The sequence below is a fragment of the Cucumis sativus genome, unplaced genomic scaffold, assembly GCF_000004075.3.
Source record: "Cucumis sativus cultivar 9930 unplaced genomic scaffold, Cucumber_9930_V3 scaffold71, whole genome shotgun sequence".
NCBI lineage: Eukaryota > Viridiplantae > Streptophyta > Magnoliopsida > Cucurbitales > Cucurbitaceae > Cucumis > Cucumis sativus.
The window spans coordinates 1-71,908 of record NW_022279563.1 but is presented as its reverse complement, the minus strand read 5'-3'; the positions used below and the strand labels follow the sequence as shown (position 1 = coordinate 71,908).

The 71,908-nt window shown below is 37.0% G+C and overlaps 1 protein-coding gene and 1 long non-coding RNA gene across 2 annotated transcripts; both read right to left on the bottom strand.

The window, feature by feature from the left end:
- Positions 1–27,055: 27,055 nt before the first annotated feature.
- Positions 27,056–28,001, bottom strand: LOC116406186. The gene is made up of 2 exons (XR_004219193.1): positions 27,494–28,001; positions 27,056–27,398 (listed from the first exon to the last, which is right to left on the bottom strand). It is a non-coding gene; the product is annotated as an uncharacterized LOC116406186 (long non-coding RNA).
- A 12,826-nt stretch (positions 28,002–40,827) lies between these two features.
- Positions 40,828–60,040, bottom strand: LOC116406187. The gene is made up of 3 exons (XM_031889870.1): positions 58,903–60,040; positions 58,058–58,798; positions 40,828–41,195 (listed from the first exon to the last, which is right to left on the bottom strand). The coding sequence occupies exons 1-3, from the start codon at positions 60,038–60,040 to the stop codon at positions 40,828–40,830; spliced, it is 2,247 nt and encodes a 748-aa protein (XP_031745730.1).
- Between the last annotated feature and the right edge of the window lie 11,868 nt (positions 60,041–71,908).

Below are 71,908 nucleotides of genomic sequence, written 5' to 3'. Positions count from 1 at the left end.
TGCTCATGTAACTGTTGATTTTTTTAGAAGGTCTTCTTCTTCTAGTAGTGTACGATAGAATGTTGATATGTCATTGAATGTAGGTTCTTCTTCTTATGTTTCAAATGATGAAATTATAAGAGACATCTCATATATCATGGTGATTTGAAGGAAAATAGTTTATTTGAAAGTAAAGAAGTGCTTTCAAAGTGTTTTGGCATAATAGAAGTGAAAACAACTTTCAATTTAGAACTACAATATCAAATTTGAGGTCTCTTGAATTTAGATGACTACTAGAATGGTGCAAATGGTTTATTAGGACATCTCGTTATAAGAAGAGCGAGTTGTGGATGCTATGAAAATACATTTATGAACACGACTGTTCATTGAATACTAGTTGTCACATGCATGCTTCTTCAACAGTAATTGACAGTTGCTTGATAGATGAGTTCAGGTTCATGTCTACTGATCGTTTCATTCCAAAAGCAATTGTGCATAAGGCATGTACAAATCTTGGAGTTAATATAAGTTAGTAGAAAGCTTGCAGGGCAAAAGAACACATAGTAAAGATATTAAAAGGTGACACAGTTAAATCATACATGTTGATTCCAAGGTTCTTTGATAAATTGGTTGAATCTATCTCAGGTATAATGAGTTTCATATATAGAATGATGACATCAAATTGTGTAGACAGTGTAAATTTAGTTTTTAAAGATCTTAGAGATGTATTGCAAAAGTGGTTTGATGAAAGAAGTAAAGCTACTTTTACAATGAAGAGTTGTTTGACTTCTTGGGCTGAGAACGTGTTGCATTTAGAATAACATGAAAAGTCAAGAATTTTATTGGTAAGGTTTTTTTTTTTTTTTTAATGTTTGTATCTCAGGTAGATATAAATAGACTGCTATTTTTGTCCATCCGATAGAGAAATATAACAATTTATGTGTGCTTGTTTCAGATAGATAGAGATAGATAGCTATCAATGTCTATTTGTTTTATGTATTAGGTTGATCCAATTAGTATGACTTGAATACAAAATAATGGATTGATACAAAAATGGTAATGTGATTTATTATATTGGTTCTAATTTGAAATATTCAAATTTACTTTGGAATTAGTATAATTAGTATAATATATAGTGATACATTATAATATAAAGTTATATATGTTAATGAAACTTTATTATATAAATTTAATTTTAGATAAAGTTCAAAATTAATTTATGAGAGATAAATATTTTGAATGAGTTTCAAATATTAATTTAATGGATTTGTTTCATATTAAAAATTATTAATTATGAGATAAAGTTATATTTGAATATGATTCAAATTTAACTGAATTTAACTTAAGTTAAATATAAAATATTTAATTTAGTTATTTAATTAATAGTTTAGTTTTTTAATATTATTTAATTAAATTGATTTAATTAAATTAATATAAAACTATAAGGTATTGGAGAGATATTCATTCAATAAGATTTAAATGAAATATTAATTAAATATGATTTAATTAATTATTAACTAATTGATTAATGGTTAATTAGTTAGTTGATTTGAAACTTCTATTAATTTAATAATTTTTAAGTTAATAGAATCCTATGATTTTCTCCTACCCCGTCTCTACTCAATGAAAGAAAGAGAGTTATAAATATGTAGAAGAAAAACAACTTTTCTTAACCAAAATAAAATCGATGATTTTCTTTTCTGCAAATAGATTGTAACGACCTAATTTTTCGAATTAAGCTGAAGTTATTACTTTAAGACTAGATTCATCCTTTACCATAAGACTTTATAATTTAAAAAAATATATTTTTTAACAACATTAAAGAGTTTTTATTCAGGCTCTATTTCAAATAAAATTTTGAAAGTGTAAAAGTATCGATAATAAAGAAAGTTCAAGAACATAAAAGTCGTTCAATCATGAAACCCAAAATAGTCTCAATTACTAAAGAAAACCAAAATAAAAAAAATAAAAAGTAGAAGCAATTTGAAGGACATTTCCCTATGGCAGTTTCGCGGAAAAAGATTAAACATAAAAGGGTGAGTATAAACATACCCAGTAAGAGACCCACTACTGATCCTGTTAGAAGAAAAATAAAATGGTTAACTTCCTATTGGAGGTGCCCTGCACTTTAAAAGTCTTGTGATCATGTAGGAATACACATAATCAGTCCAATGCCCTAAAGGACACAAATATTAGTCTAGTGCTCTGCAGAAAGCACATGTCAGTCTAGTGCTCTCGAAGAATGCACATGTCAGTCTATTGCTCTCAAAGAATGCACATGTCATTCTAGTGCTCTCGAAGAATGCACAACAGGTGGTGATCCCGTAGGACACCTTCAAGGCACACTACCAATCGACAAGCTAACAATTTTCCCTTAGTTCGTTATAAACATTTAATCAATCCATTCCTAGTATAGTCAAACTACTCCATTATATCATCAATCCAACTTAACACACTTACGTTCAATCTATTCAATCTATCAAAAAATCAGTTGATACTATAACAACACACCAGACAAACAAGATATATATATACATAACACCTTTCTCAGTTTACAAATACATTATCCATCGTATCTACTTCTATACCAGTCTGGCATAATATACATTTGTCATCATATCTACTTCTACATATATTGGTAAACCATACTAAGTCCAGAGATCCAAACAGTCAACACATTTCAAAACTTTCAAAGAGTCCAGTAATAGAAACCCCTTACTGTAATGTTACTCAAATTTCTCAAACGAAGGAAACCTAATAATAAGAATATGGAACTCAATTACTTTCACAATACTTTCTTTCATTTAATTTCCTCAATGTAAATTCTAGCTTACCAGAGTATTGGCGAATTGAACTCCAACAAATCTACAATTTACTTGTGAATCCAAAGAACTCAAATGCTACCTTCAAGAATCAATTAACAATTTAACTAATTATCCAAAACTACAACCCAAGGATAATTACAATGTAAAACCACCATACTCACCAATACAACTTACCAAAAAATCCCAAAAAATTAGAGTAAAATGGGGGCAACAACTTCGAATAACTGGAATCGACGCGTGTAATAGATCAGATCTAATCAACAAACGAAAAACAAACTTCAACTTACAACCCATGGCTGGAAGGTGAAGAGTCGCGCGACGGCACTTCGACAGACGCGACGGGCTCAGGTCTGGTCGACGACTGCTTCAACTAAGTAACAACACCGGTGAGATGATAGGTCAATCGGTGACGTTCCTCGTCACCTGGAGCATAATGTGGTGGCGCGAACGTCGAAGGAGCTACGCGGGAATGAATCACAGATTGGCTGGAAAACAGAGGTGAGACGCAATGCCGAGAGTTTGAACTCACGACGAACGGTGATTCGGCTTCAACGGAGATGAAGCGATCGGTGACGGCGTGGCCGGCTGACGTCCAAGAGTAATATAAAATGGCTAAGGGAGGCAGGCGGCGGCGGGCACGGGGAAGAGGAAGAGTGAAGGAGAAAGAGATGGGGTTGCACGTGAATCAATAAAGAATTTATATTTTAAATTAATAATAACATTAATTCTATTATTATTATTTAACCTTTAGTATTAGTATATTTTTTCATAAAAGCCCCCTTCACTTCCTGCTAAATCCACACCACAACCAAATTCCTTAAAATCTTAATAAAATTTAAAAAATTTAGCTTGAGAGAAATACCTTGATATTGGGGGTGTTACATAGTTTCTCTCTAAATTTTTTTTTCATTCCAATTGTTTTCCACAAACCAATCTCATCTTCGAAGATAGGAAGGTCTCCAACGGGTGGTGTCCCCAATTCGGTGGATTATAGATTCAGAGACGTCAACAAGAGTAAGTTCTATGTATCTTTTAATTTAAAAGCATATTTAGTTCTTTATTTAGAACTTTGATTCTAAATATTGTCAATGTACTGGTATTTTGGAATTTTCAAATTAAAATTGATGAATGGTTTTGTAAAGTCTTTCACTGCCAAGAGCTTTTATCCCTTTAGGGCACACATACCAATTAAACTAATGCAAGACCTTTGATAGTACTTAACGGTAGCATCTCACAAAGTGGAAATGGTTGGCTTACCAACGAAAGATTTTCAATCATTTCTAGCAATCCCTTTTCTGTTTGAGTATGACCTTCCATATTTTCTGCTATATTAGTTAGTTAATATCAAATGTGCATTTCTGCCATCTATGCTAATATCACTGCCTGACTGCTCTTGATGTTGAGGCGTTGTTCATTTTTGTTCCCTACACAGAAAAGAAAAAAAATTATTGTTGTTTATTTATAATCTAAGCAATTTTAAACAATATAAAGCAGTAACTAATGAATTAAACACTAACTGTTGAGTCTCTACAGTAGATTCTTGAAGATGTGACTCTTGGACAGATGGATTCTCATGGATGATCACATGTTTGTTATTTTGATGGTCATCATTCTTGTCCAGATTGTGATGACTAGAATCATCACGAAGATCATCATACATGTTGTTAATATCATCAAACAATTGATTCTGATTCTAGTATAGAAAGAAAAATGGATAATAAAACAAATAGTTACAAAATGATCGTGTATCCTTAAGCAAACAATCGTGTAGAATATCTAAATGGTTGTTTTACGAAGGGTGATCGATATTTCAAATGGGATATGCGATCGTTCATATGTGATATGCGATTGTGTAAAGATATATCAAACCTTTGTTCTGTCAGAAGTCGTGCTAAGAAGAGTTGAAAGCTTGTAATAAGATCCATCAAAGCTGAAAGATTTTACATCAACACGTTCCTGACACAGTAATGCAGTATCAATGAGCATCAAATTACGTGAGATACGTATTAGAAAATATCTAACTACTAAGTTAACTTTTTATGGACATCAAATCACATTTTTTCAAGCTTAAGGAAGGAAATGTCAGCACTATTAAACTAATACAAGACCAGTTTTGCATACTTAACAGCTCTTGACAACGGTAGAGAGTTGAAATCTACACTTTCAAGGGGTTCCAACTCCACCACTCGATGAGCCAAAGATAGAGACGAATCATTAATGATCCATTAAGCAACATGAAACCTTGTAATTTTGGGGTCAACGGTAGTCCCTCCCATTACTAGCTCAACACTCAAACGGAGTCTCCTGTATCAAATATAAAATAATACAGACACAAATAGTGAATTAAATCTTGTGACGTAACAAACACAAATTTTATGTATACTGCAATTTGACTAAATATTGAACAAGAAAGCCCAAGGGAATACACAAAAATCCAACGTTTTTAGGGGTCAATTTGAAAAATGGCAAAACTACTTTTTCTTTTCAATTTTAGCAAACAACATTTTTTGCACGTGCATGGTATTTTATAAAATACCAAAATATTCAACTTCTCCAACTATAATTATTTTGTTTTTACGTTATAATTAATTTATGTTATGTATTTATCAACTTTTAATTAATTTTTACTTGAAATAGATACATCAACTCATATCATAACTTTTCTCTTAAAATCTCGGGACTCAACTAATTGATTCAACATTTTACTAACATTATTCAATCTTACTAATTTCAAAATAACCTAAGTGAATTTGAATTTCAAAATAACCAAATTTAATTTCAAAATTTCAAAATTATTATTTTTTAGCATTTTAGAATCTGAACGATAGATTTTATATTAAAATAACCTTATCTCAAAATAATTTTAATGATTTGAATAACAAGATAATTAAATTATTATTTTAAAATTGGAAGAAAAGCACAAAAACCGCATACGCCTACTCACGTACACACACACGCGTGCGTATACGCACACACACGCACACGCACACGCACAAATGCGCACACGTGGACACTTACACCCACGCACACGTAGACACACACACCCCACCCAGTGGTTAGATGTAAACTTTTGAGGCCTACGACCCCGTTCTGAGTCCGATCGTTCCTTTCTATACCATTGTGCCTTTCTTCGACATTTTGAGACAGAACGAAGAAACCGAGTCTGGGGCATCACCGTTCAGCTTATGTGGGCAAGAAACTTCGAGATCACTCAGAGCCTAACCGCTCAGTGGTTAGATGTGAACTTTCGAGAACTTCGACCCCGTTATGAGTCTGGTCGTTCATTTCTAGGCCATTGTGCCTTTCTTCGGCGTTTTGGGACGGAACCAAGAAACCGAGTCTGGGGCATCATCGTTCGGCTTTTGTGGGCAAGAAACTTCAAGATCACTCAGAATCGAACCGCCCAGTAGTTAGATATGAACTTTCGAGGCCTCCGACCCCGTTCTGAGTCCGGTCGTTCCATTCTAGGCCATTGTGCGTTTCTTCGGCGTTTTGGGACGGAACCAAGAAACCGAGTCTGGGCATCACCGTTTGGCTTTTGTGGGCAAGAAACTTCGAGATCACTCAGAATCGGACCGCCCAGTGGTTAGATGTGAACTTTCGAGGCCTCCGACCCCGTTCTGAGTCCGGTCGTTCCTTTCTAAAACATTGTGCCTTTCTTTGGCGTTTTGGGACGGAACCAAGAAACCGAGTCTGGGGCATCACCGTTCGGCTTTTGTCGACAAGAAACTTCGAGATCACTCAGAATCGGACCGCCCAGTGGATAGATGTGAACTTTTTAGGCCTCGGACCCCGTTCTGAGTCCGGCCGTTCCTTTCGAGGCCATTGTGCCTTTCTTCGGCTTTTGGGACGGAACCAAGAAACCGAGTCTAGGGAATCATCGTTCGGCTTTTGTGGGTAAGAAACTTCGAGATCACTCAGAATTGGACAGCCCAGTGGTTAGATGTGAACTTTCGACGCCTCGGACCAATTTCTGAGTCCGGTCATTCCTTTCTAGGCCATTGTGCCTTTCTTCGACGTTTTGGGACGAAAAAAAGAAACCGAGTCTAGGGCATCACCGTTCGGCTTTTGTGGGCAAGAAACTTCGAGATCACTCAGAATTGGACAGCCCAGTGGTTAGATGTGAACTTTCTAGGCCTCCGACCCCGTTCTGAGTCCGGTCGTTCCTTTCTAGGCCATTGTGCCTTTCTTCGGCGTTTTAGGACGGAACCAAGAAACCGAGTCTGGGCATGACCGTTCCTCTTTTGTGGGCAAGAAACTTCGAGATCACTCAGAATTGGACAGCCCAGTGGTTAGATGTGAACTTTCTAGGCCTCCGACACCGTTCTGAGTCCAGTCGTTCCTTTCTAGGTCGTTGTGCCTTTCTTCGGCGTTTTGGGACGGAACTAAAAAACCGAGTCTAGGCACCACCGTTCGGCTTTTGTGGGCAAGAAACTTCGAGATCACTCAGAATCGGACCGCCCAGTGGTTAGATGTGGACTTTTGACGCCTCGGACCAATTTCTGAGTCCGATCGTTCCTTTCTAGGTCATTGTGCCTTTCTTCGACGTTTTGGAACGGAAAAAAGAAACCGAGTCTGGGGCATCACCGTTCAGCTTTTGTGGGCAAGAAAATTCGAGATCACTCAAAATGGACAGCCCAGTGGTTAGATGTGAACTTTCTAGGCCTCTGACCCCGTTCTGAGTCCGGTCGTTCCTTTCTAGGCCATTGTGCCTTTCTTCGGCGTTTTGGGACGGAACCAAGAAACCGAGTCTGGGCACCACCGTTCGGCTTTTGTTGGCAAGAAACTTCTAGATCACTCAGAATCGGACCGCCCAGTGGTTAGATGTGAAATTTCGAGGCCTTTGACCCCGTTCGGAGTCCGGTCGTTCCTTTCTAGGCCATTGTGCCTTTCTTCGGCTTTTTGGGACGGAACCAAGAAACCGAGTCTGGGCATCACCGTTCGGCTTTTGTTGGCAAGAAACTTCGAAATCGCTAAGAATCGAACCGCCCAGTGGTTAGATGTGAACTTTCGAGGCCTCCGACCCCGTTTTGAGTCTGGTCGTTCCTTTCTTGGCCCTTGTGCATTTACTCGGTGTTTAGGGATGGAACCAAGAAACCGAGTCTGGGACATCATCGTTCGGCTTTTATGGGTAAGAAACTCCGAGATCACTCAGAATCGGACTGCCTAGTGGTTAGATGTGAACTTTCGAAGCCTCCGACCCCTTTTTGAGTCCGGTCGTTCCTTTCTAGGCCATTGTGCCTTTCTTCGGCATTTTGGGACGCAACCAAGAAATCAATTATGGGGCATCACCGTTCGGCTTTTGTGGGCAAGAAACTTCGAGATCACTCAGAATCGGATCGCCCAGTGGTTAGATGTGAGCTTTCGAGGCCTCCGACCCCTTTCTGAGTCCGGTCGTTCCTTTCGAGGCCATTGTGCCTTTCTTCGGCGTTTTCGTACGGAACCAAGAAACCGAGTCTAGGGCATCACCGTTCGGCTTTTGTGGGCAAGAAAACTCGAGATCACTCAGAATTGGACCGCCCAGTGGTTAGATGTGAACTTTCAAGGCCTCCGACCCTGTTCTGAGTCTGGTCATTCTTTTCTAGGCCATTGTGCCTTTCTTCCACGTTTTAGGACGAAACGAAGAAACCGAGTTTGGGCATCACCGTTCGGCTTTTGTGGGCAAGAAACTTCGAGATCACTTAGAATCGGACCGCCCAATGGGTAGATGTGAACTTTCGAGGCCTCCGACCCCTTCCTGAGTCCGATCGTTCCTTTCTAGTCCATTGTGCCTTTCTTCGGCATTTCGGGACGGAACCAAGAAACCGAGTCTGGGGCATCACCGTTCAGCTTTTGTGGGCAAGAAACTTCGAGATCACTCAGAATCAGACCAAACAGTGGTTACATGTGAACTTTCGAGGCCTCTGACCCCGTTCTAAGTCCGGTCGTTCCTTTCTAGGCCATTGTGCGTTTCTTCGGCGTTTCGGGACGGAACCGAGAAACCGAGTCTGGGCATCACCGTTCGGCTTTTGTGGGCAAGAAAGTTCAAGATCACTCAGAATCGGACCGCCTTGTGGTTAGATGTGAACTTTTGAGGCCGTTGACCCTGTTCTCAGTCCGGTCGTTCTTTTCTAGGCCATTGTACCTTTCTTCGGCGTTTTGGGACGGAACAAAGAAACCGAGTCTTGGGCTTCTTCGTTCAGCTTTTGTGGGCGAGAAACTTTGAGATCACTCAGAATCGGATCGTCCAGTGGTTAGATGTGAACTTTTGAGTCTTCGAACCCCATTCTGAGTCCGGTCGTTCCATTCTAGGCCATTGTGCCTTTCGTCGGCGTTTTGGGACGGAACCAAGAAACCGAGTCAGAGGCATCACCGTTCGGCTTTTGTGGGCAAGAAACTTTGAGATCACTCAGAATCAGACCGTCCAGTGGTTAGATGTGAACTTTCGAGGCCTCCGACCCCGTAATGAGTCGGGTCCTTCCTTTCTAGGCAATTGTGCCTTTCTTCGGGGTTTTGGAATGGAACCTAGAAATCGAGTCTGGGTATCACCGTTCGGCTTTTGTTTGCAAGAAACTTCGAGATCACTCAGAATCGGACCGCCCAGTGGTTAGATGTGAACTTTCGAGGCCTTTGATACCGTTTTCAGTCCGGTCGTTCATTTCTTGGCCATTGTGCCTTTCTTCGGCGTTTTGGGATGGAACCTAGAAACCGAGTCTGGGCATCACCATTCGTCTTTTGTGGGCAAGAAACTTTGAGATCACTCATAATCGGATTGCCCAGTTGTTAGATGTGAACTTTCAAGGCCTTTGACCCCGTTTTCAGTCCGGTCGTTCATTTCTAGGCCATTGTGCCTTTCTTTGGGGTTTTGGGACGAAACCAAGAAACCAAGTCTGGGGCATCACTGTTCGGCTTTTGTGGGCAAGAAACTTTGAGATCACTCAGAATCAGATCGACCAGTGGTTAGATGTGAACTTTCGAGGCCTCCAACCCCGTTCTGAGTCCGGTTGTTTCTTTCTAGGCCATTGTGCCTTTTTTCGGCGTTTCGGGACGGAACCAAGAAATCGAGTCTGGGGCATCACCGTTCGGCTTTCGTGGCCAAGAAACTTCGAGATCACTGAGAATTAGACCACCCAGTAGCTAGATGTAAACTTTCGAGGCCTCCGACTCGTTCTAAGTCCGGTCGTTTTTGTCGAGGCCTCCGATCCCGTTCTAAGTCCGGTCGTTCCTTTCTAGGCCATTGTGGCTTTCTTCGGCGTTTTGGGACGGAAACAAGAAACCGGGTCTGGGACCTCACCGTTCGGCATTTGTGAACAAGAAACTTCGAGATCACTCAGAATCGGACCGCCCAGTGGTTAGATGTGAACTTTTGAGGCCTCTGATCCATTCTGAGTCCGGTCGTTCCTTTCTATGCTGTTGTGAATTTCTTCGGCGTTTTGGGACGGAACCAAGAAATCGAGTCTAGGGCATCACTGTTCGGCTTTTGTGGGTAAGAAACTTCGAGATCACTCAGAATGTGACCGCCCAGTGGTTAGATGTGAACCTTCGAAGCCTCGGACCCCGTTTGAGTCAAATCGTTCCTTTCTAGTTCATTGTGCCTTTCTTCAGTGTTTTAGGACGGAACCGAGAAACCGAGTCTGGGGCATCACTGTTCTGCTTTCGTGGGCAAGAAACTTCGAGATCACTCAGAATTGGACCACCCAGTAGCTAGATGTGAACTTTCGAGGCCTCCGACCACGTTCTGAGTCAGGTCGTTCTTTTGTAGGCCATTGTGCCTTTCTTCGGTTTTTTGGGACGGAATCAAGAAACCGAGTCTGGGCACCACCGTTCAGCTTTTGTGGGAAAGAAACTTTGAGATCACTCAGAATCGGACCGACTAGTGGTTAGATGTGAACTTTCGAGGCCTCCGACCCCGTTCTTAGTCCGGTCGTTCTTTTCTAGGCCATTGTGCCTTTCTTCGGCGTTTTGGGATGGAACCAAGAAACCGAGTATGGGGCATCACCGTTCGCCTTTTGTGGGCAAGAAACTTCGAGATCACTTAGAATTGGACTGCCAGTGGTTAGATGTGAACTTTTGAAGCCTCCTCCCCCGTTCTCAGTCTAGTCGTTCCTTTCTAGGCCATTGTGCCTGTCTTCGGCGTTTTGTGACGGAACAAAGAAACCGAGTCTGGGGCATCACCGTTCGGCTTTTGTGGGCAAGAAACTTCGAGATCACTCATAATCGGACCAAAAAATGGTTAGATGTGAACTTTCGAGGCCTCAGACCCCGTTCTGAGTCCGGTCGTTCCTTTCTAGGCCATTGTGTATTTCTTCGGTGCTTTGGGACGGAACAGAGAAACCGATTCTGGGGCAACGTCGTTCGACTTATGTGGGCAAGAAACTTCAAGAACACTCAGAATCGGACCACCCAGTAGCAGGATGTGAACTTTTGAGGCCTCCAACCCCGTTCTAAGTCCGGTCGTTCCTTTCTAGGCCATTGTGCCTTTCTGCGGCGTTTTGGGACGAAACAAAAAAATCGAGTCTGGGCATCACCATTCAGATTTCCTGGGCAAGAAACTTTGAGATCACTCAGAATCGGACCACCCAGTAGCTAGATGTGAACTTTTGAGGCCTCTGACCTCGTTCTAATTCTGGTCATTCCTTTCTAGGCCATTGTGCCTTTTTGCGGCGTTTTTGGATGAAACCGAGAAACCGAGTCTGGGCATCACCGTTCAGCTTTCGTGGGAAAGAAACTTTGAGATCACTCAGAATCGGACCACCCAGTAGCTAGATGTGAACTTTTGAGGCCTCTGACCCCGTTCTAATTCTGGTCGTTCCTTTCTAGGCCATTGTGCCTTTCTTCGGCGTTTTGGGACGGAATCGAGAAACCGAGTCTGGGGCATCACCGTTCTGCTTTCGTGGGAAGAAACTTCGAGATCACTCAGAATCAGATCACCCAGTAGCTAGATGTGAACTTTTGAGGCCTCCGACACCGTTCTAAGTTCGGTCGTTCCTTTCTAGGCCATTGTGCCTTTGTTCGGCGTTTTGGGACGGAACCGAGAAACTGAGTATGGCATCATCGTTCGGCTTTCATGGGCAAGAAACATCGAGATCACTCCGAATCGGACCACCTAGTAGCTAGATGTGAACTTTCGAGGCCTCCGACCACATTCTAAGTCCGGTCGTTCCTTTCTAGGCCATTGTGCCTTTCTTCGGTGTTTTCGGACGAAACGGAGAAACTGAGTCTAGGGCATCACCGTTCGACTTTCATGGTCAAGAAACTTCGAGATCACATAGCACCGGACCACCCAGTAGTTAGATGTGAACTTTCGAGGCCTCCGACCCCGTTCTAAGTCCGGTCGTTCCTTTCTAGGCCATTGTGCCTTTCTTTCGGCGTTTTGGGACGGAACAGAGAAACCGAGTCTGGGGCATCACCGTTCGTCTTTCGTGGGCAAGAAACTTCGAGATCACTCAGAACCGGACCACCTAGTAGCTAGATGTGAACTTTCAAAGCCTCCGACCCCGTTCTAAGTCTGGTCGTTCCTTTCTAGGCCATTGTGCCTTTTTGCGGCGTTTTTGGATGAAACCGAGAAACCGAGTCTGGGCATCACCGTTCGGCTTTCGTGGGAAAGAAACTTCGAGATCACTCAGAATCAGATCACCCAGTAGCTAGATGTGAACTTTCGAGGCCTCAGGCCCCGTTCTAAGTCTGGTCGTTCTTTTCTAGGCCATTATGCCTTTGTTCGGCGTTTTGGGACGGAACCGAGAAACCGAGTCTTGGGCATCACCGTTCGTCTTTCGTGGGCAAGAAACTTCGAGATCACTCAGAACCGGACCACCTAGTAGCTAGATGTGAACTTTCAAAGCCTCCGACCCCGTTCTAAGTCTGGTCGTTCCTTTCTAGGCCATTGTGCCTTTTTGCGGCGTTTTTGGATGAAACCGAGAAACCGAGTCTGGGCATCACCGTTCGGCTTTCGTGGGAAAGAAACTTCGAGATCACTCAGAATCAGATCACCCAGTAGCTAGATGTGAACTTTCGAGGCCTCAGGCCCCGTTCTAAGTCTGGTCGTTCTTTTCTAGGCCATTATGCCTTTGTTCGGCGTTTTGGGACGGAACCGAGAAACCGAGTCTTGGGCATCACCGTTCGTCTTTCGTGGGCAAGAAACTTCGAGATCACTCAGAACCGGACCACCCAGTAGCTAGATGTGAACTTTCGAAACCTCCGACCCCGTTCTAAGTCTGGTTGTTCCTTTCTAGGCCATCGTGCCTTTCTGCGGCATTTTTGAATGAAACCGAGAAACCGAGTCTAGGCATCACCGTTCGGCTTTCGTGGGAAAGAAACTTCGAGATCACTCAGAATCAGATCACCCAGTAGCTAGATGTGAACTTTCGAGGCCTCCGGCCACGTTCTAAGTCCGGTCGTTCTTTTCTAGGCCATTCTGCCTTTGTTCGGCGTTTTGAGACGAAACCGAGAAACCGAGTCTGGGACATCAACGTTCGGCTTTCGTGGGCAAGAAACTTTGAGATCACTCAGAATCGGACCACCCAGTAGCTAGATGTCAACTTTTGAGGCCTCCGACCCCGTTCTAAGTCCAGTCGTTCTTTTCTAGACCATTGTGCCTTTCTTCGGCGTTTTGGGATTGAACCGAGAAACCGAGTCTGGGGCATCCCCGTTCGGCTTTCGTGGGCAAGCAACTTCGAGATCACTCAGAATCAGACCACCTAGTAGCTAGATGTGAACTTTCGAGGCCTCCGACCCCGTTCTAAATCTGGTCGTTCCTTTCTAGGCCATTATGCCTTTTTTTGGCGTTTTGGGACCAAACCGAGAAACCGAGTCTGGGCATCACCGTTCGGCTTTCGTGGGCAAGAAACTTCGAGATAACTAAGAATAGAACCAACCAGTAGCTAGATGGGATTTTTTTAGGCCTCCGAGCCCGTTCTAAGTCCGGTCGTTCCTTTCTAGGCCATTGTGCCTTTGTTTGGCGTTTTGGGACGGAACCGAGAAACCGAGTCTGGGGCATCACCGTTCGGCTTTCGTGGGCAAGAAACTTCATGATCACTCAGAAACGGACCATCCAGTAGCTAGATGTGCACTTTCGAGGCCTGCAACCCCGTTCTATGTCCCGTCGTTCCTTTGTAGGCCATTCGGCCTTTCTTCGGTGTTTTGGGATGGAACGGAGAAACCGAGTCTGGGGCATCACCGTTCGGCTTTCGTGGGCAAGAAACTTCGAGATCACTCAGAATCGGAGCACCCAGTAGCTAGATGTGAACTTTCGAGGCGTCCGACCCTGTTTTAAGCCCGATCGTTCCTTTCTAGGCCATTATGCCTTTCTTCGGCGGTTTGGGACGGAACCGAGAAACCGAGTCTGGGGCATCACCGTTCGGCTTTCGTGGGAAAGAAACTTCGAGATCACTCAGAATCGGACCACCCAGTTGCTAGATGTGAACTTTCGAGGCCTCCGACCCCGTTCTAAGTCCGGTCGTTCCTTTCTAGGCCATTGTGCCTTTGTTCAGCGTTTTGGGAAGGAACCGAGAAACCAAGTCTGGGGCATCACCTTTCGGCTTTCATGGGCAATAAACTTCGAGAACACTCAGAATCGGACCACCCAGTAGCTAGATGTGAACTTTCGAGGCCTCCGAACCCGTTCTAAGTCTGGTCGTTCCTTTCTAGGCCATTCAGGAGACCAAAAGAGAAGAGATTGCCAGTTGTATTGTAAAGGCACTATGGAGTTCAAAAGGAATTGGCTGGGTCTTTGTTTGAAGCTAGTGGCAGATTAAGAGTTTTGCTGATTATGTGGATAAATACAAGTTGTCGATTATTGAAGTTTGGTCAAGAGAAGGAAGGTCATTACAGTGTGGCTTATAAGTTGTTTCAACATTAATTTATAAGTTGTTTGGAAAGGTTCTCGCAGAAAGATTAAAGAAAGTCAGGCCAGGTATTACTTTGTAAGACCTCCTATTATCTATACCTATAAAAGGAAGGGTAGAAAGGGAAATTCCTTAGCAACCAATGATGAGAGAATAATGGGAGAGGATCGTGCAGGTGGGGCCCGTCAGGAGGGATGAGAGAGAGAGGTATAAATATGTAATGTTGGGGTCGGGGAGGCTAGGTCTTTTTTGGTTATTTCAAGGAGAGTAAAGGCTGCTGTAGCCTGAGGGTATCCAGCCCCGTATAAAGGAGCTGGGTAAGTTTTCTATGTTGTTCTTTTTTATTTTCATATCTACTACTGTTGAATGTGTTTTGGCTTTTACATAAGTAAAGAATTATAGAGTGTTGCCTCTGTTTAGCCATTTGGTTAGGATATTTTGTGTTTTATTGTTAGAATCCTAACATACTTCTCCATTACAATTATATATCACCAACACTCTCCTCACTTGTGGGCTTGAAATATTTGAAAGGCCCAACAACTGGAAATGGATTTTAATTGGGGAGGAAACGACAATGCGAGGCTTGAACACAAGACCTTCTTGGACCACTTGCTCGGATACCATATTGAAAGGGAGACAAACAAACACACAACTTTACGTGGAAACCTGTGTACCAGGAAAAAAACCACTATATTTTTCTTCTTATTATTTTCTGATTAAAAATATAATAGGTACAAGGGAGAATAAATAGAATATACAGAGGAATAAAAAAGGAAAATATTTAGGAATTAAGAAAAATATTCCCATAAACTTTTCATAAATATTCTAAGATTCTAACAATAAAAAGTTCTATTTATTCCAAATTGTGACTGCTCTAATGTGCAGTTGTTTTCTGATTCAGATGATTGAGGAGCTTGGTGGTTCTCTCACTGCTGATGGGAGTACAAGCACTGATGTCATTACAGGAAAGTGCGGAAAACTCTAAATTTTTGTATTGCTCTCTTTTCAGGGTTAGTCTTGCAATCTTAGACGAACACTCTTCTATGTGTCCTTTTGGCCTTTGAATACCGATAATCGTCTCATTTGCACCAAAGTTAGCGATTCCATGCACACAAGGCCTTTGCCGTTATTCTTCCATTGCCTCGTAGTTGTGCTTAGGCTGGAAATTGTTGTGAACCTTCTAGATCTAAAAGGGCATAGTTTCTTATTCTACTGCCTGTTTACTTTTAGTTAAACATCAAAATCAATTCTTATGTTTGAGTTGGATTGTATCATGCTCTTCCTTTTCAGTTGTTTCTATCGTGATGGTGGGTAGTGGTTGTTAAGACAACCATTAGGCTACTTTGGGTTTCAGGCTTACTTTTCCCATTTTACGTGTAAAATGGCTCAAGCTCACTAATGAAAGATATTTGTTGGCTAGCTAGTGTTTTTATCCTCGATTTCCTTCTTCCGCTAATACATTATGTTATGGAATTTGTTAGATACCTAGATTAGTATAGGGTTGGGGTATAAGGGTAATTAGATATTTAGGAAGTTACTAGTAGTTATTGTGTAAGTGTGGTTACTAGTAGTTATTATGTAAGTGTGGTAACTAGGGTGGTTACATGTTATTATAAATGGAGGGAGGGTAAGTGGGGAGAATTCTGGGAGTGATATAAGGCTTGGGTGAGAGTACTCAAGAGGGAGGGTTCCAAGTGCTTTATACTTGGTTTTATCTTGTATTTTCTTATAGTTACATTATAATAAATTCAGATCTTGTTATTGTTAGGAAGTATATGTCTCCAATATTATTTAAATACAGTAGAAGAATTAAAAAGGGTAATATTGACCCACACGAGAATATAGGAGAGATTATAGGAGGAGAGAATATCGGAGGAGATCTTTCCCATTAGTTTGTTAGTAAAGCAAAATAAAAGGGAGGAAAGAGGAGGGAGAAAGGGGACAAAATATTCCAAAGAAGTAGAGGCTGCCGTCTTTCGTGCTTGGGAGAAGTAGAGGGTCCAAGTCAAGTTCTTTTTATTATTTGTTTTGGTCATTTTCATGGTTGCGGTTTGTTCTTAGTTTTTCTTGTTCTTTGTTGTGATCCTCACTGGAGTGTGCCTTTAGGAAGTAGATGTGAGTGATTTTTTATTCTCTATACTATAATTCATTGAGGTAATTCAATAAAGTAAGATACACTTGCCGTATATTTACAGTATCTTAACAATTTGGTATCAGAGCGTTTTTACTTGGGAGAACGATAGAGCAGCACAAAAACGGATCGAAGAGAAGTTGGAGACCTATGATAAGGAAATCTCGGGGATACAAGTGGAGTTACACAAGTTGTTGGCAATTGAAGAAAACTTGTCATGCTTGCCAAAAAGCATCGAAAGACTGGTCATCTAGTTGGAAAAACAAGAACGGTTGCTAAATGCATCGAAGGAATAGCAGAAGGATAATTCGACAATCTCCAGAAGAATGGAAGGATCGTCGAGCAAAGGATCAACGATTGAGAGTATCATCGAAGGTGGAGGTAAGACATTGAAGGAAATCAAGGTAGAAGGTAAAACAAACAAGTTTGAAAGGGATGAAAACTCGAACGATCATAGCAAATTCAAGAAGGTTGAAATGCCTGTGTTCAGTGGCACTGATCTGGATTGTGTTTATTTAGAACGGATTGGAATCTTCAGGTCCATAAATCGATGGATTCCAAGAAGTTGCTGAATCCATAGAAGAATCGAGGAAAACGCGATTGCAACGGGTATACAACGAAGGTGAAGAGGATGGCAAAGAGTGACCAAGAAGAAACTATAGAGGAAGGTCGACGAGGATTACCTGTGAGGCTCGAAATGAAGACTCGAGTGAAGAAAAACTTGTTGCTCAAAGAAACACAAAATGGCTGGTTGCAATGGAGAAAGAAGAAGCCGACAGTTACCGGTCTATAGAGGCTCGAGAAGGTGGTCTGGAATAGGGGTGAATCACGTGACGAGGAAGAAGTTGCTGCACACCTGATGGTGCCAATCACGTGGTAGAAATTTGTAGGAAAGAGGATTAGGACAAAAGGAACAATCTTGGGTTTTACTATTTCAAGTGGGCTTCAACTTACTCTAAATGAGCTTCAACTTATTCTAAATAAAACATTGGGGGCACATCATTTTGTAGATGAAGTGGATGGAGAGTTCCAAAAATAGGAGGGAAGAAAAACGTGTATGTAGGTGGGTCCTAGGAATGAAACCGGCGACAGTATGATTTTGGTCTTGACGCAACACTTTGATTATGGCCTAGCCCACTAGAGATGAAGAGTTTGAAAATTAAACACTTGTTGGTGATATGCAAAGGGTTAACTAAGACAATGTGTTTTGGAAAAGGAAAATTCAAGTACATTGGGCTGCTTTGTGGGCTGAAGTCAATGGACCTTATTGGAATCGAGAGTTTTTCAAAGCCGAAGGGGAGGATTTCTTTTTCAACATTGAAGAGCAGAATGTTGGGGATTGTTTGCAATTAAAAAGAGAAAAAAGAAAAGGGGGCCTTGATCATGTTTGTAAGCTCACCTTGAGGACAAGGTGTTTTGAAGGATCGGGTAATGTTAGATACCTAGATTAGTATAAGGTTAGGGGTATAAGGGTAATTAGATATTTAGAAAGTTACTAGTAGTTATTATGTAAGTGTAGTTACATCTTATTATAAATGGAGGGAGGGTAAGTAAGGGGAGAATTCTGGGGAGTGATTTAGGGCTTGGGTGAGAGTACTCAAGAGGGAGGTTCCAAGTGCCTTATACTTGGTTTTATCTTGTATTTTCTTATAGTTCATTATAATAAATTAAGATCTTGTTCTTGTTAGGAAGTATCCTAACAGAATTCCTCTAGAAGGTCTCATGTTAGCGAATGATAATTTGCGTTAAGTGTGTACTTGTAGGAGTTCTTCTCCCGGGCATCTATGGTTGATATTCTTTACCTTTCAATATATCAAAGCCAAGGATTCTTTTGCATTTCTCTATGCTTTTTCTTTACCCATTTATGCTTTTTTCAGTTATATTTGAGAGTAGTATTTCATTTCTTTCATGTGAAATGTTGAACTTCAGTAGTGTGGAGAGTGGAACGTAATATCTTACCTTTTATATTAGTAAACTTGATTTTAAGCAATGTGTTTTTGAAGATTTTATGTTGTAGAATGTTTTTTGTTCTTCAAGCTACTGTTCTTAACTTTATTTTCTCTTGTTAATGTTCTCAATGATTATCGAGCATATGCATTACCATGTGGCTTCAAGCGTGTCAGTGTGCTCTTGCTCATAATTTTTACTATATCTTGTTACTAAAATTGCAAGTTAATTGCAAATTACTCAGAGCTTGGATTTTCTCCTCCAGTTGGTTAAAGGAAAGCTACCGGGAAGGCAAATTTGTTGGTAAGTTCGAATGGCTTGCTAGTATCAAAGTGTAATGTATTTTCTTCCACTTATGTTTTTCATCCTACCTAATTTTTGTGATTGATTAATTCCTTATTGATCTGCAGACGAGTTACCTTACATACTAATGATGATGACTACATATCGAAGTATCGAGCCAGCCTAAAAGCTGCAGGTCTCAGGGCAAAAGCATGTCCTGGAGCTTTATTTGAAGGGTATGATGTTTGCATATCAGCTCACGCTCAACCACCACCTAAAACTCTATCCCTGATAGTCAAGTCAGCCGGTGGAAATGTAAGTTCTCTGTTATTGTACAAATCTCGAGTACTAGGTTTGGTTCTCTTTCTTACATATACAACCACTATAATATGGCTATCCTCCCATCTAATGAAGACGTGAAGTTCTCAACAAACAAGTGATAGAACTAAGTCATGCACAGCGGAAAAAGAATCGAATTTCTACTCTAATTGCCACAATTAACATGTAACCATAAACTAATCAAATTAGGGTTTTAGGAAATATTACCTTTGAAGCTTTCAAAAAGTTTGATATCTTCTTACCAATTCAAACCGAGACCACCACTAGTACTCAACTGCTATCCTCTAAACAAAGAACCGGGTTGTGGGACCCAATTTTGGTGTAGAAAGTAATGGAGATAAAAGGGGGTTAGAAGGTTTCTTTTTTTTCTTTGGTTGAGATGATGAAAATGATAAAAGAGGCAAAAGTCCTTCAACATTTGAAAACACCTCTATTTATAACCTAATTACATGCAAAAATGCATGTAATTCATTTGTCAAATCTCAACACCTAATGTTCCACTAACAATTAGTGGAACTTAGTGGGCTAGGTGTCTATATCTCATATAGCCACATATCCCACTAAGAGTTAGTGGGATTATCCAACAAAATGTTGGATTTTCCCACTAACTTAGTCCAAGGGTAAAATGGTCATTAGATATTTCTAGTCAAAAGTCAAACTTTGACTTTTCTAAGTCAAAAGTCAATATTTTGACTTTTTACCATTTTGTCCGTCTTGACTAATTCCAACCTCCCGAGCATGAATCCGCATTCATTTTTCCAAAATTCAAATCACATTTGAATATATGGTCGGTCAAAGTTTGACTTTTCAAAGTCAAAAGTCAACATTTTAACTTTTTACAATTTTTGACCAATTCCATCAATTCCGAGCTTCTTAGTATGAATCCGCATTCATACTTATAGTATGAAAAACATGAAGCTCTTTTTCTATTTAGAAGACCGACGACTATATCACTATACCTGTCGGTTTCTCTTTCTTCTCCCAATTCGAACAATTCGACTTATTTCATCACACTGTTCTAAGTTTAATCCATATGAGCTAGCAGAGGAACCTAATGGACCTATAGATCATGGGCTCCAACGATTCAAGATTAACTAGCTAAACTCTTTTAGACAGAGTTAATCAACATTCGTTAACTAACGGGTCATTCCACTAAAGTCCCGTAGTTGCACTCCCCTCACTATAGATATATTTGTGTCCATTTGATAAAACCATAATTGGTAAGTTAATCCTTCACAGGTTGCTCGTAACCTTGGCTGGGTTAAAATACCGTTTTACCCCCAAAAATTACATCTTGCTCCTTAAGTCCCACTAATCGACTATTGAACAATTGGTTTAAGGTTCAACCTATAAACTTAATCCCTCTCGGCCAATGAGAGGGTGGGGCCCCTTGTTCAAGACTTGGATTCAGTGCTTAAGAGAACAACCTATCTACTAACCCTAAAGCGGGTAGGAGTGAATTCCATCTTGTACCCTATGTTCCCAGCTATCCACCCGATCATACCCTTGAAATTGGAGGCTTATTGGGCCAACGCTGATGAGCTGCCCTCACCTATGCAGATCTAAGGATAATCTCGTGTGAACAAGAGTTCATAGTTAACTCAGGATTAAGACTAAGTTACCGAGGTCATCAATAATTGAGATAGTCAGTTTTAAACAGTAAACGGTGTTATAACGTAAAAAAGACAAATTCATGGTTCAGTCTTATGTAAACACTTTACATAGGATGCCCCCACTTTCATGTCTCTACATGAACGATTAGGATCACCTCGTTTGTACTACAAAGTGGGCCGCATCCATAGTTTCTCTAAATAAGGTGCCCAACCTTTATTTCATATACTATACACTATTTAGGCTATATACTCGAACTTGATCCACGTTTATGTTTACACATAAAGTTCAAGTTTATTCAAAAATAGCCTTGGAACTTGATTTATTGGATTTAAGATTATAATATTTAATTTCTCAATAACAACTTTATTGAGCAGAATATGATTACAAACTATGAGTTTTAGGACAAAAAATTTCAACAACAAGCACGTATACGAATTTTAGACATGGGTCAATAAATCATAGACATGGTGACGTGTCATTTTTTTCTAAAAAATATAGGATAGTGCTAGAACACAGTTTTAATATATATAATTTAAAAAGTATGTCTCATATTTATATAGAAATTCAAAGTCAATAAGTTTATGTATTTATATGCTTAAAAATAAGCTTGTCCTTCACTCAAAACTTATTCAAAGCCAAGAGTTTAATATGTGTGTGTGACCAATCTTGACCTTTATTGCATTGGAATACTTGTTGTCTAACACATCTACTGTACTAACTAGTGTTCAACACGTGTTCTCCGAGTGTTCCATACATATTGTTTATTGATACACTAGCCAAACTTGAGTGTATGTGCTTCTTAAGTCTTTAATATTTATGTTTGTTTTGATCCTAGGAATTGAGCATGTAATGTAAAAAGTCTATGCACAAGGGGTCATATGGCCATCTCCGTGTTTCTTTAATTATCAAATTTGTTCAAGTTTTTAATTATCAAATCCATGTTTCTAATTATGATTAGATTGTTTTCTGGTCGCAACATTTTATTGTTTAGCTTGTCTTTGATCTTGAACTTACTATTATGTTGATTTAAATTCCATTTTAGCCTTAGAACTTTCAAAACATCCATTTTAGTCATCGAGCTTCCAAAACGTAGCCAACTAACGGTTTTAGTATTTTGTAAATTATTTTATCAATTAATATTCATTTATCCAATACTCATTGGTCATTTCTGCTATATGTGATTGGAATATATCTCATAGGAAGCATTTTGAAAGTTGGGAAAAGATGGAAAATTTTAGGGACTAGAACAAGAATTTGTTTAATATTTTTGATAGGGTGAATTCTTGCAATTTCCTTGTAGTATATACATAATTTTTTTCTCTCACTTGGCAAATTCATTATGCTTGAAAATTTAGGTGATTCATGAGCTAGATAAAGTAAACAACGTATGGAAGACGATCTTTGTGGCTTGTGAGGAAGACGTGGAGGAAGCCTTGGTGGCCGTAGAAAAAGGGATATGGACTTTCAACGTTGAATGGCTAATAGCATATATAATGAGACAAGAAGTAGACCTAGAGGCCCCTTAATTTGCTGAGTCCCTATGAGAAACAAGGTCACCCTAACTTTCAGTTTTGAACAAGCAGCAGCCAGCCATTTCGTCCTTGTGTAAATCCACTCTTTTCTCAACTCACTCTAATTTGGTACATAAACAAACTCTGATCGCTCCATCTCTATGTTCATCAGTACATAAAAGACGATAAGTTTATTCATGGAGAAAGTTGGATGTAAGTATGTTTTAGGAATGGTCCTTCATTTAATAACTTTGGGAATTGTAAAAAAGAGGTAATGAAGTTCTATCAAGTTGAATGTTCTTGTTTATGTTAGATGAGACTGATTCTTGGATACCAGAATTAACTTGAAGTACGTGTTTGAGTTCCATTGGAGTGATTAGAGAAAAAATGTTCCTTTAAAAAGGGTAATTTTTTTATGTAGACTTTCTTTTTATTAAAATTGCTTAAAATACAATTTGAGAGTATTTCAATAGCTTTCAAAGGGTTGTCAAACACTTGTAGTTTTTCTAAAATAACATATTTTCAAAATTAATTACTGTAATAGTTAAACAAAAGATTCTTTCCCTTAGAACTTTTAAAGTTTGTCTAGTTACCTCTTAAACCTTTCAATTGTTTAATAGGTCTTTCAATTTTATGTTTTAAGTGTCTATAAATTTTGATTTTTTTTTTATTTGTTAGATATAAATCTGAAGAAATGAATAAAGTAGATTTGTAAGTTTAAAATAGTTTAAAAGTTGAGAAACTAAATTTGTAGTTTAAAAAGTTGGAGTAAATAGTTTGTGTTTAGTCGAGTTGTGATATTTTATTTATTTATTTTAATAATAGAAGAGAGGGAGACGAAAATTGCAAACTGAAGGGAGAAGAAGCGGTGGCTGACTTTGTATATTTCTCCTTTCTTTTCAATTTGAGAAAATTTCTTTGCAATTCACTTTGAAAAGGAAATGACTATATAGTTTGATTGACTGATGTATTGATATGTTACTGGCGGACATTGGGCTCAAGTGAGATAGGTTGACTATTAGGGTGTTAAGTGAAAGGATTATATGTTGAAGTAGCTGGACTGTACTATGAATGAGTGTTAAGATGTTTAGAATGGATTGAGGGGAAAATTGTTAGATTTCTATTGGGTAGTTACCTTGCAGGTGTCCTACGGGATCACCACCTGATATGTGCATCCTTCGATAGCACTAGACTGATATGTGCATCCTTCGGGAGCATTATACTGATATGTGTTTCTGCGGAACACTAGACTGATTTATGCGTCCTTTGAGGCGTTAGACTGATTATGTGTATCCTACGGGATCACAAGACTGTGACTGTGCAGGGTACCCCAATAGAAAGTTAACAGTTTCTTTTTCCCCTAATGGGACAATAGCGAGTCTCTTATTGGGTATGTTTATACTCATCCTTTCATGTTTAACTATTTCAGGCAAAGGTAACAAAGGAGGTAGACCGACGAGGGACAAGAGGAGACGTGATTACCATAAGGGAATGTCCTTCAAATGCTTCCGCTTTATGTTTCTTGTTTTTCCTTTGTACATGAGGTTGTTTAAAATTTTTGTGATGGAACTGAGTTTACGAACTGTTGTTTTGTAAATAGTACTTTTAAAGTTTTGGTTATTTGAAACAAGACCCGAACTTAAGTTTGTTTTCTTTGATCGTATGATTTCAAGTGAATTTTACTATATTTTGTGTCAATCAAGGTCTCTTTGTCAAAGTTAATGACTTCAACTTAGTTAGAAAATTTGGGTCGTTACAACAAATTTTAAGTATTAATGTAAGAATTATGTACTTCATTATAAAGATCGATAGTTTAAAGTTTTTGATGATAGTTTACATGGAATTACACGATCAGTTACCACTATCAATAGAATCAGTTACAAATATTAGCACGATCGTGTACCGATAACAAGACGATTGTTTACACTATTCAATACGATCACCAATATCATATGATCGTGTACCCATGTCAACACGATAATTTATTTTAATCAATATTATCATTTACCGTTGTTAAATGGTCGTTTATCACGGTTAATAGGATCGTTTAATGTATATTATTTCATTGCACGATCGTTTACTTATTCTTGCATTGTGTTTATTATTATCATTTTGTACATTTTATTCTTTTATTCAGTAATAAATGTATATCTATGTCTATCTATTTCTTTCTATCACAATTAAATACTTAATTTTTTTTTTACAGATTATAATGTCTTTTCCTATTGTTGTTTTTTATTGAGGTCAATGGAATGGATGTAATATTTATGAGAATTACTTAGTTGCTGAAATTTTGGTAGATGTCCGAGTCAGCTTTAATTCTCTAGTTGATTTAATATGTGAACAGATTCAATTGGATGGATAAGTAGAATTATCTGTTTTACTTGATTTTGGTAAAAGCAAGGTCCAACTGTGGTGCTAGTAAAGAAAGACAATGATGTGGCTTGGTATTTATCTTTTGCTAAAGATGCAACTAATATACATCCATTAGTTGCTCATGTAACTGTTGATTTTTTTAGAAGGTCTTCTTCTTCTTAGAGAACTACCTGTAGCTACCATGCTTAGTTCAATTAGAGATGTATTGCAAAAGTGGTTTGATGAAAGAAGTAAAGCTACTTTTACAATGAAGAGTTGTTTGACTTCTTGGGCTGAGAACGTGTTGCATTTAGAATAACATGAAAAGTCAATAATTTTATTGGTAAGGTTTTTTTTTTTTTTCTTTGAATGTTTGTATCTCAGGTAGATATAAATAGACTGCTATTTTTGTCCATCCGATAGAGAAATATAACAATTTATGTGTGCTTGTTTAAGATAGATAGAGATAGATAACTATCAATGTCTATTTGTCTCTATTTGTGCATCTTTTTTTTTTTTAATTTTTCTATATTTGTTTTATGTATTAGGTTGATCCAATTAGTATGACTGAATAGAAAGTAATGGATGATACAAATGATAATGTGATTTATTTATATTGGTTCTAATTTGAAATATTCAAATTTACCTTGGAAATTAGTATAATTAGTATAATATATAGTGATACATTATAATATAAAGTTTATATGTTAATGAACTTTATTATATAAATTTAATTTTAGATAAAGTTCAAAATTAATTTATGAGAGATAAAATATTTGAATGAGTTCAAATATTAATTTAATGTGGATTTGTTTGATATTAAAATTATTAATTATGAGATAAAGTTATATTTGAATATGATTCAAATTTAACTTAAGTTAAATATAAAATATTTAATTTAGTTATTAATTAATTAATAGTTTAGTTTAATATTATTTAATTAAATTTGATTTAATTAAATTAATATAAAACTATAAGGTATTGGAGAGATATTCATTCAATAAGATTTAATGAAATATTAATTAAATGTGATTTAATTAATTATTAACTAATTGATTAATGGTTAATTAGTTAGTTGATTTGAAACTTCTATTAATTTAATATTTTTTAAGTTAATAGAATCCTATGATTTTCTCCAACCTCGTCTCCTACTCAATGAAAGAAAGAGAGTTATAAATATGTAGAAGAAAAACAGTTTTTCTTAACCAAAATAAAATCGATGATTTTCTTTTCTGCAAAATAGATTGTAACGACCTAATTTTTCGAATTAAGCTGAAGTTATTACTTTAAGACTAGATTCGTCCTTTAACCATAAGACTTTATAATTTAAAAAAATATATTTTTTAACAACGTTAAAGAGTTTTTATTCGGGCTCTATTTCAAATAAAATTTTGAAAGTGTAAAAGTATCGATAATAAAGAAAGTTCAAGAACATAAAAATCGTTCAATCATGAAACCCAAAACAGTCTCAATTACTAAAGAAAACCAAAATAAATAAAAAAATATAAAGTAGAAGCAATTTGAAGGACATTTCCCTATGGCAGTTTCGCGGAAAAAGATTAAACATAAAATGGTGAGTATAAACATACCCAGTAAGAGACCCACTACTGATCCTGTTAGAAGAAAAATAAAATTGTTAACTTCCTATTGGAGGTGCCTTGCACTTTAAAAGTCTTGTGATCATGTAGAAATACACATAATCAGTACAATGTCCTAAAGGACACAAATATTAGTCTAGTGCTCTTCAGAAAGCACATGTAAGTCTAGTGCTTTCGAAGAATGCACATGTCAGTCTATTGCTCTCGAAGAATGCACATGTCATTCTAGTGCTCTCGAAGAATGCACATGTCATTCTAGTGCTCTCGAAGAATGCACAACAGGTGGTGATCCCGTAGGACACCTGCAAGGCACACTACCCAATCGACAAAGCTAACAATTTTCCCTTAGTCCGTTATGAACATTTAATCAATCCATTCCTAGTATAGTCAAACTACTCCATCATATCATCAATCCAACTTAACACACTTACGTTCAATCTATTCAATCTATCACAAAATCAGTTGATACTATAACAACACACCAGACAGTCAGAATATATTATATACATAACACCTTTCTCAGTTTACAAATACATTATCCATCGTATCTACTTCTATACCAGTCTGGCATAATATACATTTGTCATCATATCTACTTCTACATATATTGGTAAACCATACTAAGTCCAGAGATCCAAACAGTCAACACATATACTCAACCACAGTCCACATCAACCCATGCACATATATGTATTAATTTCTCCCAGTCAAACACAGCAAACATTAAACTTTAAGTCAATGTCCAAACATACATCATAACAGTCATCTCTACTCAGTTCAAATAATATAATACGGTCCATACAGTCAATACATCTTAATTAGTCATTATATCTTAATTTTGTTGTTGAGTCCAGTAGAAAATCCCTTACCTCAAGGTTGCTCAATTTCTTAAAACAACAATATATCCCACGAAAGATACGAAGTATTAACGAGCCAAACTCCAAAATTCACAATTTCGGTTATGAACACGAGGGACCCAATGTCACTTCCAATACCTTCAAGAACAGTATTAACCAAACGTTTCATTTGATATTTTATCTTAACAATCCATCAAACAGAAACTATCAATTTTACTTATAAGAGAACTCACAACAAAAACGGCGGCAGCGACGATCGAACCTAAAACAAAGATCGTACAACAGATTAGAGTGTACGTCGGTTGTGAATTGCGGCTGGAAGAAGAACACGTTGCTGGAAGAAGAGGAAACGCGCGGCTGGAAGGAGACGTGCTCGCTGCCTCAAAATCGATCGACGATCTGACGCGGCGACCGGGCTTCACGAACGGAGAGGAAAGGAATGGGCGGCGGCTGGGCTTGGCTTCGACGGAGACAGAGGCGATTAGGACGAGGCACGGCGACGCAGATCTGGACGACAACTGCAAGGCGACGCGTACGGCTTGCTTCGCGAACAGAGAGATGGCGGCCGACGGTTGCAGCGGCGGCTGGGTATGGTAGAAAGAAAGAGAAATGGAAGAAGAATAGGGGCGGCGGCCGTGGATCGGAGAAGAAAAGAAGGAGGAGAGCGATGGTGGTCGGTTGGAGGGTGCGGCTGGAGGTAGGGCACGGTGAAGGAGAAAATAGAAAAAGAAAATGAAGGGGAAAGGGGGTTGCGCGCGGGAGGAAGAAAAGGAAAATTTTTCTATATTTTTTTTTAAATTAATAATAAACTAAATATAAATAAATATATATATAATTATATTATCACATTTTCAAATCTTCTTTTTCCCCCTTCAACATATTTTCTTCAAAAAATAAATCTTGTACAAATTGAATAATTTTCTTAAAATAAATTACCTTCGAGTTTGGGGCGTTACAATACATTTGTCATCATATTACTTCTACATATATTAGTAAACCATACTAAGTCCAGAGATCCAAACAGTCAACACATTTCAAAACTTTCAAAGAGTCCAGTAATAGAAACCCCTTACTTTAATGTTACTCAAATTTCTCAAACGAAGGAAACCTAATACTAAGAATATGGAATCAATTACTTTCACAATACTTTCTTTCATTTAATTTCCTCAATGTAAATTCTAGCTTATCAAAGTATTGGCGAATCGAACTCCAACAAATCTACAATTTAGTTGTGAATCCAAAGAACTCAAACGCTAACTTCAAGAATCAATTAACAATTTAACTAATTATCCAAAACTACAACCCAAGGATAATTACAATGTAAAACCACACACTCACCAATACAACTTACCACAAAAATCCCAAAAATTAGAGTAAAATGGGGGCAACAACTTCGAATAACTAGAATCGACGCGTGTAATAGATCAGATCTAATCAACAAACGAAAAACAAACTTCAGCTTACAACCCATGGCTGGAGGTGAAGAGCCGCGCGACGGCACTTCGACAGACGCGACGGCTCAGGTCTGCTCGACGACTGCTTCAACTAAGTAACAACGCCGGTGAGATGATAGGTCAATCGGTAACGTTCCTCGTCACCTGAAGCATAATGTGGTGGCGCGAACGTCGAAGGAGCTACGCGCGAATGAATCACAGCTTGGCTGGAAAACAGAGGTGAGACGCGATGCCGAGAGTTCGAACTCACGACGAACGGTGTTTTAGCTTCAATGGAGACGAAGCGATCGGTGACGGCGTGGCCGCTGACGTCCAAGAGTAATATAAAATGGCTAAGGGAGGCAGGCGGTGGGCACGGGGAAGAGGAAGAGTGAAGGAGAAAGAGATGGGGTTGCACGTGAATCAATAAAGAATTGATATTTTAAATTAATAATAACATTAATTCTATATATTATATATATTATTATTTAACATTTAGTATTCGAAGATAGGAAGGTCTCCAACGGGTGGTGTCCCCAATTCGGTGGATTATAGATTCAGAGACGTCAACAAGAGTAAGTTCTATGTATCTTTTAATTTAAAAGCATATTTAGTTCTTTATTTAGAACTTTGATTCTAAATATTGTCAATGTACTGGTATTTTGGAATTTTCAAATTAAAATTGATGAATGGTTTTGTAAAGTCTTTCACTGCCAAGAGCTTTTATCCCTTTAGGGCACACATACCAATTAAACTAATGCAAGACCTTTGACAGTAGTTAACGGTAGCATCTCACAAAGTGGAAGTGGTTGGCTTACCAACGAAAGATTTTCAATCATTTCTAGCAGTCCCTTTTCTGTTTGAGTATGACCTTCCATATTTTCTGCTATATTATTATAGTTAATATCAAATGTGCATCTCTGCCATCTATGCTAATATCACTGCCTGACTGCTCTTGATGTTGAGGCGTTGTTCATTTTGTTCCCTACACAGAAAAGAAAAAAAATTATTGTTGTTTATTTATAATCTAAGCAATTTTAAACAATATAAAGCAGTAACTAATGAATTAAACACTAACTGTTGAGTCTCTACAGTAGATTCTTGAAGATTCTTGACAGATGGATTCTCATGGATGATCACATGTTTGTTATTTTGATGGTCATCATTCTTGTCCAGATTGTGATGACTAGAATCATCACGAAGATCATCATACATGTTGTTAATATCATCAAACAATTGATTCTGATTCTAGTATAGAAAGAAAAATGGATAATAAAAAAAATAGTTACAAAATGATCGTGTATCCTTAAGCAAACAATCGTGTAGAATATCTAAACGGTTGTTTTACGAAGGGTGATCGATATTTCAAATGGGATATGCGATCGTTCATATGTGATATGCGATCGTGTAAAGATATATCAAACCTTTGTTCTGTCAGAAGTCGTGCTAAGAAGAGTTGAAAGCTTGTAATAAGATCCATCAAAGCTGAAAGATTTTACATCAACACGTTCCTGACACAGTAATGCAGTATCAATGAGCATCAAATTACGTGAGATACGTATTAGAAAATATCTAACTGCTCAGTTAATTTTTTATGGACATCAAATCACATTTTTTCAAGCTTAAGGAAGGAAATGTCAGCACTATATATGTCAGAGTTGTGCATTGCAATGGAAGTGCCAACACGAGGTGATACATGTGTGTCTTTCTGGGATGTAAATGCCACTCCCGGCTAGGACCAGCATAGTCTTAGGGAGAAAGCATGCTAGGAATTGGAGTTGTGTCCTCAATTTCTTCAAGGACTTGAGCATTTCATCTTACACTAGAATGTCTCCTTCAGAGAGTTTATAGGATTTCTCAAGGCCATTTTTGCATACTTAACAGCTCTTGACAACGGTAGAGAGTCTAAATCTACACTTTCAGGGGGTTCCAACTCCACCACTCGATGAGCCAAAGATAGAGACGAATCATTAATGATCCAGTAAGCAACATGAAACCTTGTAATTTTGGGGTCAACGGTAGTCCCTCCCATTACTAGCTCAACACTCAAACGGAGTCTCCTGTATAAAATATAAAATAATACACACAATAGTGAATGAAATCTTGTGACGTAACAAACACAAATTTTATGTATACTGCAATTTGACTAAATATTGAACAAGAAAGCCCAAGGGAATACACAAAAATCCAACGTTTTTAGGGGTCAATTTGAAAAATGGCAAAACTACTTTTTCTTTTCAATTTTAGCAAACAACATTTTTTGCACGTGCATGGTATTTTATAAAATACCAAAATATTCACCTTCTCCAACTATAATTATTTTGTTTTTACGTTATAATTAATTTATGTTATGTATTAATCAACTTTTAATTAATTTTTACTTGAAATAGATACATCAACTCATATCATAACTTTTCTCTTAAAATCTCGGGACTCAACTAATTGATTCAACATTTTAATAACATTATTCAATCTTACTAATTTCAAAATAACCTAATTGAATTTGAATTTCAAAATAACCAAATTGAATTTCAAAAGTACAAAATTATTATTTTTTAGAATTTGAGAATCTCAACGATAGATTTTATATTAAAATAACCTTATCTCAAAATAATTTTAATGACTTGAATATCAAGATAATTAAATTATTATTTTAAAATTGGAAGAAAAACACAAAAAGCGCACACGCCTACTCACGTACACACGCACGCGCGCGTATACGCACACACACCCACACGCATACGCACAAACGCGCACATGTGGACACTCACACCCACGCACACGTAGACACACACACCCACGCACACGTGGAAACGCGCATACGCAGTCGCGCACACGCACGCACACACGCACATATGCACAAAGATGTATAAATGAATTAAAATTAAAAAATAACTACAATAATTGTGTTTAAAAAGACTTTTAAACCATATTCATTTGACTTAATAACGTTAGTTAAATTATAATTTCTATCAATATTGGTTTAAAAGTGTCATTAGTGTAATTATTTCAATATAATGCACTCTTATCCAATTTTACGAACAAAAAACAAGTCGAATATGTACCAGTAGATGCACATTCTTTGTCATAAGAGATATAGCAACGTTTTTATGGGTCATTTTGAAAAATGACAAAACTACTTTTTCTTTTAAATTTTAGCAAATAGAATTTTTTGCACGTGTGCATGATATTTTATAAAATACCAAAATATTCACAATCTCAAACAATAATTATTTCATTTCTACGTTGTAATTAATTTATGTTATGCATTTATTAGCTTTTAATTATTTTTACCTGAAAAAGATACATCAACCCATATCATAACTTTTTTCTTAATATCTCGGGACTCAACTAATTGATTCAAGATTTTAATTTTATTCAATCTTACTAGTTTCAAAATAACCTAATTAAATTTCAATTTCAAAATAACAAAATTGAATTTCAAAATAACAAAATTTTATTTTCGAATTTGAGAGTCTCAACGATAGATTTTGTATTAAAATAACCTTAATTGAATTTCAAAATTAAAAAATATCAACTGTTCACTATCTTTATCTCAAAATAACATTAATGCCTTGAATATCATGATAATTAAATTATTATTTTAAAATTGGAAGAAACTCAACATTAAAAAATATTAACTTGTTCGCACACAAGCACAGAAGCACTGTGCACACACGTACACATGCACACTTACACACACAGCGCACACGCACACCTACACATAGACACCCACAGACGCACGAACGCACGCACACACACATGCACACGCGCACGCATGCACACACACACCTATCCACACGCGCACAAGCACACACACATGCACAAACGCACACACGCGTAGACACATACGCACACACGTAAACACATACGCACACGTGCACAAACACGCACGCGCGAGCACACCCACACACCCAAGCACACACGCACGCACAAACACATACAAACATGCACACACCCACACACATGCACACGACACTCGCACTAACGCACGCACATACACAAATGCACACCTACCTACACGCGCACACGTACCACACACATGCATGCATAAAGATGTATAAATGAGTTAAAATTAAAAAACAACTACATTAATTGTGTTTAGAAGGACTTTTAAACAATGTTCATTTGACTTAATAACATTAAATGAATTATAATTTCTATCAATATTGGCTTAAAAGTGTCATTCGTGTAATTATTTCAATATAATGCGATTTTATCCAAATATATTAGCAACAAACAGGTCGAATATGAACCAGTAGATATACACTCTGTCATAAGAGATATAGCAACATTTTTATGGGTCATTTTGAAAAAAGGCAAAACTATTTTTTTTTTTAATTTTAGCAAATAACATTTTTTGCACGTGCATAATATTCTATAAAATACCAAAATATCCACATTCTCCAACTAAAATTATTTTGTTTCTATGTTGTAATTAATTTATATTATGCATTTATCAACTTTTAATTATTTTTTACCTGAAAAAGATACATCAACTCATATCATACTTTTTTCTTAATATCTCGGGACTCAACTAATGGATTCAAGACTTTAACTTTATTTAATCTTACTAATTTCAAAATAACCTAATTGAATTTGAATTTCAAAATAACCAAATTGAATTTCAACATAACAAAATTATTATTTTTCAGAATTTGATAATCTCAACAATAGATTTTGTATCAAAATAACTTTAATTGAATTTCAAAATTTAAAAATATCAGCTTATTCACTCTCTTTATCTCACAATAATATTAATGGCTTGAATATCAAGATAATTAAATTATTGTTTTAAAATTGGGAGAAACTCAACATTAAAAATATCAACTTATTCACACACAATCACACGCGCACACACATACATACACTTGCACACGCGTGCACCCATACACGCACACACACACGGCGTGTACACACGCACACACACACAAACGTAGGCACACACACACAAACGCACACATGCACACGTACACCAAACTGCACGCACACAAATGCACATGCAAACACGCACACACCTACTCACGTACACATGTATGTGCACATACACACACCCAAGCACATGTGGACATGCGCACACGCGGGAGCACACACACACGCACACTGATGGTTCAATTTCATTGATAGTTCCTATTTTGCTGACAGTTTATTTTTTGCCATCGATAGAGGATCTTCGGACAGACCTACGTGACGGTGTGTGTTGACAGCTTAATTTCGTTGGCAAAAGAAAAGTCGATGAGTTTTTGAAGATTTACTGACGATATTTGTCATCGAGAAAGGTAAATTTCTTGTAGTGCATGTACATCAAACATATCAAATTTGTTAAGTGTACCAATGAAGTATAAGAAGTTTATTAGTGGTGTATCAAGCGTATCAAACTTATAAGTGAAGTCTTTAAGTGTATCAAACTAATAAAGTGTATCAAGGCCTCAGGGTATCAAGTGTATCAAGAAGAATCAAGTGTAACGAAAGTATTATGTGTATGAAGATGTTTCAGGTGTGTATCAAAAAGTATCGAGTGTATGAATGAATACCGAGTGCATGAATTATAACTATCAAATGTATCAAGTGTATCAGCAAGAAGTATCAAGTGTATCAAGGGGTATTAGGTGTATCAAACGTGTATAAGGTGTATCAAACGTGTATAAGGTGTATCAAATGTACATCAATAACGAGGGCATTTGTGACATTTTACCTCTTGATTGTGAGCTGGTCTTTGTTCTTGTCACTTTCTCAAATAATAAAGTATGTGTTCGATGGACTTAATTATTTAACTTATTTTGCCATTTTCGCAAGTGCCCTTAATTGTAATACATGTATATGTGACATAATCTAATCAAACTAACTCATTAAATGACTTAATCGATCTCATGGACCACAAATTCTTCAATTACTTGCAAATTTGGTGAGTTCCTTCAAACGGTGGGCGGAGAGCTTAATTTTGAGAGAGAGGAAAAGTCGTGAAGAGTAATTGATAGAGAGGGGGGAACGTCGCGAGAGAGCATTTGCGAAAGAGAAAGACAACGACGATGTGGGATGAAAACTCAATTTGTGTCACGAAAATTTTGTATTTTTATTTTTAACGACACATTTTATTCCCTCATATCCCTTTTTCTTGATTTCAAGTGTCATTAAAACTTATATTTCTAAATAAATTTATTCGAAGAAAGTGGCTAGATTGGTGGGTTCGACGACGAAGGCTTGTTGTGGCAGCAACGACAACAGTGGTTGGAGTGTGGAATCGACGACGGCAAGTGGCAAAAAATTGGAAGGCAAGGGTTCTTCATAACGACTCGGTAGCCCACTTCGTTCGACGAGAATCTTTTTGCATTTTTCGTAGAGTGAGAAAAAAATTGCATTAAGACTTCATTCGACGACATCGTTTTTGCTTAAGAGAAAATTTGAGGTTTTTACTTTGTTGTAAGTGCGTGAGAGAGGGAAATTATAAAATTTTGAAATTTGAGGTTTTTTCATTTGAAAATGTTTTTAATGACAAAAAAATTGTCGTTAATTAATGACGCAAAAATTGTGTTGAAATAAATTAAATTGTATCAATAGAATTGTTTTAAGAAATAATCCATATTTTTATTTTCAACAACACAATGTACCTCATCCCACCTCTTTTTTCTTTTATTTTCAACGACACAATGTCTTGATTAAAATCCATTTTTCTAGTAGTGACTGGAAAAAAAACTGGACAAAATCATAATATTTTTGATAATTAAATCACCAGTTGGTTTGAACATATATAATCTTGGATCTATTCTATTATGATATGACCATGGTACATCATGAACATACATTGACTAAAAAACTTAAATTGATGAGTGAATGTAATAAATTTAATATTAATTATATGATCAATACTTTACACATGTATATTGGTATATTAGTCAATAACAGTAGTAAGACAAATTATAAAATATAAGGGATAAAATTAAAGTCCTACACATGCATGTATGGTATACTATCTTGATAGCAAAAAGGAGACTAATATTCAGTAAAAATACATAACAGAAACTGGAGAGGAAAAAAGCTAAAATAGAATATGCCGGGGAAGGCTAGCTAGGAAATGCATACATAGCAGACAATATGGTTTGAAGGAGGGTGAGAAGAATGAGGAAAGTTGCAGCTAGCAATGATAACTTTCGCCTTGTTCCAATAACCTTATTTTGCCTTGCTCCTCTGTCTCTTGCAATGTACACATAAAGCTTTGGCGATTTTACCAAAGTGGAAAGCAGCTAAGGGGACGAAGGTATATTCGGAGAGAGATTGTTAAACAATTGTAAAAAGTAAGCCCAAGAAGAGAGGTCCAATAAAATTCAGCCACCTCTCACATAGTAATTGAAATAGTCTAGCAACTTCAACCATTTCCCTCACAGAGAAAGCTATGTATCTCTACCCTTGACTTCTCTTTCTCTCTTTCTACCTTTTTTATCCATTCTTTCTCCCATTCACTCAATACACTTGCAAGAACCTTCATTTTTTTTGTATTTAAATTTTCTTGGCACCATCCTTTTTTTAATTATCAAGGCTTTGTCATTGTGTACCAGTATTGTGTCGTGCCTCCTTCACTTCTCATCATCATTTTCATGTCACATCTCTACCTTGTCAATTTTCGTTTTTCACTCAGCTTTCTTTCTTCTTTTGTCTTCACTACTTTCTTCGCTCCTTCTTCTTAAGCTCTAACTTTTGCTATATCAATCAGTCTCAATGACCATTGGAAAACCTATAGCCCTGAGAGGCAGCCAATATAGTAATGCCTCTAATGATAAACTCCAATGAAATCAAAAGTTCTTTTTTAAGATTTGGAAAAATATATTAGATAAAGCATAATTAGTTGAAAAAGAACCTCAAAATTTTGTGTTAAACGACTACAATTTCATCGTATAATATGCCATATCGACATCATATTTTTCCTACAAAAACAAATTAACTAAAATAAGCTCATAAACACGAAAATGCACTAAGTGTTGGTTAACATACACTACCTTAAAATATGACAAAGACTTTATTTCTCCAACCAGACAGCATAATCAGGAGGTAGTTGGGAGCAAACAGAATTGACTTAATTTCCACTAGCAATATCCTATAAAAATTTCAAATTCTTGAAATATGGAAACCAATGGAAGTTTTAGGGGGAATGAAGTATAACCTCTAAATACAGAAGGACGACATAAAGGGGAATGAAGACTCGAAAGAAGGACAACATTTTCGTAGAGAAGGACGACAACTTTGAGGGACAACGACGACGATTTCAGAGTATTAGAGATGGCAGATGGCGAAGTCTTAGGATCTCGTACTCAGTGGATGGTGAACGACTGAAAGCGAAGGATCTAGTACGCATTTTCGGAGAGGGCGTGGTGAACGCTGACGGACGGACGGTGAACACGGCAGAAGTGAGAGATCCTCTGAGAGAACTTGGCATTTTCGAATGCGGTAGAAACAAGTCTAGGGCTTCGAAGGATTCAACCCCAATATTTTCTTTTATATATATATATAATATAATATAGTAATAACACTTGACGTTTTTAAAACGTCAAGAAAAAACGATCTTACTTGACGTCTAAAAAACATCAAATATTTAAAAAATAACTCTTCTCCGGCTTTTTATAAAAAGTCTTGACGTTAAAACATAAAGAATTTTTAAGATATTTCTTGACGTTTTTAAAACTCAAGTAAAAGTACATATTACTTGACGTTTGAAAATTTTGAAGAATGTTGAATATATAAACATTCTTGACGTTTTTCAAATGAGTTAAAGTTACAAGGTTGAAGGCTAGAGGGAAGCCCGGAACAACCTAATCTAACAAAGCTTAAAGTTAAGAGTTGGTAGTAATTAACATCATATTGGTTACAAGATGAATGACGCCTAGACCAAACTCCGATCAAGTTACATATGTCTTCCCACAAGTTAACAATAAACCTTGATTTATCCTTAAAAATTCTATTGTTTCTTTCTATCCAAACAGTCCAAAGTAAGCCAGTTATGGAGGGAGGAATACACATTAGAGAGCTCAGTTATGGATGGAGGAATACACAACTTTTTCTCATGGTCATTTTCCTCGTGGGCATTCTCTTCATGTTTCTTCTTATTCCGACTAAAATACAAGCACAAATTATTCTTCGCCTTCGTATAGGTTTGTTTGAAGAAGATTAAAAAAGTCCTTAATTTATCTCGACACTTCCAAAACCATAATATAATACCCGTGCTACATAAATCCCTCTTTCCAAATAGTCGAACATGAATTATCCATGCATATCTTGGAATAAACAAGAGAAACCCTAACTAAACCCAAATAGAAAATACGCTGCAATCTAAAATATACTTAAAGAAACAAAAAGAAGTTTTAATGCTGTGGGTTTTTTACCATCTTCTTCAACAACAAAATAACTCAACGCCACAGTTCAATTTTTCCTTCCACGAATTGGGCTTTTAAAGAGTTTTCACCACGAATTTATCTTTTTTGGTTCGACAAGTAACAACATGTGAATCCCCAAATGCAAGGTTTTATTAAAAATTTAAAATATAATTTTTTAAAAAAATTATAATACCTAAAAATATATTTTTTATATAGTTATAACCTAATTTTCTGTCATTGCATACTTGAGAGAAATATATTTTTCAATTAGCATAATAACCTTTATATAGTAAATTAAATTTGTAGAATGAGAAAAGACCTTAGATCCAAAAAAGTTATTTATTTATTATTGGAGTGAATTGTCTAATTAATGTAGTTAATGGATGGTTTTGTAACCATAAAAAAATAATGAAAATAATTTTCTAAAAGAATGAATGAAAATTTGGAAAGTTAAAAGGTTTTAGGAATTAAAAAAAAGGGTGTAACATTATAAAAGACTACCAAATATACTGTAAGAGACATGCATTAAAGGAGCTGAGGCATGCATACTACCAAATATACTATAAATAAACCAGAATTCTTTTTTAAGAAATTAAACAACTAATTAAATATAAAGAAGAAAGATTAGAAAATGAATGATCAAACAAACTATGACTCATTTATTTTTGACAGGTTCGCCAGTATCACCTGACAATTCATTTTCACCAAGAGAATAAACATGAGTAGCCTTGGAATCAAGTTCCTCAGATAAAAGCCACGGAGTTGATGGGTTAGAGACAGAACCAGAATTTGAGTTCAACGATGTGGATGGAAAATTCTGAAACTAGGAGCAACAGGAAGTTAAGACAACGAATTATTTTCAATATAGAAAGGCTAATTGTAAGAAGTTGTTAATGAAATGTCCAAATGCATTATGGTAATATTGGGTGCAGAATGTTTGGAAGTTTTATCCGTGTGCTGTGAAGCACCACAGAGTTGAAGCATATGAAACCAGTGTTTATCTGACAAAAAATAGTGTCATGATCATTGCCTTTCCATTCCATAAATTTATGGATAGCAGAAGAAAGAGAACTCTCAACACTTGAATCACCATATAGCACTCTACATCCAGGTGGTGCCTTGATTTTTGAAGATTTAGTTAAAAGCAGTGATAAAATTGGTACAGAAATTACAGTGCATTTCTCGATATGCAACAACATTAAGAGCAACTTAAAGACAACAATCATCAAGAAATCTAGTATTTAAAATGTACAAAGAGCAGTAGTAAACATATGTATTTTATGGCTGACTTTATCCATAATAAATGTTGGATTAAATCATCAAAATAAAACACAAACAGATAATTATCGAGTTTTTCAATGGAGGATAGAGAGGAAGACATGCATGCACAACTACTAGATCTATATGGTGCCAGACTGCCAGTAAAAATTTAAAGACACACATGACAACATTATTTTGGATGAAGTTCTAATATTGCAACCATGGAGGAAAAATTAGCAAATCTTAAATAGATGTAGTAGTCCAATGATAAAAGTTTGTCTCAAGATAATATTTCAGTAACTGCAGATGCATTGTGCTGAACCTAACCTCTTGTGTTTCACGGTAATAAACAAGGACAATGTGTTCAAAGGTCCTGAACAAAAAGCAGAAGCAAGTCATAAATTATATAAGTAGAACACGATATACTTCCATGTTTAATTTCATTTTTCTTTGCTTGTGGCATGATGGGGATAGACCCCACTGAAACAACTGGTAGCAAGAATTTAACAATTTTCTTTCAACCATAACATACTTATCTAGGAGCCAATAACATCGGCGAACAAAGGTTGGGCTATCTAGTCCATGGGCATAGTATACATGTATCCTTTCTACATTACCAACCTGCCGAAGAGAAAGAAAAGATTATCAAAGCACACCTTTTCTTGGTTATTAAGGCTGTAAAAGAATGAAAATTACCATAAATCTAAACACAGTTAATATTAGACCATTGAACAACCTATAGATTCAAAAGGAAAGACTCAAACCACCAATAGACTGGTTAATCATTTAAAATGATCTCCAACAACATGATACGCAATATCGTGCTAGATCCATAATTACCACATGTGGACTCCTATGGTAATTTCATTGATGATACGCAGCTAGTAGGCAAGATTATGAAATGAAGACAGTATGTGAGAAGATTGAAAAGATCCACATGATAAAATTATAGGGATTTGAATTTATATCTTAAGAACACCAGAGTCAAATGCTTAAGCTGATTAACTGTGTTAAATTTAACTCTATAATATATTTTAAATCTGAACAGTTATTAAACAACTACATTTTGAATAAGCTTTAGAGAATATTAGCAAAAGCAGTAGAAATTACTTCAAATTTGTAGAGAGAACATATAAATTATAATCTAGAGAAAGAGCATCTGAATTATATTCTACAGAAACACGAGCCCATAGCATGTCTACTGAGTAGCAATGACAGTGAAAAAGGGAATAGTAAGTAACTAATCTCATAAACCCCTTTCTCACATCTAACCAAGTTCTTTCATAACATGCAAAAGCATCAAAATATTTAAGAAAACTTCCAATATTGCATTTGGAACTCATTGATTGACTTCAACGTTTAAGAGTCATAAAAGACACAGCTTACTTTCTCACCTGTCACCACTAAGCCTACGGCAACATCTTTTTATAAGATATTCAGCTAATCTTTAGATTGTTTACCGAATAATCGTCTATTGTTTTGTAATTGATCCCACCAAGCGCTTGCGCCACCTTAAAGTTTGAGAGCAACTAATCGAACCTTCTTGTGTTTGGGTGTATTGGCATAGTCGAAAAAATTTTCTACGTTCTTGATCCAATCAAGAAACTTCTCCACGTCAATTCGACCATTGAAGGTAGGGAGATCCACTTTCATACGTATTTCTTGATCTTCTTGAAAGTATGGTCGAAGTCCAAGCCTTTGTTGAGGTTCTTGATGAATGTTCAGCAAGTTGTCTTCATCGGAAGAGTCAGAATCGCTTAAGAAATTTCCAGGTACGTTGTTTCCATACAATCGATTATTGTGGATGTGAATAGGTTGATTTCTTAGTAGTTCTTGGTTTACAACAGAGTTTATTGGTCTTTCTTGTCTTTCTTGGTTTCCTGCAATTGGGTTTCTTGGGGGCTAAATTGCTTCTTCTAAAGGTTGGACATGAAATCGGGTAAAAAGGTTTGTTAATTCTACTAACGATTGTTGTATATCCGACTGCCCTTTTCGAAGTTCTTCAATAGCTTGTTCTACCAACTGCAAGCGTTGGTTGAAGGAGGCTTCCGCGTCCATGGATAAGAGTGGTAGGATCCAAGTTTTTTTAGGGAAGAGTGAGCTAGGATCATGCTCTGATACCAATTGATGCAGTAATTGCAAAGCTAGAAATCTTTATGTATAATGCCTCTTTTTTTTTATGTCTTATTAATGAAAATGAGAAGCTTTTTTATAGGCTGGAGATTACAAGAGTTGTTAAACTAACTTGGGGTTGAGTTAGTTTAACTTGGAGTTGAGTTAGTTATAACTAACTCAAGATACAAAATTGGTAATTCAAATAACTAATCCTAAACTACAAAAATGGTAATTCAAACCCTCCTCTAGGATAAAACTCAAGAAACATCAAGAAGGGAGATGTTCTACATCAAAGTGTAGAGAACAATTCAAAATCTTTGGTGAAAGGAATGAATGTTAACTAATGTGTGTTTATGTGAAATTGTTATGTTATGAGTATGTTAAGGATAAAGAAAGGTTTATGCGAGATAAAATTATTTGATGTTGTTTATGCGAAATGATGTTTATGAAAAGGTATTGCGAAAAGGATTTCATAAAACCTTAGTCTTTTAGATTCTTTCAAAAATTCTCATCTTCCAAGATGAGGTGTTTAGGCCAAGTAGAGAAGAAGGTTGAAGGATTTGCAGCGAGATGACCAGACGTTTTGAAAATAGTTAAGCATTGGTTTTGGTCAAAGTGTTGTAATTATGTATCAAACACATGTTATTAATAAACATCTTGGTCATCGACCCTAAAGCTCTTGCAATCCGACCCTTAACTCTCTCATCGCCTCCTCCAAAATCCAAATCCTTCAATTCCAGTCCTCATCCAAAAATTGAACCTCCCCCTCATCAATCTTACCCAAGTCCTCTCGCATGTCTATTATCCTCTCACCACCAAATCCCCCATCATTATAACAACATCCTTCACCTCACGACCTGACCGAACAAGCCCTTACCCGATCAAAAGGGCATTGTTAGCGAAGAAAAATTCCTTAGGGTTGAGGAGGAAGACCTGCATCACATTCCTCTCCCTCCGCACACTATATACTAATTCCAAGGAGGAAGACTTACATCTCGCGTGTAAACCCCGATACTCAATAATCCTTAATTCATCTAAAGAACTCAATAGGACATTAGGGGTTGATGTTAGGAGAAAGATGGTTTAAGATTAAATAGTTTAGTTGAAGTGTTATGGAAGATGTGTTAATATTTTTAAGATGACAAAAGAAAAGTGTCATCGTAACAAAGAAAGGCCTAAAGGGTGTTTGAAATATGGCTAAGTGTTGGCTAGGGCATGTTGCATACTCTAGGCGGCCAAAAGTGTCAAGCGAACCTCTAAAGAGACATGTTGGGTGGCCAAAGGTTGAGATGTGGTATGGCCGAAAGGTGTCAAGACAACCTCTATAAGACAAGGCTATATGACCAAGGGTATGCGCTAGGCAAGGAAGCTAAGCATCTAAGAAATGTCAAGAAACTCTAAAGAAGTTAGAACGTGGATAAGGAATGTCATGCAACAAAGAGGTGGGCTATGTGGACATAGGCCATGCGGCCAATGGGGCAATTCAACCAAATGCTAGTGGATGGCATGGTTTGTTGAAGGCATTGAGGGATGTTTGGGAGATTAGGCGAGAAAAAAAAGTCTTAGGCAATCTTGGCAGTAAGAATTTACTAAAGAACCCTCATAGAAAAAGGGATATGCGTCCAAGGATGACTTAAGCAATATGAGGTAAGATGTGCGGTAGAGTACAAGTGGACAACATACAAGATACCTAAGTTTTGCCAAATAAGTGTCTTGCATGAGGTGGAAAGTGGCAAGTATAGGCGTAAGAGGTGAGAATAAAAGTGTCAACCAAAGAGCATGCAAGGATCACTATATGTACAACTTTGGATGAATTATGTTAACAATCAACTTGTGTTAATTGGGTAACTCTACTTTAAAAATCTCCTAAATTGAGTGTAGTATCAGGAGAAAGGCTACCAGGAAGAAAGGCATTGAAGTGAAGAAAGACTCAAAGGTCATTTTCAGAAAAAAAAAAAAAAAAAACTTGAACAATGTAGAGTATTTTGAGCTACATAACTCAATACTTGGAATTTGTAGTGACACTTTGTGGTAAGCTAGTGAAGACATTCTAAGTAAGTTTGTAGAAGGAATCTTATTGATTTAAGCTTCAAAGTCGAGTTAAGTTTCTGGTAGAAAAATCATATTTCTAGCAAGGCCAGGGTGGGTTGATTGCCAGAATGACAAGGTGAGATGAGCGTGTGTTTTGAGCGAAAGAGGTTATTTAGGCTTGGGACATGCAAGAAGCATGTCCTGGCATGATCAAGCAGCCTGAGCCACGCGTCATTACACACTCTATTATGAAAGTTGAGTATATTGCTACTTGTGAAGCAGCAAAAGAAGCAGTTTTGGTGAGGAAGTTCTTGCATAATTTGGAAGTTGTTCCAAACATGAACATGCCCCATCACTTTATATTGTGATAATAGTGGGGCATATTACTAATCCATTTACAAAGACTCTCATGGCTAAAGTGTTCGAGGGTCTTCTAGAAAGTCTAGATCTGCGAGTTATGTACATTAGGTAATCTAGGAAAAGTGGCAGATGTGTAATGGGTATGAGGATGCCCTAGTTTATTGTATTTGTATATACACATTTTATGTAATACACTTGTACATTTTACCATTTTCAATGTTAGAGGATTACTTTATTATGAACATCCCAAAGAGACGAGAGTTTTAGTCCAAGTGGGAGTTTGTTGGAATTTATGTCCTAAAACTCGTAGATTGTAAATATAATCCATTGACCATTGTTAATAAAGTGTTATTATTGTAATAATTGTTATTGATTATATTATTAGTTTTGTCTTAATAACTCAAATCCAATAAACTAACATCCTAAACTGTTTAATAAGTATTGAATAGTATGTAGAGACATACAGGGATCAATGTTCGAGATCAGCTTAAAGGGTCTATAGTATACGGATAAGACTGGGTACCTTTATCTGGTAACATTATGAATACGACTCACTTTGTATTTGATACAAATACAATGATCCAATGTGTTCATGTAGTTGACATGCGAGTGAAGGTATCCTATGCAATGAGATTGCAATAGACTAGACGTGAAATAGTAACCACTTGGTGTTACTACATTAACTAGTTAGGTTTCTATTTCACTAGGATGACCTAGATAACTTAGTCTTAATCTTGAGTGTATTATGAACTCAATGATCTTGGATGAATTTGACTTCAAATACAAACTTGGATTCCACAACCTAAACCAAAATAAAATAATATATCATGTTAAGATGGATTCACATAGCAACATTTTATCAAATGGTTGCAATGTTTCAAATAAGCAACAATTAAAATTCACATATCGATTTGGCATCTATAAATATACAAACTAAAAAGTACCTAAATGTCAATTATTTACCCAATAAGGCTAACTAAGTAACCAACTCTAATATGTTTTGCAATGAAAAAGGTTGCCATATTGTTTTGTGAAGGCAACCTCTTAGATTGTTTGTGAGAAAGGAAAGAAATACCAAAATAAGTATGGACTAAGATAGTATCAAATAAAGTTAAAGTTGAATTTTAAAGCTCTATTTTTTTCAAGATAGAGAAATTTCAGCTAAAGAGGAAAACACTAAGGACAACCAAGCAAAAAAGTCTAACAAATATCAAAAGAGAACATGCAGGAAAGAAAGAATGTAAATAAGGTTTTATCCGCACCAAGCAAAAAAGTCTAACAAGTATCAAAAGCTTCATAAGTTGTACTAGAATTCAAAGCTCTAAACTCTAAAGAATGTAAATTTCTTTGAAGAAATTTGTGTATAAAGGTCACACAGTTGAAAATTCAATACCTTTTCAAGAATGTTGTTGAGAAGATTATTGTGATGAATCTTTGAATCCAAATTATGGAGACAAGATAAATAAATGAGTTCTGATTCTAACTGACTGAATGAGAGTTTAGAAAATAAGAACATTGGAGTTGAATTATCAGCATTTTTTTTAATCAAACTTACGATAGCAAACCAAATTATAGAGAGAGATCAAATGCTAGGATAAAGGAATAATCTTACATTTGGTGAGTTCCCAAATGTTGTGGTAGTCACGAGAGTTATTCCACTCGAATTGTCTTAGACAAGAGGCTTCCATTCAGCAAGTACTGGTGAGAATTAAAGTGGAATGACAAACTTAAAAACACCTAATCTTTAACAAACTTTTCCGACTTTTTGCAATTATTTTTTAACACAAGATATCAAAACACACTTAAAAACCATAACAACCAATTACCATAAAACGGTGTCCAATAACAATAATTGGGTCAACCCAAACATCATCAAATTCTTGGGAAAGGTTGTGGACTAGACCTTCACCATCTTGCCCCTAAAACAAGTTAAAGCTTAAGGAAAGAACACAGTAGAAACAAAAATCATAAACTCATCAGTTAGATAGTATTGGTGGTCAAAACCTCAAGGTCTCACTTCTTCCATTTTATATTACCAAATTTGAAAATGATTTTTAATATATGATCATTACTTGAAACATGTTGGTGTACAAGTGTGAATGAAACTAAATCAAGTTTGTGTTTTATGTTATTGTTTTTGACAGTATATTTATGTGCTATGCAATCCATGAGAGTATATTTATGTGCTATGCAATCCAGAGGGGGAATGCAATGCAATATACCCAATTCATAATTGTATTTGGAACACTAATGATTTTAGCACAAATTCCATCTTTCCATTCTCTAAGACATATAAACCTTATCTCCCTCACTCTATACCTTGGCTATAGTGCTCTTGCAACATATTAAAATTCTCGTAATTAAAAATTCATACACAATTTAAATTAAATTAAACATCAAGACCCTGACGAAGATGAATCTCTGTTCATTTTTCTTTTTATTAACAAACAAAAGTTTTTAGGTCAACTTCTTTCAACAACCTCCTCAAGGATCCTTAATTATCTCTTTCCAAGTTCATAACCACTCTAGTCATGCAAAGATTAAGGTTCATGGCCAATCAACAATTAATCTGTGATTAAGATATTATGAACGCTATTCACATAAAAACATGAAAAGATTAAGAGCAAATAATCAGATGCATTACAAAGAATAATTCATAAACTTTGTCTACATCTATCCCTAGGATTAAGAGTTTAGCTACCCCATACTTCACAATCTAAAACACAAAACTCAATACAATACCCATAAAAAAATTAAAGGAGAAGAAAAAGAAAACGAAGAAGAAAAGCTAGTGATTCGTATTATTATAATACTGTGTATAACAGTATGTGTTTTTTAATATTCTCTGTTTCCAGCTCCATGTACCAAAATATTATCACAAACTCCACAATCCTTCTCTTTCCAATCCCTAAACTAACCAATGAATCATATTCGCACGCTTGGTAGCCTTGTTCAAAATATTATATATTACAATTATAATAACTTGTATCCCCCCTTTTCAAGCCTAAAATGCAAAACCTTTCTTCCATTCTCTAAGGCATATTTCCTCTTCTTTAATTTTGCATTCCAATTTTAAATTACAAATTACAAATTTTAATCACAAAGGAAAAAAGGAAAATTATTACCTTTAGAAAGGGAAGAAAATAAATGAGTAACCATGAAGGATTTGGAAACGAATAGAGGTTTAGCGAAAGTGGAATGCGACAGAAGGACGGTGAATGTGTTTACTCGTTTTCGAACAGAGAATGTGTTTACGCATTCGAACGGTGAACAGACGGACGCAAATCAACGAAGGTGAAGGGAACGCAAAGCAGACGACGGTGACGGACGATGAACGCAAATGAATGAAGGTGAATGCTTATGAACGCGAAGGGAAGTCTTTTCGGCGATGAACGCAGATGAACGCGAAGGGAAGGTTAGGTGAACGACGCTTTTGATTTCGGGTGGAGAAGGGACAAAGTCGCGGCGAATTAGGTTTAATTAAGAAAAGGGGAAGTGATCTAATTGAAACGTTGGGTTTTGTAAAAGAATATTAACACAATAATTTTTTAGAAATTTCTTGATGTTTTTAAAACTCAAAAACAAATTAAAATTTCTTGAACTTTTTAAAAACATCAATGATTTTTTAGAATTATCTTGACGTTTTAAAAACGTCAAGAATTTTTTATAAATTTCTTGACGTTTTTAAAAATGTCAAGAACTTTTTAGAATTATCTCGACATTTTAAAAACGTTAAGAATTTTTTATAAATTTCTTGATGTTTTTAAAACGTCGAGGAAAACTATATATTATTGACGTTAAAAAACGTCAAGAAGTTGAATTCATAAACATTCTTGACGTTTTTTTTATTTAAAAACGTCAAGAAAGGAAAACTACAACCGACTTGACGTTTAATAAACGTCAAGAAAGTTGAAAATTGGCCTTTCATAAAAATTCTTGACGTTTTTTTATTTAAAAACGTCAAGAAAGGAAAACTACAACCGTCAAGAGAGCCTATTTTTGTAGTAGTGATTTTGGGGACAAGACTGAGTGGGGAGTTGGGATTATAATTAAACAAAATAGAATTCACTCATTTCCTACTTTAGGGTAAGTAGATGAATGTTAGCTTAAATGGTGGCTCCAAAACTTGGACAAAGGGTTCGTACCCTCTCTATGACATGAGAGGGGTTTTTGTTTATTAGTAGGACCATAAACAAGTTGTTCATTAGAGGAGCACTGGTTTTTAAGGATTAGAGGTAACATAGGGGTAAAGCGGTAAATTGATCCAACTGGTGTTACAAACACTCGTGAAGGACTAACTTACTATTATTGGTCTATATCCGTGGACACAGACATATATTTTTAGTGAGAAGAGTTCAGTTGTGAGTCTTTAATGGAGTGTACACACAGCTAACGAATATTGATTAATGTGGTTAATGAGTTTAGCCAATTAATCTTAGATCGTTGTAGCTTTTGATCTGTAGATCCATTAGGTCCCTTTCCTAGCTCGTAAAGGGTAATGAGATTTATTTATATTGGTTGTAATTTAAAATGTTTAAATTTAACTTGGGAATTAGTATAATGTATAGTGATACATTATAATATAAAGTTTATCAAACTTTACTATATAAATTTAACTTTGGGGATGATTCAAAATTAATTTATGAGAGATAAAATATTTGAATGAGTTCAAATATTAATTTAATGTGAATTGGATTCATATTAAAATTATTGAGAGAAACTTATATTTGAATATGATTCAAATTTAATTTAAGTTAAATATAAGATAAATAATTTAGTGTTATTAGTTAATTGGAGAATTAATTAATAGTTTAGTTTAATATTATTTAATTAAATTCGATTTCATTAATTATTAACTAATTGATTAATGTTTAATTAATCAGTAGATTTGAAATATATATATTAATTTAATTATTTGTAAATTAATAGAATCTCATGGTTCTCTTCTACTTCATTTTCTATTCCTAGAAGGAAAGAGAGTTATAATATCTAGAAGAAAACAATTTTCTTAAAAAAATGAATTAATAAAAAAAGAAAAAAATAAGGCTAACGCTATTGCTCTTTGCAAAAAGAAAAGAGTTTCTCTCAAATATCTCTAAACTTTTTCCCATCCCAATTGGTTCCACAAACCAATCTCATCACAGAGGTACTCTTTGCAATGGACAATCTTCAAAGTTTTTTTTAACGATGTTTCCAATGCTTTCCTTTCTCTCTCATGTTTAATAAAACCAATTTCTCTTAAAACCTGTAGGGAGGCTACATCGTATCGAATTTCATACAACTGACGTGTTCATCGAGTTACAACAAGTGCCGCACAATTGTCTGTTCCGTGTTTGAAAAGTTGTGATTGTGACACGCTGCACATGAGGTTAGAATGAGACATGGCAAGGCAAGCCCTACGCGCGCCTGCCAACTTCTGCCACAATATTTTGTACGCAAGCTAATGTCTTTGGGCTGTTTTTGTGGTTTTTGGAAATTTTAAGCAAAGTTTTGATATTTTAGATCTGAAGGAGATAGAACAAGTTTATAAGCCAAGGGTCCAAGCTACTCTCGATAAGTGACAAAAATGAGTTTAAAGTTGATTTCTAAACATGAATTTACTATCAAATGTTTCAAGCATGCTTTGATGTTTGAATATTTGAGGATACTGACTTATAATGTATTTCCAAAGCATGAATTTAGAAACATTTTGGTAAACATGTTTTTATTGATGAATTTACTAATGAAAATTATAAGCAATCATGATTGTGCTAAGTTTTCAAAATGTTTAAGCTTGAAAATAATATTAGCATGTTTTAGTCTATACCTAAAATATTCTAAGATATATAGCAACCCTTCGGGAGAGATTTTCTTGTGCATAGAGGTCATTTGATTTGGATATTCAGTAAATACCTAGCTTTCCATCATTGGTATTAGATAAGAGATGAAGACTTCTAAAGATGCTTAGTTTCCCATCTCAAGGGACGAGAGCCTGTACGAATGCCTAGTTTTCCATCTCATTGTAGTTATAACGAGATAGGGCACAATTGATGCCTAGAGTTTCATCTCGTAAGTATCGTATCACGGGATAGGGCTTCTATGCCTAGTTTATTGTTTTTCGTCTCGACGATTCTAGGTATAGCAACTGAGAGGGAAAGTTTGAGATAAGTTGTTTGAGTTTGATTTCATTTATGTTAAGAGTTAATTGTTAAATACTTGTTATTTCAAAACGATGTTTTATAAAACAATCACTCATTGGGCTATTTAGCTCACTCTTTGGATAAATATCCCCATATGGATTACGTTGTTTGGAAAATTAAACTGTGCTTTAGTACTTCAAAGAAAACTTCCCTCCCATGTCCTCTCACCTCATGTCTGCCCCATTTGTGTTGATAACATGAAAAATATTTAGCACCTTTTAATTGACTATGTCTTTGTATCGAAATGTTGGTTCCGTCTTCTCCAAACATTCAATATTTGTTGGGATTTTTTGCTCAATCAAGGCTTATTCTTCTTTGTTCTCGACCTGCTACCTATGATTTATGATTTTGTTTTGGACATATTATTTTATCATTTTGTTTGGTTTTATATTTGTGGCTTTTGTTTTGTTTTGTTTTGTTTTTTTTTTTTTTTTGAAAAGGAGACAACCTCTTTATTAATATTAAAATAATAATAATAATTAGACAAAAGCTCATAGTACAAGAGAGTTATACAAGGAACATGTAACCATGGATCAGGGGGTGCACCTTGGCATCTCAACTAGGTTGACACCCCCATAGCACCCTCATCATATCCAACCAAGCTAAAACCCATAACAAAGGAGTAATGTCCAAAGGCAAAACAAACACAAAAAAAGCCTTCTATTTGTGGCTTTTGGTTTTGATCTTGTGTTGTCGCTTTTTGGATGTGATGAGGGCGCTAAGGGGGTGTCAACCTAGTTGAGATGTCCAGGTGCGTCTGTTGATCCTCCATCCTATTGCTCTTTGTATAATCCTCATGACATTGAACTTTGTCTCTTCATTTTTCAATATTAATAATAGTGAGACTCATATCCTTTTTTTTAAAAAAAAACAATATGGGTTAATTTGATAAAAGTGTTGCTAGCAGAGATTTGGTTTGAGCACAACCAACACATTTCCCATGATAACAAAAGGGATTTGCGTGGTGAAAATAGATCTATTAGATCTCTTGGAGCAATAAAAAAGAAATAAGATCTTTATGTGAAAGTCGAACTTTTTTTTATGGAGCCTTGTGAAGAAAGGCCTTTACTTTTGGGCAACATTGGAATTGGGGCATGGTTGTGCACTTATTATCAAAAGTTGTCCCCTAACGATCAAACTGGTTCACTGTTGCGAAATGGTGGGTTAGTTTAGGACATGTCATTATTCTCGAACCTTCAGATAAATCTCCTTATCTTAGGGAATTAAAAGTTGTTCAACACAGGCTTGAAACATACATGTATAGGGCTTCTGTATTTTCCCATAAGGAGCCAATGATTGATTATATATTGGTCTGTTTTGCAAAGGAAAGATTTCCCTAACACGTATTGTAAAAAATATGTAGTTGGCTAGTAGTGAAAAGTTAGCAAGGCTATTCATGTTTCTCTTGGTGTTCCCTCTCACTCATCTTGAAGCTTATTGGGCATTTTGTCAACTTACTGTGGGTTTCTTTTGTATTTTGTTTTAATTAATTACTTCGTACTTATTTTACATTTTAGTTTTCATTAGTGCGTCCTGGATAGAGGATTTTGTTTAGCTCGTTGTTATTGTTGATAAAATTAAAATGCCAACGATTACAATTCTTGAGAACGGACTCATCTGTTTCCAATTCAGATGCCCAAAACTTGTTGAATGGATCCTATCTCGTTGATCGCGACATCTTGCTGGCAAAAGTATGCTCCTCCGTAAATGGACTCCAGGTATTGTCCCTAAATCCTTTGTTTTTTATTATGTTCCTATATGGATTAAACTAGGTAGGATTCCAATGGAGTTATGGACAGATGTCAGATTGACTGTTGTGGCTAGTGTTATAGGCAAACCTCTATCTTTAGATCTAGCTACTAAGGAAAGACGAAGGTTGTCACATGCTTGAGTATGTGTTGAATCAAATGTGGACTCTCCTATGCCTGCTGAATTTACAATTCACCTTAGGGGAGAGGATTTCGTTATGGCTGTGAATTATGAGTGGAAGCCTCGAAGGTGTAATTTGTGCCGGTCTTTTGGGCATTCTAGTGGTAAGTGTCCTAAGATTGTGGAAAACAAAGTTCATCGAGAGGAGGATGTGAGCAAGGTGGTTTCAAACAAAGAGGAGGAACGGACAATTGTGTCTTGTTGATGTGGTGTTAGACTTTAAATAGTTGGAGGAAAGTAAGACTAATAGCTCCACCATTAGGCATATTAAGGAAAAGGAGGTAGGTAATCGAGATGAAATTACTCGTTATTAGGAAGAAAAGAGAGTTGGTTTATGTTCGAGAGAAGGGTAAACGTGTGGATGATTATGCTAACTCTTTTGGCAGCCTTATGAAGTTGGGTGAGGGAGACAAGTGGACCTTATCTATAGTGGATGACTCCCCTCCCCCTTACAAGTGGATGATACCGCTATTGTTCTTAGGCGTATGTTATTAATCACCTTAAGATAATTTCAAAATATAAATATATTTTTAGTATAAGTCCTCACGTTTGACTCTAGACTCACCAAGAAACCTTATTTGGATATTAAGAATATGACAAAATTAGTGATATTAGATGACTATCAAACGATAATCATAGGGTTATCAACTTTTAAATTTACTACTTTTAAAATTTAGAAAATGTAGTGACATGAGTCATGTGATTATAAATGTTTTTGTTATTTTTGCAGGGTTCCAAAGAAAAAAGAAAAAAGTAAGATGTGATTGATAATATGTGAAAAAAGGAAAAAAATTAAAGAAATATAACTCGATATATCTAATTTGTTTAAAAACGACCCCATTTGTAATTTTTCTTTTCAAAAGTCACACAACATCTTTTTGGAAAGTTTTTTTAGAGAAGCATGCCAATACCTTCATCCTACGTATGTAGATGTATTTATGAATAATTTTTAAAAGTTCAAAACAATTTTTTTTAACATTTCAAAGTTTAAGGTTATTTTTTTACACAAACTACAAAATTCAAAAGAATTTTTTTTTGTAATTTAACTAAATACTGTTGTATGTATATATATATATATATTAGTTATCTTTTTTAGTCCTATATTGTAAAAGAATATGATTATCGATTTATCGAAATCTAATTTGTAAATGGCTTAAAACATTTAGTTTGTTGAAAAAAATGACAAAACAATGGACCAATGGACAGCTAATACAAGTCGATGAAGCGAATACCAAAATTCTCTCAATCCAATTAAGCAAGATTTCAAAAAAAAAAAAAATCTAATAAAAACCCTACATGTACAGTCTCTCTCATTTAAAATTTCTTTCTCCTCTTCTCTAACGGCCAAGTCTCTCCCTCCTCCCTCCCCTTCTCTCTTGCTCTCTTGTCTTCTTTGGCCTATCTCTCAATTTCCCTTTCTGTAAGGAAGAAACCCTATCATACCCATTTCGCGGATCCATCTGAATCTTCTTCTCTTAGTCGCGGATCCAATCTCCATCTTCTTCTCTTAGTGCGTCCTTTCCATTTCTTCGTACACTCCATTTTTCCTTTCTCTTCTCAAAACCCTAAGGCCTATCTCTCAATTTCCGTTTCTTTAAGGAAGAAACCCTATCATACCCATTTCACCGATCCATCTCCATCTTCTTCTCTTAGCGCGTCCTTTCCATTTCTTCTTCTTCTTCTTTGTTCGTACACTCCATTTTCCCTTTCTCTTCTCAAACCCTAATTCTCTTTAATTAATTAATTCCCTCTCCTTTCTCTCTCACTTCCTCCCTCTTCCATTAATGGCAGGTTCTCCTCATCTTTCTCCTTTCTCCAGTGTTGATTCCTCCTCTACTTCGACCTGTGATGCTCTTTTCTTCTTCCCTCGCAATTTCGATTCCACCATCGTCACCGATATTGGTTGCAATTTCTACTCTCTTCAACCTCAACCTTCTGATTCCCTCACTCTCACCGGATTGACTTCAATGTCCTTGGAACCTCCACTACTACTACTAGTACTCCACTCATCAAAGAATCCGCTGGATTATCAGACGCTCCTCTTCCTTTCCTTTCTAATCCTTGTCTCTCTTCCAACTCCAGTGGTGAGCCCCCGAACAAATCGCATTACTCCGTGAGTTCCCAATTAATTCCATCTTTATTTAATATTCAATTGTCCTCTTTCCATTTGTTTCAATTATTGAATAGAAAGTTAATTGAATGAACTATGTTCCAATAATTTCATGTGGTTCTGGTAAAGCACATTGCATCCGGTCGAACTTCCCCCATTATGTAATTTTATGGAGGTAGTTTTGTAAATTGGATTGAAACAGGGGCTATTCAATGTGTATGCATTAAAATATAGGGATTGTTTTTCAATTAAATTTAAATCGATTGAGCCTCTGATATGCTAGTAAGCATCAGATCTCCTCTGTGTATATATAGTTAGGTACTCTTCTTTTTTTTATAGGTTTCGTCATATATATCACGGTCTGAAGTTGTAGCTAAACTTGCTTTCATCTTCAGTTTCTATCACTATTTAAAGGTCAGATTTTGTTCGATTAGAAGAATGTAAATTTGTCAAGGACAATAGCATGCTTAGTTTAATTGTACTCAAATATTGTTACTAAAACAATTGCTTTATTTGTGTTGATACCATTATTTGTGTGGTAGATCTCTTGATTCATTTTGATGTTTGTATTTTGAAGACATACAAAGGTCATAATACTAGTTGCTATTCTTTTTATCTTGATACGTTTCATTTTTGTTTTAATATTTCACTGTCTCTATAATTGATTGTACAAACATATCTCATCATTCGATCACTTTTCAAGTTTTAGATTCTGAAATTTGTATATATTGGGGTTTTCCTTTTTCTTTATTTTGGATTATTTCAAATCTCCAAAGATCTTTCTTGTAACATTTGCATATTTTAGTTTGTTAAAATCTTCGAAAGTAGAGGAGAAGGCTCCAAAAGCATTCTGTCTCTCATTGCCTGGCCCTAACATTATCATCTGTGTAGGATGTGCCAATGAGTAGACCATTTTCTTTTACTTTTTTTTCCATAGCTTTTGAACCACTTTCCCTTTCTCTCCTTCTCTTTCATTCTTCTTTTATGTTAATTGGAAGAAGCTTTGAGGCCTCTCTTGAAAATAATGAGGTTTTGAAGGGGATAGAAAGAGAGTGATGGTGGGATCCATCAAAGGTTTGGGATTTCACACAATGTTTGCATCACTCTTTTAAATGTAATTAGATGTTGAGGAGTTGATCGCCGATCATAGATAAGGAGGGGCTGGTTAGTGGCTTGGAAAAGAATTCAGACAACATTAATTTTTTCTAAAAAATAAAACCAACCTTCCGACGGTTGGTTAACACTCCTCGACAGTCGAGATAGGGTAAGACTTGTATTCTGGTTCTGTTGATACCTATATTTGTGCTTCATCACTTTATAATTGTACTTTTATTTATCCCCTTTGTATATTTCCATGTGTTTCATGTTTGTCTTTTATGTTTCTTCTATTTATATATTTCTTCATGTTCTTCTCCATTCGGGTTTGCTCTTGCGGAGGTTACACATTCATTGTTGTGTTGGTACTTTAGTTAATGATGTCTAGTAATTTTTGTTTTGCAAATTTTCTTGTTAGTGCTCAAGTTTGATTTCATATTGCCTTTAGCATAGCTTTACGACTGCAGAATTCAATTGCACATTGCCCTTTTTTATTTTGTTATTACTGATGGACTTATTTGTGATACCTTTAAAGAAGAAAATTTATGGCTATTTGTGTTGAAGTTTATTTGTTGATTATTGGTTGGTTTTTTCCCTCCACTTTTCTTAATATTTTGAAGTGTGTAATAAGGTAAGCAATTTTTTAGTCCCCTAAATTTGTTTTGTTGATGAATTGTTTCCTTTTTTTTCTCGTTTTGTTTTCAGGTTTTCATCGTTATTCATTTGGTGGCTAAATATTACTCATGGGTATTTGTTCGATCTTATTTTGTTGTGATCAATTGATATACATAATATGCACTATAAATTTGTTAAATTTTTGGATTATTTGCTTTTTTAATGAGGTTGGAGGAACCTCAAGGTACGTTTTGTTAAAGCATATTTTATATTGATAAATTTGAAGTTGTCAAGTCTATAACAATGATAATGTTAATACGAGTAAATTTATAGCAAATTTAGTTGACTTAACTTATTTACATGCTAGTTGCTCGGACTCTTGGAAAAACCTTACGTGCATTTTAACCCACGATAAGAGGACTTAAGGTTGTTATGACTTACATATCAGTTTTTGAGATTTTCCTTTGTAACTTTTTCATAGACCTTATTGTAGTTTTTTGTTCTTCATTTTTGTTTGTAGGACGTTTCTAGAGAATGCAAGACCATGTTTGAGTGAGAAATTAGTCTCGATGAAATTGAGAGTTCAATGAACAGAAGGGCTTTCGGTGGCTGAAACAAGTGAGTGATTAAGTTTTTTATCACCCGTGTTATTTGTTATCACTAGGGAAAGAAAGCTAAGTAGAAAAAGTAGAATGCCAAATGAAAAAAAAAAAAGATTAGTAAGCAGCGTTATTATTTTAAAATAGAAAACAAAAATTAACATTATTGTTAAACCGAGCCATTCTCGAGAACATGAAATAGAATTGGATAGCTGCCATGCATCGTGTCTATGAATGTTAAGAATGAAACTATCGGTAGGGTTATAGAATAATCATTCTATCAGCCTCAATTATGATACAGGGTTTATGAAATAGAATTTTCTTATGTATTGTAATAGTAGAAGATTCTTCGTCAGGAAGCAAAGCTTATAGCTTTGAAGAGTATCTAAAGGTTATAGAAGAGCAACCGAAAGCTTACGATCAGCTCCAAACCAATTTTCCAGCACAAAGCCAGAGTGGATCCCAAGTACAACGGGAAGGTTGTTAAAATCAAATCTCTTATGTCTTATTTCATAACTATTTAGTTTTGATCTTAACTACAACAATTTTCAATTTTTTCTAGGTGAACATTGTATGTGCTTAGAAATTAAGTGTTTTGAAAATTAGAGGTGAGCAATCACACTTAGAAACTAAGTGTATAACCATAGAAATGTTACCCCATTGGTTCTAGCAATGGCTAGTTACCGCAGTTCATAACAAAGAAAGAAAAGAGGCTCGTAAATGCATACCATACAAAAGTGAGACAATCAACAATTATAAAAAAAAACATATGCAATATGCATTAAAAAAAGCTCATAACAAATGCAGAGTCAAGTCGGTTAGGTCAAGTAGAACATGTTGAGTTCCCTAGCTATTAGAGCTTTTGGGGAAAACATCGCTTTTGGCCTAACCAAAACTAGACCATCTATTTTTAGTGTTTTAAACATAACGTCAAGTTTGATTGAGGGCTTTGAAAAGAGGAGGAATCCTCCTCGATCCACAGTAGGGCGAAAACGAGGCTTGTTGTCACTTCGAAGGGAGCAGTCAAACTTAGCATTGAGTTTGATTTTTTTTTTTTGAAAAGGTAATGATAATATTATACAACAACAATGTGGACCCACAGCCTGAGGTCAAGACAAAAGAGCGAACAACACTCACAGAACAAGTAGTTAGACAAAACAACCCATAAGTACCCAAAACAACCCCACATCTCGGGAACAATAACTAAAACCAAAAGCAACCAACTAGTGTTCCAAACATTAAAAGGACAAGAAGAAGAGAGAAAGACAACAAAGTTAATAAAGAGAAGAGAAACCCCACAGCCGGGGACAAGCAAACGAAAAGAACATTAAATAAGACCATGAACACCATCCGACCAAGAAGCAGCACGCGCTTTAATACACGACCGAATGAGCTGGAATACAACCAGAGGCTCCCGAATAGCACCTCCATGAAGACGATGATTTCGCTCCTGCCAAATGAAATAAATTGTAGCACTAGAGAAGGCGCCACAGTTTTCTCCTCACACTCTTCCCAATACCCTGATTATAAATCCAAGATAACTCAACCCCCCAATAACCGGTTCTATGAGAAGATGACATAAGCAAAAGGATCCTCGACCAAATCTCCCACCCAAAATGACAAGAAAAAAACAAATGATCACGAGACTCATAGTTCCCTCCACAAAGCAAACACGATAAAGGAATCGACCTATCCCCGACTTAACCTACCTCTAGTACCCAACCTATCCCTGATGGCCAACCAAGCACAAAAGGAGTGCTTAGGAATATTTCCCCCACCCCATAGTAAACCCGACCAGCCAACCCTACTACTATGAGGACGAATAGTCTCCCACACACTGGTGATCGAAAAACTATCATGACTCCCCGGCACCCAAACCCACCTATCCTCAACACTCGGACTCGGCCTCACTCCCTGAACCCTATCCCAAATGTCCATCAAATCCAAATAAACAAGTGGCCACCTCCAATCACCATCCCGACCCATGAAATCCATCAGCCTCGCATCCCACCGACTACCCGCATCATAGATCACCCTCTCCCCAAACTGCTGGATAATCGGCCCACCCTGAATCCATGGAACCAACCACACTCTATACTTCCTTCCATTGCCCACCTCCATCTTAACATGAGCTTTAAGGATATCCTGCTTACGCAAGATTTCCCTAAAGCACCAAGATCGACCCACCCCAGCATCGATCTCCCACAGCGATCTCCCTTTAAGGATATAAGATTCCACCCAAGCAACCCACAAACTACCAGATTTAACAAGTAGCAACCATAATATCTTCAACGTGCTTGCTATATTCCAAGAAGATCCATCGCGAATATCAAGACCTCCTTCATCAAAAGGAAGACAAACCTCATCCCAGGCAACTTTAGCAACACCTCTTCCCTCCTTCTTACCTCTCCACAGATAAGCCCTCAAGATCTTATCAACGTCTCTGTGGACTTTCATAGGAAGCATGAACACACTAGCCCAATAAACCTAAAGGCTCCTAAGGACTGAGCGAACAAGCTGAAGTCTACCTACAAAAGATAACACTCTAGCAGACCAAGACCGAATACGACTGGTAATACGCTGAATAAGGGGATCACAATCAGAGCTCCGCAATCTTCCAGAGAGGAGAGGAAGCCCAAGATAACGAACAAGAGATGACCAATGGAAAAACCCATGTTAGCAGCAAGCCGAGAAGCTTTCGAACTATTAACCCCGACAAGAAAAATTGAGCTTTTAGGAAGATTAGCAAACAGTCCCGAAAGCTCACCAAACCTCTTAATAGTCTCTTTTCTGAAACTCATAGAATGATTATCAGCAGTACAAAAGATCATCAGGTCATCTACAAAAGTAAGATGAGTTAATCTGACCTTCTCACAAAACTGGTGGAATTGAAAATTCTGAGGTGGGTTGTTCAACATGCGAGAAAGCACCTCCATGACCATCACAAATAAGAACGGGGATAAAGGGTCACCTTGTCTAAGTCCTTTCCTCCCATGGAAAAAACCTTCCAACGATCCATTAATCATAATGGAGAACATCGGAGAGGTCACACACGCTCGAACCCAACTCACAAATCTTAAAGGCGTACCTATGGCAATCAGCAGGCCAAAGAGGAAATCCCAATTAACAGAATCATAAGCTTTGTGGAGGTCAACCTTCATAGTGCACCGAGGTTTACCTCTGTACAAATGGTATGCCCCTACAAGCTCCTGACAAAGAAGAATATTGTCAATAATACTCCTCCCAGGGATGAAAGCTGGCTGATTTCCACTAACAAAAGAAGGAAGCCACACACGAAGCCTATCTGCCAATATTCTTGAAATGCACTTATAAATAACGCTGCAACAAGATATAGGGCTGAAATCCTCCAATCGATCAGCACCATTCCTTTTAGGAATAAGTGTAATAGCAGTCGTATTCACCCCTTGAGGGAAGTAATTGGTCTCAAAGAAGTGTAAGACGACATCACAGAAACCTTCTTCAACCACCGTCCAAGCTCCTTTGAAGAAGCCAACTGAATACCCATCGGGGCCTGGAGCCTTTCCACCATCCATGGAGAACAGAACAAGTCTCACTTCCTCCCTACCAATAGGCGACTGGAGGGCCTGACAACACTTCTCAGTCCATCTAAACTGAACAATCTCCTCAATACTAGTAGAGAGCTCTCTATAGCTAATATTCTGAGAACCCATATATCTTTGAAATAATTCACTACCACCCGAGTCACCTAATCATAGTTAGTCAACCGATTTCCATCTGGGTCAATAACTGATCTCAAAGCATTGCTGCTCTGCCTTGATCGAACAGATCGATGAAAAAGGCAGTATTCTGGTCATCTAGCTTCAACCATCTGATTTGCGACTTCTGGCGCATAGCGGCTTCCTCCACTCTAACCGCTTTCCAAAAGTTTACCGTGGCTAAGCTCGCGTGATTACTCGCCTCCTCCGACAGAGAGTTCGTCTCCATCTCTCTTTGAGCTCGGTCCATGGTATCATTGGCAAGACGAACATCCTCACTGATGGTCCGGATATGCCTACCAAAATGTCTGCGAAGAATCGACTTGAGATTTCTTAAGTTCCTCACAATATTCACAATTGGAGAAACTCTAGTATCTTTGGTCCAAGTAGAGGACACAACATCCATAAAGGACGCTTCTTCAACCCAATGGTTAAAGAAACGAAAAGAGACCACTTGTTGGCTTCGCTGATTACTAGGATCGACAAGTATGGAGAATGATCAGAAATACCCCACGGGAGGACGTTAACCCTCATGTTAGGCCATGTACTAAGCCCCTCATCATTCACTAGGATACGATCAAGTCTCTTCATCAAACCCGACCCATGTATCTTACTAGTCCAAGTAAACCAGTTCCCCTGGACCGCGGGTTCAACAAGGTTCGCCTCTTTAATAGCCATGTCAAACTCCTCCATATCCACCACGTTCGGAGCACCCCCAAAGGCTTCAGAGTGGAGTCTGATGGTGTTAAAATCACCCAAGACCATACCCGGTCCTTCACCGCTCTACACTTTACAGGGCTCTTAAGGCCCCGCACGTTCCACGTACACCAACTAACCATGAGGTCATATGGGAGCCGCCTCTCCCATAGGAATTACATCACCTGTAGTACTCAAAAGGACCATAGAAGAGTCATCTACTCGTAAGGGAGGAGGGGAGCCATCCACTATAGATAAAAGCCATTTATCTCCTTTATCCACCTCCATGAGGTTCTTAAAGGAGTTAGTGATACTCACTTCTGCCCTTTTCCCTCTGTCCCGAATAGAGATCATTCCCCTATTTTTCCTGTCAACTGGGGTAAATTCCTCCCGATTCACCTCCACCTTTTCAGGAAGTTTATGGGTAATAATTTCTCCTTCTTCCATGTGTTGGAAGGATTCCAACACAACATCTCCATACTCCCCACAATCTGGAACCACCTCTTTAGTAGGAACAACCTCTTTAACAGGAACCTCTTTACTTGCAGCTTCCTTTTTACTATCTTCATTGCCTCTTTTCTTAGGGCAGGTGTTCTGCAAGTGTCCAAAAGATCTACACAAGTTACATTTTTTCGGTTTCCACTCATAAGTGACAGTTACAATAAATTCCTCTCCTCTAAGGTTGACTGTTACTTCGGCAGGCATAATATTGTCCACATTCAATTCCACACATATACGGGCATAAGAAAGACGACGCCTCTCTTTAGTAGCAAGATCAACTAAAAGAGGTTTTCCTATTGCACTCGCTACCACAGCCAAACCAGCATCCGTCCATAGCTCCAACGGAATCCTCCCTAACTTTATCCAAACAGGAACTGAATCAAAGACGAAGGATTCAGGAACTATACCTGGAGTCCATTTGCGGAGGAGCATAGGTTTGCCTCCAAGGTGCCATGGGCCACGGGATAAGATCCACTGTATTGACTTCAGATGTTTGAATTGAAAGCAGATGAGCCCATTCTCCATCAGAGTAATTGTTGGCATTTCAATTCTACCCCAAATCTTCTCTATAAGACGATAGATGACTAGATACAGCAATTTTGCATCAATTAATTGGCTGACGAGGGAGTTCTCCCACACTCTAACTCCTTAACTAATAACTTCTTCAAACGGGGTCACCACAATTTTCTCTCCCACGGTAGTCAGAGGTGTATAGGTCATAGAGAAACCTCTTGTTGAGCCAAATAAGGAAGCCCATGAATTTTTGCCTGCACCTCTAGAATTATTAGATTTCTGCACCTCATGCCCACGAATCGAAACAGGCGGCCTACCATTGGAATTAGTACCAAACGGTTCTCTAATGGCTGGCCCATCATTCAAATGCCCATCAACCGGCCCAATCTTTGGGGCACTTGCAATAGCATCAGTCGAGGTCCATATCCTTCGGCCGCTGCAATTTGCCCAACATGCTGAACACATGAAGCACCAGCAGGTAAGCACTCCTTCTGTGAGATCCCAATTTCGTGTGAGATGGACGGCCCATCATTCAACGATGGCCCATCAACCAGAGATCCATGACCAATTCCATTCGTAAATGTGAACACACCATTCGGCTTCACCCCTTTACCGGCTCACTGGGCTTCATCAAGTTTTCATTCGAAACAATCGGTCCACACGCCTTTGGGCCAACAATCTTCATGGGACCATCTCCGCTCGGTCCATTTCCTGTATTTCGATTTCTATATGTTTCATGGTTCACGTAAACCGGTTCGGGTCCACTCATGTCCGACCATTTCTTCCTCACAGAAATTAGGTCAGCCTTTGCAGTCGCCGCCCTTCGGTCGTTCGCCGCCATATCATGTACGCGTTGAAGGCTTGACATCACGCGTTTCTTCACCTCCTCAATGTCACTGGATAATTTCTTCATTGTTTCATGCTTAAGACATCAACCCAACACCCGTGATGATCTTTTCGGCCCAATTTGGGAACATGAATGAACTAAAAAAGAATTGAAATTCAACCGAGGAGATTCATGCGAGATCCCTCCAGCGAGTGAATTAAATCACAGTCTCCAAACCCAGAACTGATAGCCAATAAATCGATTTTGTACCACACGCAATACTTTCAAGATAGTTCAAATCAATTCAGCTTGGAAACCGATTTAAACAATTTCTGGACAGACGTTAATTCTCCCGAATCAAAACGAATATCATTCGTAATGGTTCAATTGATCAATTGTAATCAATTTCGAAATGGATACCAAATGACATTAGTTTTCACATTCAATCTGCCAAAATTGAACGAATTACCTTCGAATTTGATCCCTTGCTGGCCGCAGCACTCACCAACCGTTCGCCTCCTTCACCAGCCGAGTGAGAGAACTTGGAAATCCTAGAGAGATGCGTGTGAGGTACACGCGCCGAGATGAAAATTTTTCCTTTTTACTCTAATTGAGTTTGATTGTGGGCTTTGAAAAGAGGAGGAATCCTCTCTGATCCACAATAGGGGAAAACGAGGCTTGTTGTCACTTCGAAGGGAGTAATCAAACTTTGAAACTAAGTGTAGAACCATAGAGAGATTACCCCACCGGTTCTAGCAAGGCCTATTACCATATTTCATACCAAAGAAAGAAAAAAGGGGCTTGTAAATGCAAACCATAAAAATGTGAGACAATCAACAACTATAAAAAAAACATATGCAATATGCATTGAAAAAAGCTCATAAAAATTAGAGAGTCAAGTCGATTAAGTCAAGTAGAATGTGTTGAGTTCCCTAACTATTAGTGCTTGTGGGGGAAAATTTCACTTTTGGCCTAACCAAAACTAAACCACCTATTCTTAGCGTTCTAAACATAGCATCAAGTTTGATTGAGGGCTTTAAAAGAGGAGGAATCCTCCCCAAACCACGGAAGGGGGAAAATGAGGGTCGTCACTCTGAAGGGAGCAGTCAAACTTAGCATTGAGTTTGATTGGAGGCTTTGAAAAGAGGAGGAATCTGATAGACCCCCTATATTACATCTGTACAGCAGAAGAGGGATAAAGAAATTAAAAAAAAATATCACGTGCACATGAATAGCATGTGAGGGTTAGTAAAGGGAAGGGTTAGTTACCTTATTGTTAGTATAAATAAAAAGTAATCGTGGGCGGGAAAGTTAGGTTTTGTTTGAGAAAGTGAATTTCTATTCTTCCTTGAGAGAGAGGATAACAGGAGAGGGATTTCATATTGTAATTAGGATTTCATTCCTATTCTATCATTAATAATATAGTAGCAATTTTATTCCAAGACTGGTTTCCATCAAATTGGTATTAGAGCATTGATCTTGGGCAAGAAGAATGCAAATGGTTCAGACTCGGATCGAAGAGATGGAGACGTTTGACCAGGAAATACAGGACATTAAGAAAGAGATTAGTAAGATACTGGTGATCGAAAAGACGTTGGCCAAACTATCCAAAAATATGGAGAGGTAGAATCAGATGATGTTACGAATTATGGAATCGACAACAATGCACAATTCATCGACGAAGAATGTGGACGAAGGCGAAGGGTGACCAAGATGGGAGAACGAAACAAGGAAGGAAGGAAAGAAAATAGATGATGAAAGTAATAGTGACTGCAATAAGTTTAAGAAGGTGGAGATGTCGATATTCAATGGAGATGATCCTGATTCTTGGCTGTTTCGCGTAGAGAGGTATTTGCACATTCATAAACTTACTGAATTTGAGAAAATGACTGTATCCACTATTAGTTTTAAGGGACTAGCATTGAACTTTTACCGTTCTCAAGAAGAACGAGAGAACTTTGTAGATTGGGTGAATATGAAGGAAAGATTATTGGTGCGATTTCGATCCGTTAGGGAGGAATCGCTGTATGTAAGGTTCTTGCAAATTCAACAAAAGACAACGATAGAGGAATATCAAAATTTATTCGATAAGTGGGTAGCTCCTTTGTCGGACCTATTAGAGAAGGTGGTAAAAGAGACATTTATGTCGGGATTGAAACTATGGATCTACGCGAGATGGATTTATGTGAGTCGAAGGGATTAGCACAAATGATACGAATCGCGCAAAAGGTAGAGAACAAGGAAGATATACGTCAGGAAGCAAATCTTTCTGGATATTCTGGAGAAAAGGTGATAAACTCCCATAATAGCACCAAGGCTAATACCATTGCGAATACAGAAGAAAGTAAAGGAGGAATGAATTGGCCGATGAGAACTATTACTCTACGAGGAACAACAAAAGAGGAAGTACGGAAAAAGGGACAGACGAAGCGCTTATTTGATGCTGAATTTCAATCTAGAAAGAAGGGATTGTGCTTTCGTTGTAATGAGAAATATTCTCATGACCACAAATGCAAGATGAAAGAGCAAAGGGAATTGCGAATGATTGTTGTCAAGGAAGAAGGCGAGGAGTATGAAATTATTGAAGAAGGAGGAATTGATCAGAAAGAATTGAATGCCCCTGAGATCGTAGAGGAGAGTCAAGTGATGGTGGAATTATCCATTAATTATGTGGTGATTATCCAACCTAGGGAAAATGAAGGTAAAAGAGATGATACAAGGGAAGGTGGCTATAGTACTAATTGATTGTGGAGTCACACGCAATTTCATTTAAAAAAAATAGTGAAAGAGTTGCAACTGAGTACAAGAGAAACGTCGAATTATGGAGTCATTTTGGGCTCGGGCACTGTAGTCAAAGGGAAGGTAATTTGTGAAGATGTTGAGTTAATGCTGGGAGACTAGAAGGTAGTGAATGAGTTTTTACCCTTGAAGTTGGGAAGAAGGTGATAATCCAAGGAGATCCGAGCCTAACCAAGGTCAGGTCTCTTAAGAAGTTTATGAAAACATTGGGGGAAGAAGATCAAGGCTTTTTAGTAGAGTGCAGAGCCTTAAAGAAAAGTGAATCCTTAGAAGAAGAGAATTCGTGGGAGGTCGAATTAACAGTAGAAAAATCAATAGCGATGATCCACTGTAGGAGGAAAACTTCGAACTTCGAAACTAAGTGTAGAACCATAGAAAGGTTACCCCACTCGTTCTAGCAAGGCCTAGTTGCCACCTTTCATACCAAAGAAAGAAAAAAGAGGCTTGTAAATTCAAAATAAAAAAGTGAGAATTGAAATTTAGATTCTAGTAATTGAAATAGTGAAAGAAAAGTTCTGTCCCTTGTATTTTCTTGAAATGAAAATTCGAATCATGTTTTTATCTAAAGTTGAATTGCATTATCTTTCTTTTTTTTTTGAAAAGTTAATATCATAATACAACAAGGATGACCTCACAAGAGCGGACAATGCTCACAAAAATAGGAAGAATCCAAAGTATCAAAAGAAAGAACAATAATAAACCCAACAAAATTAAGAGCAACAAAAACATAAAAAGTCCAAACAACCCCACAGCCCGAGAACAAGCAGATAAAACAAAAATCAAAAGAAAACAAGCTAAATAATACCATGAGCATCCTCACGCAAATAAACAACACGAGCACTGATACAAGATGGAATAAGCTGAAACAGAACAATGAGCTCACGAGCTTGACCACCATGGAGACAATGATTATGCTCCTTTCACATAAAATAAATCGTAGCACACCAGAGAACATACCACAACTTCCTTCTCACACCCTTACCAATACTCTAATGACAAACCCCAAACAACTCAACCCTCCAATACCCAATCCTGTGAGAGGAAGCCATAACCTGAAGGACCCGAGACTAAATATCACACCCAAAAGGACATGAAAAAACAAATGATAACGAGACTCTCAATCCCCACCCCACAAGAAACCTGTCCAACGAACCTTAACACTACGAGGATGAATAGTATCCCATGCACTAGCAATCAAAAAACCACTATGACGACCAAGAACCCAAACCCACCTATCACCAACATTAGGACACGAACTTACAACTTGAACCCTATCCCATAAATTAATCAAATCCAAAGACACCCTCGACCACCTCCACTCCCCTTTCGAACCAATAAACTTAGAGAGCCTAGCCTCCTATCTACTCGTTACATTATAAAGCGCTCTCTCACCAACTTGTTGAAGGATAGGACCACCCTGCAACCACGGATCCAGGCACAGTTTACAATGCCTACCATCCCCAACCTCCATCTGAACATGCTCTTTTAGACTATCTCGTTTCCACATGATAACGCAAAGACACCAAGACCGACCAACACAAGAATCGACCTCCCACAATGACCTTCCTTTATGAATATAAGCCTCCACCCAAGGAACCCATAGAAAACTCGAACTAGTCAGCAACAACCAAAGATTCTTCATAGTACTCACAACATTCTAAGAAGACCCATCAAGAATAGCAAGACCACCCTCCTCAAAAGGAACACACCTCAGCCCACGCCACCTTAACACCTCCTCTACCTTCCTCCTTACCCCTCCAAAGATAAGACCTCAAGATTTTATCAACCTCATGATGCACACTCACAGGCAGCACAAACACGTTAGCCTAGTAAACCTGAAGATTATCAAGCACATATTGAACCAGTTGCAATCTACCTGCAAATGATAAAACTCTAGCAAACCAAGAATGAATCTGACTAGTAATACGTTGAATAAGAGAGCACAATCAGTAGGTCGTAACCTTCCAGAAAGTAAAGGAAGCCCAAGATAACGAACAGGGAGATGCCTGAGGACAAAACCCAAACTGGTAGTCAAACGATAAACATCATCACTATTAACCCCTACAACAAACATAGAAATTTTACTAAGATTAGTAAATAGCCCCGAGAGATCACCAAACTTTCGAATAGTCTCGTTAATAAAACTCAAAGAGGAATAATCATAGCACAAAAAATCATAAGATCATTAGCAAAGGTCAGATGAGTTAAGCTAACCTTCTCACAATGCCTGTGAAACTGATAGCTCGGAGGAGGCCGATTTAACATACGAGAGAGGACCTCCATCACCATGATAAAAAGGAAAGGAGATAAAGGATCACCCTACCGCAAACCTTTCTTCCCATTAAAAAACCCTTGAAAGAGCCATTAATCATAATGGAGAACATCGAGGAGGTAACACAAGTTCTAAGGAAACTCACAAACCTCTTGGACTTCTAACACATGAAGGCTTCCTCCAATTTAACAGCCGTCCAAAAGGCCTCAATGGCAAGACCTGCTTGCGACTCAAAACATCAGACATAGGATTTTGCCCAACCTTTCTCTGAGCTTTATCCATGGACTCTTTAGCAATACGAACCTCCTCACTTAGGCTCTGAATGTGCTTACCAAACTGTATATGGAGGGTAGGCTTGTGGTTATGTAAATTTCTTACGAAACTCACAATCAGAGAAACTCCTACATGGCGACTCCAAATCAAAGAGACAACATCAATAAACATCTTTCAACATTATTATTAGAGGCAAAAATACATATGTTGGGATTTTATGTCCTAAAACTCGTAGTTTGTTATCATATTCAGTTCAATAAAATCATTATTGAAAAATTAAAAATTATAATCTTAAATCCAATAAACTAAGTCTTGATGCTATTTTTTAATACATTTGAACTTTATGTCGAGACATAAATGTGGATCAAGTTCGAGTATATAGCCTCAATAGTCTATAGTGCCTTATTTAGAGAAACTACAGATGTGACCCGCTTTGTAATTAGTACAAACGAGGTGATCCTAAATTGTTCATGTAGAGACATGAAAGTGGGGGCATCCTATGTAAAGTACTTACATAAGACTGATCCATGAAATAGTCACTTTTACGTTAAACACCGTTTACTGTTTAGAACTGACTATTTCGTTTATTGATGACTTAGGTAGCTTAATCTTAATCCTAAGCTAACTATGAACTCCTGTTCACATGAGATTATCCTTACATTTGCATAGGTGAGGGTATCTCATCAACGTTCTCCCAATAAGCCTCTCATTTCAAGGGTAAGATCGGATGAATGGCTGGGAACATAGGATGCAAGACATAATTCACTTCTACCTGTTTTAGGGTTAGTAGATAGGTTGTTCTCTTAAACACTATAAAGTACTTACATAAGACTGAATTCACTTCTACTTGTTTTAGGGTTACATCTGCATAGGTGAGGGTATCTCATCAACGTTTCCCAATAAGCCTCCTATTTCAAGGGTAAGATCAGATGAATGGCTGGGAACATAGGATGCAAGAAAAAATTCACTTCTACCTGTTTTAGGGTTAGTAGATAGGTTGTTCTCTTAAGCACTAAATCCATGTCTTGAACAAGGGGCCCCACCCTCACATTAGCCCGAGAGGGATTAAGTTTATAGGTTGGACCTTAAACCAATTGTTCAATAGTGGATCAATGAGACTTAAGAAATAAGATGTAGTCTCAAGGATAAAACAGTAATTTGATCCATTCGAGGTTACGAATAACATGTGAAGGATTAACTTATTGATCATGGTTAATCTTGAATCGTTGGAGCCCATGATATATAAGTCCATTAGGTTTCCCTGCTAGTTCATATGGAATAAACTTAGAACACTGTGATGGAATAAGTCGAATTGTCCGAATTGAGAGAAGAGAGAGAAATCGACAAGTATACCGACAAGGTGCACCTTGAGGACATGAAAGTCATGTTAAGAAAGACTGAAAAGAATTAAAACTTAATACCTATACCAACAATGTGAACCTTTTTTTTTCGGTGGCTCGATTATAGGGACTTCAAAGTTAAGCGTGCTTAGCTTGAAGAAATTCTATGTTGGGTGACCTCTTGGAAATTTTCCTAGGATGCATGTGAGTGAGGAAAAGCATGCTGAAAGATTTCGTGTTGTTTTGTGAAGAGGAATTTCATTCTAATAAGTTTTTAAGAATAGTAAGGATGATGCTGCCAGGTGGCAGGGGATGCAGAGAATGCTGGAGATACGAATTCCAAATCCTAAGTTTAAGGTGTTACATTTTGGTTTCAAAAACTTTTGGAATTTTGTGAGAGGTATAGACGTTCATATTCGAATAGATACAAAGGTATAATATTTCCTAAACCCTAATTCTTTTAATTTAGGGTTGCAAGTTAAATAGGTGCAATTAGGGGAATTTTGTATTCCATTTTTCCACTGCGCATGTCTCTTTCTAACATAGACTATGAAGAAACTTTCTCTATCGTTGCCATGCTAAAGTCAATTAGAATAGTCTTATGCATCGCCACGTTTTATGATTATGAAATTTGGCAGATGGATGTCAAGACAACTTTTTTTGAATGACAATCTTGAAGAGAGTATCTATATTACTCAATTAGGGGTTTATAGATCAAGATCAAGAACAAAAGGTTTGTAAGATTCAAAAATCCATTTATGGATTAAAACAAACATCTAGATCCTGGAATATAAGATTTGATACTATGATCAAATCTTATGGCTTTGATACAAAAGGTTGACGAACCTTATGTTTACAAAAAAGGTCGTCAATTCCATTGTAGTATTCTTAGTCTTGTATGTAGATGATATTCTACTTATTGGAAAAGGACATAGGATTTCATACTAATATCAAGAAATGGCTAGCTATGCAATTTCAAATGAAAGTTCTGGGAAATGCACAATACGTTCTTAAGATCCAAATTGTACAGAACTGCAAGAACAAAACACTAGCCATGTCTCAAGCATCTTATATAGACAAAATGTTGTCTAGATATAAAATGTAGAATTCCAAAAAGGGTATGCTATTATACATCTACGGAATTCATTTGTCAAAGGAACAATGTCCTAAGACACCTCAAGAAATTGAGGATATGAGAAAAATTTCCTATGCTTCCGCTGTTGGAAGTTTGATATATGCAATGTTGTGTACTAGATCTGACATTTGCTACTTAGTAGGGATGGTCAGTAGGTATCAGTCCAATCTTGGACGTGATCACTAGACAACCGTTAAGAATGTTCTAAAATATCTTTGAAGAACAAAACACTACATTCTCGTGTATGGTACAAAAGATTTGATCCTTACTGGATACACTCATTATGATTTTCAAACTGATAAAGATGCTAGAAAGTCTACATCAGGATTAGTATTCACTCTAAATAGAAGAGTAGTAGTTTGGAGAAGCATAAAACAAACTTGTATAGTTGATTCCACAATGGAGGGAGAATACGTAGCAACTTTTGAAGCAACAACAGAAGCATTATGGCTAAGAAAATTCTTGACAGATCTGAAAGTCGTTCCAAATATGCATCTATCAATCACTTTATACTGTCACAACAGTGGTGCAGTTGCAAATTCAAGAGAACCTAAAAGCCGTAAATGGGGAAAACATATCGAACGTAAGTACCATCTTATCAGGAAAATTGTACATCGTGGTGACGTTGTAGTAACCCAGATTTTTTCAGAGAAATTGTGGATGCCGCCGCTTTGTAGTTAGTACAAACGAGGTGATTCTGAATCGTTCCAGTACATACATGAATGACCCGTTAGTTAACGAATGTTGATTAACTCAGTCTATAAGAATTTTGTCAATTAATCTTGAATCATTGGAGTCCATGATATATAGGTCCATTAGGTTCCCTTGCTAGCTCATATGGAATAAACTTAAAACAGTGTGATGGAATAAGTCGAATTGTTCGAATTGGGAGAAGAGAGAGAAACTGACAAGTATATGTGTTATAGCCATCGAATTTCATATTAGAAATAGAGCTTTGAGTTGTTGGGCTTTTAGTATTCCATGGACATGCAATTTTGCATGGAAAATCCTTATAAATAGGGTCGTTGACCTCATTTGATGGGCTGGCTATTGAATTTGGGCTCTTGTACCAAATTGGATTTCTTTTTCTTATTTACATAGAAAAAAATTACCAAGCCCATTTCTTTTTCCATCTATTTCTTTCTCCCGGTACTGAGTCTAGAGGATAGTAGGTGAACCCTATTTTAGAATATATTGAAGGATGAAACGTAACTCTTTCACGGAAGTGGGGGCTCTCCACTCCTTAATAGCTTACAACTTATGTTCGTCCATTCAAATCTTTCTACATTCGATGATGTGACCTAGAAAATTGATACGCTATTTAGCAAAAACACTTTTCTCTTTCTTGAAATATAACTGATTATGTTGGAGCTTGTCAAAAGTCAAAATCTTCGACACGCTCTTCCATTTGTGCAATAGAACTTGAAGAGCTACTTCCACGTTCAAAACTAACCTACTTTGTGGTTTT

Coding starts and splice junctions, on each gene's coding strand:
- LOC116406187 (XM_031889870.1), bottom strand. CDS start 60,040: ATGGGTTCTCAGAATATTAGCTATAGAGAGCTCTCTACTAGTATTGAG. Junction 58,799..58,902: donor ACCAGTCGTATTCGGTCTTG/GTCTGCTAGAGT, acceptor TTCCTATGAAAG/TCCACAGAGACGTTGATAAG. Junction 41,196..58,057: donor GGATAGGTTGGGTACTAGAG/GTAGGTTAAGTC, acceptor ACCCAATTGCAG/GAAACCAAGAAAGACAAGAA.